This window comes from Cupressus sempervirens, chromosome 10 (assembly GCF_028749045.1).
Source record: "Cupressus sempervirens isolate cs-2001-9-10 chromosome 10, ASM2874904v1, whole genome shotgun sequence".
Taxonomy (NCBI): Eukaryota; Viridiplantae; Streptophyta; class Pinopsida; order Cupressales; family Cupressaceae; genus Cupressus; species Cupressus sempervirens.
Window position 1 is genome coordinate 192,958,002 of NC_143127.1, and position 72,089 is coordinate 193,030,090.

Sequence of the window (72,089 nt, forward strand, 5' to 3'; positions counted from 1 at the left end):
TACTAACTAAAACAAGAGTGGTTTCCCCTCCTTATATTGTGGTTGGAATCATTTATTTTAATTTTAGAGGTATTAATAGTCTCCTAGAAAAAATGTGCTAAAATGTGTTTAACTAGAATATAAAGTTGATATTGTACTCATTCAAGACACAAAGATGAGCAGAGAAAATTTGGAAAAGGAAATGACCCATATTTGGCCGAGTTCCTCATAGGTTAAATAGGAGTCCCATGGAACTTCTAGAGGGATGGTCATTTTGTGGAATGTAAATAATATAATAGGTACTCTTTTCAATTCTAATGAGAACTCTATCAGTTTAGCTTGTCATGATATTATTACTAGACATTACTAGAATGTGGTGAATATCTATGCTCTGAACTCTAGAGGGAAATGGAAACAACAATAATACTACTTAGAGAATAAAATGAGCAATGGAAAAGATGTTAGATGGATGTTAGGTGGAGATTTCAATACCCCTCCCCATCCTTTGGAGAAATTGAGTGGCACTTATGATTTCTTGGATTTTATGGTGGACCTGGGTGAATTCCTTGTATCTACCAAATTGATGGACTTGGACCTTAAAGAGGCATAGATTACTTGGCCCAATAGAGGAAAAGGGAAAAGCCTCAGCCATGTTATATTGGATAGGATTTCTCTCTCTTCTAATTTGTTTAATATTGATGACTTCCACTTGAAAGGTAAACCCCATTCTGAGTCTGACCATAGTTTTACCCTTCTTCAATGAAAAGTAGGAAAGAGATGTTTAGGCACTTTCAAATTCAAAATCATGTGGAAATCCAATGGCAAGTTAAGGGACTTGATCTATGATTAATTTAAACATTAAGTTGGGAGATATTAGATACAAGGTTAAATAATGGAACAAAGTGTTGTTTGGTAACATTTTTTATAGGAAGAAGCAATTGGAAGGTAAACCTGTTGCTTCCCAAATGATCATGGAAACTAATTTGAATGATAAGGATTCTAAAGCTATCAAGAGGACCTATAAAGACCAATGGATCTCTATCTATGCTCAAGAAGAAACTTTTTGTTAGAAAAAGTATGGGGTTAAATGGCTCGAAGAAGGTAACAAAAATAATAGATTTTTCCATCAAGCAATGTTTCAACATAAAAATAGAAATAGAATCAGATCACCTAAATGTGCCAATGAGGTGGTGATTACTGAGATAAATTACATTTAACACTAAAGTGATACACTACTGTCAACTTAGAGGAGCTATTAACTGTGAGTGCATGATCCATTTAATGTGTTAGGTTGTATTCCTATGCTTGTTCCTCCTAAGGAAAATTTTTCTTTCTCCAAAAATGTTCAAATGGAAGAATAAAAATGTGTTGTCTTCTCCTTGCAAGGATTGAAGTCTTTAGGTCCCAATGGGTTCGCACCAATGTTCTCTCATGTGTATCAGGATATTGTGAGTGAAGGCATGTTTAAAGCTATGCGATACTTCTTTAGAATTGGAATAATGGAAAATAATACTAATCAAGCCTACATTTTTCTTATTTCTTAAAAAAAAATTTAGCCTTTGTATGGAAGACTTCTATCCTAAAAGCCTCTATAATACTATTTGCAAAATTATAGCAAACTTTTTAGTGAACAAAATGAAATCGATCTTGGATAAATTCTTTTGAAAAATAAAAAAAGGTTTTGTTGGAGAGAGGAATATTATGGATGTGGTCATCGGTACTCATGAAATATTACATTCCTTGAATACCAATGATAAACTAGAAATGACCATTAAGCTTGACATTTACAAAGCCTATGACATGGTGAAGTTGTCTTTCCTAGATAAAGTGTTACCTAAATTGGGCTTCTTTGGAAAGTTCCACAAGACGATTATGAACTATTTCACTACCATGAGTTATATAGTTTTAGTTAATGGGGCCTATTCATGGGTTTTTACCATGGAAATTGGACTCATGCAAGGAGACCCTCTTTCTCCTTATCTGTTTATAATTATGGTTGAATTCCTATCTAAGAACCTAAAAAAGTTAATCTCTCTAATTCTATTCATCATTTCAAAGATGCCTTTGATATCCCTCTATCTACTCACCAAAAATTTGTTGATGATACTATGCTTTACAATGAAGCGATTTTATCTTAGGTGAAGGCCTAGAAATCCCTTTTAGCTAACTATGCCAAGTTATATGGACAATATATCAACTTCAAAAAAAGAAAAAAAAAAATTTTTCAACCTACATATGGCATTCAACATTGCATTTCCATTGAGCTAGACTGTCGGTTTCAATGTATTCTCGACATGTATCTTGGCATCCCTTTCTCTCCTCAAAAACCTAGTCACCTATAGTGGAACAATGTGATTGAAAAGTTCCAAAAGAAACTAGCAAAATGGAAAGGAAAATGTTTAAGTTTTGGGGATAATATTCTACTCCTTAAAGCTTGTCTCTAAAGTATCTCTATATACTTTATTTCCTTCTCCTTAATGATAGTGAAGGTGATAGATTTCTTGAAGAAAATAAAAAACATATTTCTTTTCTTTAGATTCTAGAGGAAAATAGAAATATGGCTCTTGTCAATTGGAATTGTGTGTGTAAACCCAAGGAGAATGGAGGCTTCAAATTCAAGAGTTTTAAAAGCATGAATAAAGTACTCATCTATAAATTTGGATGGTTAACATTAGAAGTAGTTAAGGAGTGGATAAAATGGTTAAGAGCTAAATACTAATCTTATGGTCCTTCATGTTTATATCTAAGTAGGAATAAATCTCATGACAACTCTTTTATTTGGAAGAACATCTTGAAAACTAAAGGAATGATTAGAAGAGGTAGTAGAATGAAATTTGGAAATGGTAGAAAAATCTTGTTGTGCAAAGAGATATGGAAGGATTAGGTTCCCATAAATGTGGAAGTCAATAAGCAAGGCTTGATTCAAATGTTAAAGATGACTATGAGAGAGAAAGTCAAAAAATATCTAGATTCAGAAAATGGTAATCCAAGATTGAAGGAATTAATTAAATTGTGGCAAGTACAAATATGTGCTAGAAGAATTAACCATATAAGAATGGATGGGGTCACTAATCAATGGTATATTCTTCCTAACCCTATTTTATTTAATCAGTCCCAAGAATACTTAAGGATTTGGAGATATCACAACAATGACATCTTGTTTGTTAGTTTGGCCTATAGATCACTATAAGAATACATGATGGGAGATAAATTTTTAAAGAAGATTTGGATTTCTAATCTACCCCTCAAAAGTAACTTCTTTTGGTGGGTAGTTTTCCATGGAAAAATCTTTACACTTGATAATCTCTTGAAATGTGTATTAAAGTTAGCTAATAGATATGTTCTTTGTGAGGAAAGTGCTAAAATTATCAACTATTTAATTGTACATTTCTTTTACTCTACATAGTTTTGGAATTTAGTGCTCAAGGAATGTTACCTCTATCTAGGCTTCCCCCAAAAAAATTACTGAACTAATGACACAATGGATTGTCTCTCCTTTCTCCCACCCAATTACAATCAACACTTGGGAAATACATTTTTTATTGTTGGCTAGTGTTCTTGGAAAGAAAGAAACAAGAGGATCTTCAAAGACAAGAATACATAGGCTCGCTCTAATTTCCACGTGTCTAAAGAGAAAGCATAAAGTGTGCTAGTTCCCCAAAGATCCTAAATTTTCCATGATTTCTAGATGTAAGGATAAAACAAAAATTGGAATATAGACCAGATTTTGATTGATATTAACTAGGAGAAGATCTCGAATAGAAAAATCTCTTATGAGAATTTGTTAGAGAAGGGATGGGTAATATGCAATGCGGATGGATGTTTTGAAGGTAATATGGGTTTCACTAAAGCAGGGGGTATTATTAGATATTGGAAAGGTAATTTTATCATCATCTTTGCTATGTTGTTAGGAATATAGTCTAATAGCCATGTTAAGGCTATACTACTGTGGTTTAGAATAAAAACATTGCAAAACTTAGAAGTTGATAATATTGAGTTGGAAGTAGACTCAAAACTTATAATTGATACCATTCTAAACAAATCCAACTTCCCTTGGAGCATTTTTCAGATTACCATAGATTGTAGAACACATCTCTTATTTTTAAATAAATTTATTACTAACCACACCATGAGAGAAGGAAGAAAAGTTGCTGACTATTTGGCCACTTCAAGATTAGACTATGAGGATTGTGAAATGGTGACTAAGATGGAGTGCATAGAGGAGTTTAGAAAAAATATTTCAAATTATAATAAAAAATATCAAGATATATGGTAAGAGAACCAAAGGGAGAACCAAAGGAAGAGAGAAGTAGAATGATAGGTGGATTGTAAAGAGGTTGAGTCAATAGGGAGCTATTACCACGTTTAATACAAGGAAAATTCTGAGCAGGCCTTTATTAAGTGCCAATCTTAATAATTTTCTAAATTATAATTTATACCCTATGAATTTGAAAAATACACTCCTTATTTATTTAATATTGAGGCTTTTTATGTGTATCACCCCCCAAATATGGACCTTTTAATTTCCAAGCTTGTTAATAATTCTAATGTTAGTTATTTATGGAAGCAAGATGGGAAGTACATCTCTAAACCAAGGTTATATGTCATGTAGGTCATCATTATTAATTAAATTTTCCATATTGATGATAGGAATAGATCCAAGTATATGAATATGTATGACAAAGAGATCGAGAGAAAGATTTATGGTATGGTTACCAATTTCATGACTACTAAACTTAAATTTTTTTGTTACCCTTATTTGGCAATGGAAATTTCCTTTTTGCCTATTAAGTTACCCTATAGTATCCATATTCTTCAGCTATTGGAAAAAATTTTCATGTTATGTGAAGTTGCAAAGAAAAGTATTATCAAGTTGGAAGAGGAACTTGAGGATACCAACAAGATTTTTAAGAAGGAGAACACCATGGGAGGCCCAGTAAAATGTGTTGAACCAAGAAATTGCAAAGTGTTGGAGAAAAGTAAATAAAATTGGGGGTATTTTATTAAGGAAGGGTTGCACTCTTATACCCATGCAATGAAAGGCCACAACATGATCCTCTCTACTAAGTTTTCTAATTCATGGAATAAAGGTCAGGCGGCTATCAGGAGCATCAAATTTTTGGTGACACCATTGATAGAAGAAACTAGATGTCTAGATTGTGTTGGTGTTCATGTGGAAAGGAATAGCATGATGGACTATAATAAATTAAGATATAAGTTCTTTGAAGGATCGAAGGAACCAGTTAAAGTGATCTCTAGTAATAGGTACAATAGAGTGTCTCTCCCTATTCATTTTGGTGCTATTTTTTACTAATTAATAAAATATTAGTCTTGAAGGTCATTAGACTACCTATCATGGCTATGATTTTTTATTACATAACATCTTAAGGTTGATATCCCTTTCTTCTTGTTCTCTTCTATGGTCAACAACATTTTCTTGGGGGCAAATCCTTCTATCCTCCAAGGTCTCATATTTTTCATGTACCACCATCTTTGTTCTCATCAACAAGGTTTTGGTAGATGTCTCCCGCATAGTGAAACCTTTAGGACCCCTAAAGTTCCCAAATCCTCCATGGTTATTGGAGAGATTTCTATTAAAAAAACCTAAATTCATTCTCCTCAAATCTCAAATATCCCTCACTCCTCTAAGTCTTTAAAGATAAACCACATCTCTATGGAACAATATTTGTTGATTGAGGTCCCCAAGAAATAGAAAAATGCCTTTGTCAAGTCTAGCCCTACAAGTACCCTGAGAAAGAGGAAAGTTGCACAAGATATTATCAAAATTGCAAAGAATGATACAAAGGTGAATTTGGAAAATGAGGAGGAGAGAGCTTTGGATTGTAAAAGGAAAAAAATGATTTTTAGCTTGGGTGAGAGTAGATTTGTGAGGCTAAAAATAGAAAAGAGAAGACTTACAAGGTCAAGGAGGAATCTCACAATTCCTAAATGAAGGACAAGGCTAAAGACATAGATGTGGAAGAAATACAGGAGAAATCTAGCTATTATTTCTCTAATGAAGCTAATTTTGGTGCAAAGGTGGAAGAAATAGATGATGAGACCTAGCTTCCTAAGGAAAAGAGAATGCTGGTGGACTTAAGTATTCCTAGAGGTGATGAGGGTATTTAAGTTGATGGAAAGATGGAAGATGGGGACATGAAAAATTTCCTATCCAATGTTCATAGGAGGATGGAAGAATTTGAGGATTACTTTAATAAGTCAAAATTAATAAGAAGATTGATGACCTAAACAAAAAGATCAAATATGTGGTCACTAGCCTCGAATTGATAGTGACTATGTCTTCCATTTGCAAAATTCAAAAAGTGATAATGAGAAAGGCTATTTTTGGGTTCATCGATGGGAGAAGGAAACTCAAAAGGGTGAGCTGAGCTAAGGAGGAAAACTACGAGGAGATAAAGAGTACCAGACAAATTAAGAACTAGATAGAAGAAATTAGGTGCCTAAATGAAGACCATGACAACATCAAATAGGCTTAATATTTCCCTTTGTTTTGGTATTGTTGTTCATAGCATGTTCTATGTTCTCTTATGTTTAAAGAGTTTGAACCTCTTGACTACACAAAAGTTTTTTTTGAAACTATTGATTTTGTTAATGTACACTATTGTTGGGGTAAGAAGACTTGGAATATGGTTAGTGAGTTTGGTAGATTAAAGTTAGGGCTAAATGTGGTTTATTCTAGCTACTCGATGAACATGATAATTTTGATTAATTTTGTGGTTTTTCTTGGGTGGGACTTTAACTATTGGGATTAGAGTGTGCTCCTTTGTTGCTTGGATGTAATAACCTAGAGAAGAGATGGTTTTAGTACTTTCTTGTTATCTGGGTTCATGACCCTCTTCTTACCTTTTTTAATCAAAAGAATAATTATTTAATATTTTGTGCAATTTAAATTTATTAACTATTGATAATTTTATTTTCAAAATGTAATATATATTTTTAAAACTTAATTTCTAATTCATTTTACTTTCTAAGTGTACTTTTGCAATGAACTAATCATATCAAATATTTTTCCAATTACTACTTCTGAAATCTATTGTATTCAACTAACTAATCATATCAAATACTTTTCCTATTATTACTTCTGAAATCTATTGTATTAGACTTTTTTTAACCTAATATTAAATATTACTAGCAAAAATAAAAAAAATTATAATCATTTTCACTTTGGCTTCTTATAATAGACAGCAATAATTTTTCTTAATCATACTAGATAATTAAGATTTATCCAAAAGAATGGCTAGTTTATTGCTACATGTGACAAATCATTAAATTTATTGTTCAACACAAAAACTATTTAGGATTGTGTTCCCATGTGAATTGTACCTAGAAATAATGGAAGCCACTTAGATATAATAAATGAGCCACATTTGAAGATTCACTTGTTTAATAATGGAATGCAGACTAAAATATTCTATGTTCCTCGGGGATGTGTACCTAGCAAAAAAATAGGAGTTTTGGAAATGGGGATGTCTCAAAGATGGGGGAAGGGTATGGGATGTTCCCCAAAAAGGAAAATTACAAAGGGACTTCCCTGAAACTTGTGGAAAGATGGGAAAAAATAGGGATGGCTAGCCATCCTTGCTATGAAAAGGGTCGCCTAGATGTCCCCCAACTGCGTCGGGTACAACTAGCCATCTCCAAATTTTTTTATTTTTTGAAAATGAATGCAAAAAATGAAAAATTGAATATTAAAAAATAATTTAAAGGCTCCTTACTACATTGCCGAGGTGGCCCCCACCCCTCCAAATATGGTAGAGGCAGAATAGGAGTAGCAATCTACTTCATTTTTCAATGTTATGTTTTTTTTGTGAACATGATTATGATACATTGGTACTTATTATTTTATGACAGCCCTCTAGCATTTGGGTGTACAACTAGGCATATACAGATTTAAATTTTTAGATTTATCATGTTTATCATTATGATATTGTTCACTGATATTGATATGCATTTTGACAATTGAGTACTGAAATCGGATATTATTTCCTAGATAGCATTCAAATGTTGTATGTTATGGTTCTATAATATTTAAATGACATGCTTTGTGCTTAATTTCATATGAATGACATGTATTTAGGAATTTCAATATATATTTTAAAATTTTCCTATAGATATAGCCATCCCTATTCCCCTCCCACCATCCCAGTACGGTACCAGAAACTTAGGGGAACATAGGAAATATTTTTTTAGGGTTTTCCTGCCCATATTTATCTCTCAATCCACGTTTGTGACCATTTCCTCTCAGGCTCACAATGCGTACATGACCAATGACTACTTAACCCACGTTTAAAATCACACAAGAAATTTGTTAGATTAATTTCAAGAAAGTGCGTGTTAGACTAATGCTTCATGGTCAATTTCTCGCATTAGCTGTTCTATTTTTCTTATATAAATAGAAGTTATAGAATGGCGTTACTGTGTTTCTTTGTATAGCAATGGTGTGCATGTGTTGGATCCTTCTTGTTTCGGCTCGAGATGAAATAAAAGTAATCCGTTGGAGAGGGTTTCCCACTAGATTTATATTCGGTACAGCCTCTACTTCATATCGCTATGAGGTAGTTGCCAATGAAGGACGAAGAGGCCCAAGCATGTTGGATACTTTCTCTCATATATCAGGTTAATCTTATACGTTTATTTATTTATATTTTCCATTTCTATGTACTGTATTTGTCTGAAATCTTATTGAAAATGAAATTGTGTGCAGGGAATATCGCTAATGATAGCAATGGCGATATTGATGTGGATCAATACCATCGATATAAGGTGTGCTTCTTTATATTGTCTATTGTCTATTGTCTCTCAACATTTGGGTCAAATCATATTTATTCTTGGATCAATGAAAGGTCATGAATGTTCGTGTGATTTACAGGAGGATGTGAAACCGATGAAGGAAATGGGCATGGATGCATATAGGTTCTCTATCTCTTTGTCAAAGATTATTAAAATGTGAGCCTCCGTTTCTTCTAGGCAAATATAGCTAGCATATACTTTATCTATTTCTTGGTCTCATAAATCGGTTTTTTATTTCTCGGGTTACAGGTGGAACGATCAAGGGAAGTATAAACAAAGTTGGAGTGGCATACTACAATAACCTTACAAACAAACTTCTAAAACATGGTAAATAATGTTTATAGTTTGGTATCATCGATGTTGAAATTACCTTGATACTCTTAAAGAGGTTATAACCTATCTTTTATTGCAGATATCAAGCGTTTTGTAATAGTGTTCCATTGGGACGTTCCGCAAGCTCTTGAGGATATATGGAGGTTTTCTCAGTCAAAATATTGTGTATGTAACTCTTTCATATCATTACATCCTTTGTGCATATGCCCAAATGGGATACACATTGATAACCCATTTTCTTATCACCATATGCAGGAAAGATTTTGAAGCTTACAGTGAATTGTGCTTTGAGGAGTTTGGTGACCTAGTGAAGCACTGGATTTAACGAAGCTTTCACCTTCTCTACCTTTGGATATGAGAGTGGAATATTTGCACCTGGCTGCGATTCCTCTTCTAACGGAAGTTCAAGCACAAGAAATTCTGCAACAGATCCATATGTTGTGGCCCATAATATTCCCCTTTCTCATGCAGCTTCCGTGTGTATATAGGAGAAAGTATCAGCTGATCCACCATTTTCAATAAGATTTTTTCTTATTTTACATATGTACAGCTTAAACATTAAGTTCTAATAAGGTTTTATTTCTAGACTAAAAGTGTTAAATTATGAAAATTATTTTATTATTTCAAAATTAATTTTTCATAAGAATGATTGTATTTATATGCCAATGTACCCTTTTTTTTTGTGTAGACAAAGTGAAAGGATTGATTGGAATTAAAATAGTGAGCCACTAGTTTGTTCCATATTCAAACTTGCAATCTGACTAGAAGGCAGCCCAAAAGACTTTAGATTTTATGTTTGGTTGGTAAGCAAGCATCTTCTATAGAACATTCTACTAAATACCCATTTTAGTTGGTCTTTCATATGATTTGAGTGGACTTGCAAAATTGTAGATATATGGACCCAATAAAAAAAGGGAGCTTATACCCTTCAACAATGAGAAATCTTGTCGGTAGTCTTTATCAAAATTCAATGGCTATGAATCTACTATGTTAAAAGGTTCATTTGATTTTTTGAGCCTAAATTATCACTCTTCACAATACGATGTTGATGTTTCAACACCTAATCCCCTTAACACAAGCTATACATTGGACTCTCATACAAATCACATAGGTACACTTCATTCATTTACTTTTCCAAAGGCAATATTTGTATGAAAATTGGAGTTGATCTCTCACATGGATTGCTATCTAAATGGCATCAAATGAGAGGAATGGAGTGCTCATTAGACTAGTGGCTGTTAGAAATTTAATGTATTTGGTCATTTGCCCCTCACACCAAACACTCACCTACTCGCCTGACAACATTAACTTAGTAGGTGAGTTCAAATTTGAAATGAAAGAGAAAATATTTTTTCCAAGAAGACAAAATGAATGAATTTGATTCATTCAATTAGTTGAAGAGAGCAGTGCAAAAGAGTTGGATCAGTTGCAAAGCATATCATAGAGTATAGAATGTAGTCAATTAGTAGATCAAGTTAGAGTTTAGAAGATAGAAGGAAGTTTTATTTTTCATGTTTGCAGTTGCACATGTTGGATACTTCTATTATTTTGTAAGTTTATTTTTTATTTGTCCTTTGAAGTAGTGATTTCTCTAGCCATTGTTGTATGCATCCATTAGTGCTGTAAATTTGAAGTTTTTAAGTTTTATTAGTTTGAAGTTTAGGGTTTTCTGGTAGAAGCCAAATGCTCCCATATTTTTTAATAGTTTTATCTTAATTGATAGAAAGTAGGCAAGCAAGCAAGCATACAATTTTTTTTGTTCCCTTCTTCTATTCATTATTGCATGATATTTTGCATTTGAGAAGTTCATAGTTGAAAACTTCATCCTTTGGATCTTTGCATTTTAATGGTGGAAAAGTTTAGACAAGAGTTCCATTAAAAGGTCACCCGGTTTATACAAGATGTGTAGTCTTTATCCCCCTCTCTGCCCTTATCGAGTTCATTCAGCATCCTCTATTGTTGTGCATCACCTTGCAATAGTGATCGGGCTCACTTAGCATCTTCACTACTGAGCTTACTCAACACCATCTTCTTGTCACTCAACATCTTCCTGCATTGAGTAAAATTATTAAAGTTTGTGATCAATATTTTTTCACATGGTATCAAAGCTTTGAAGTCCCACATCCATAGTGAGTTAGGGTATTTATTTTCTAGGATATTTAACATGGTAGTAGATGTAGGGAAGATGTAGTAGTAGCTACTATCTTTTAATAGACATAATGATGATACGTGGGCAAAGAAGATGAAAACCATAATGGTTGAAAATGATTTATAGGAGTTTGTGATAAATGAATATAATGATGTTATAGTCCTAGTAGTGTATGCTACCCTCACAAACCCACCAATGACTTAGTTGAAAGAGTCAAGGAGAAAGTATGTAAAGTCATTAAGTCTAATTGAGGTAGCAATGGAAGAGACAATCTTTCCCAAGATTGTAGTAGCAAATTATGCAAAGGAATCATGGAATATTCTTGAGACAAACTTCAAGGGGACTGACGAGGTCAAAGTAGTGAAGTTATAGATGATGAGAAGGGTGTTTGAGAACCTTCAAATGAGGGACAATAGATCTATTGCTAAGTTTAGCTCATGAATCTTCACTTTGTTAAACCAACTCAAATCAAATGTAGAAGATTATGAAGAGCAAAGGATTATGGAAAAGATATTGAGGACTTTACCTTAGAAATATGACAATCTTGTGATGACCATAGAGGAAGCAAATGACCTCACCACATTGACCAGGGATGAGTTGATGGGAACTCTTGAAACCCATGAGAACTAGATCAATAAGTCAACAACTTCCCAAGAGGAGTCTTTCAAGGCTCAAGATAATTCAAGAGGCAAGGGGAGAGGAAGAAATGACTCTAGTAGAGGATCAAGAAGTAGAGGTCATGGAAGGAATGGTTAGAGGAAAGCTAATACAAAAAGTTCAGGACGAACTAGCAAGTGAGAGAGCAAGCACCTCTGAAAATAGCTCTAAAGGAGGTAAGAAGAATTACAAATCTAACAAGAGAAATGTTGAATGCTACTACTACCACAAGTATGGGCATTATGCAAGTGAATACTAGAAGAACTAGGTTGATTAGTCAAAGTAGAATGCTAATGTGGCTGATGTGAACATGGAAGATGCAAACAATCCCATAGCCTTCATCATGTGTAAGATTGGTGAAAGAAGCCCTAAGGTATGACACCTAGATAGTAGTTGTAGCAACCACATGCATGGTAATGAAAGTTTACTTTCTTTCATTGATAAGACTTTTAGGTTTGAAATTAAGATGGGTAATAATAGAACCATTCCCATAGTGGGCCAAGGATCTATTATGGCTTGCACCAAGCAATCTAAGAAAGAGATATAGAATGTATGTTTTTCCCCTAGTATGAAGAAAAATTTGATGAATGTTGGAAAACTCATTTAAAATAGATACAAGCTACTGATGGAAAATGACAAGTGTGTCATTCATGAGAAAGATGGGATTAACAAATTACTTGCAATAGTCCAACTGACAAAGAACAGGATGTTCCCACTAGGGATAGAGACATGTTTCTCTTCTCAAGTAAGTGTTTTAGTTCCCAAGCATGCATGTACAACATTACATCAGCAATCAACTTTTATAAGCATGATTGAAGACCCCCCCAAGCTTTGACATCTCAGGTATCACTAGTATAAATTTTTTGTCCAAGAAAAGAATAGTAGATGGTTTGCCAAGCATAGTAGATTTTTATGACAAGTGTGAGGCTTGCATTTTGGGTAAGCAACATAGGCTTCCTTTTAATTCTAGAAATTTTAGAAGGGCTAGAGCACTATTAGAATTGATGCATTCTAATTTGGCAAGCCTTACGCAAACTACTTCTATTGGGGGGAGTACTTATTATATGATATTTATATATTATTTCAATCGTAGGACTTGGGTGTAGTTTTTGAAGAACAAATATAAAGCATTTGATAAATTTTCTGATTTTAAAGCCCTAGCTAAAAAATAATGTAGACACTATGTTAAGGTCATTAGATAAGATAGACGAGGGGAGTATAGCTCTTATATGTTTGTAAATTTTTGCAAGTAGAATGGTATCAAGAAAGAGCTAATAGCCAGCTATACTCCATAGTAAAATCAAATGGCTGAAAGGAAGAATAGGATTATTGTTGAAATGGCTAGAAGGATGATGGAAGAAAAGGGACTCTCAACTAAATATTAGGAAGAAGTTGTAGTAACAATAGGACATCTGATTAATAGGCATCCTACAAAATTAGTTTGTGACAAGATTCCTCTTGAGGCTTGGTCAAGGATCAGATGGATAGTTGAACACTTGAGAGTGTTTGGATGTATAGGATATGCATATGTTCCTAAGAAGTGAATCTTCATAGGGTATAGCTCAAAATCAAAGACTTATAGGCTATACGATACAATTGGCAAGAAGATCATCATTTCAAGATATGTGGAGTTTCTTGAAAATCAGTCATGGGATGGCTTGGTAGATGTATGATTAGTGGTCGAGGGGTACAAGTAGTAGTATGGTAGAGATTCTGATGAGAAATATGCTCTGTTTGCAAGAATGGAAACTATGTGTGCTATCATAGAAATTGCAACCTAGCACACATAGAAGGTATATAATAAGGATGTGAAGTCTTCCTTCTTGAATGGTGTATTGAAAGAAGAGGTTTATGTAGAGAAGCCACATAGTTATGAAGTTGTAGATGAAGAACACAAAGTGTATAGATTGAAGAAAGCTCTATACGGTTTAAGCAAGCTCCACGGGCATGGTACAATAGGATTGACTCATATTTGATAAGGAATGACTTTAGAAAATCAATGGTGAGCCCACACTACATATCAAGGCAATAAATGGTAATGTGTTGGTTGTTGTCTTGTATGTAGATGACTTAATATTCACTAGAAATGATAATTTTCTAATTGGTGAGTTAAAAGAGGCCATGAAAAATGAATTTGAAATGGTAGACCTTGGACTCTTGAAGTACTTCTTAGGCATAGAATTAAAACTAATGCATGATGGCATCTTCATCTTTCATGAAAAATATGCAAGGTAGATCTTGGAGAGATTCAAAATGCAGAATAGTAAGGTAACCCCAACACCAATAGTAGTAGGTCTAAAGTTGAGTAAGAGAGATTGTAGAAAAAGTTTGAATCCAACACTGTACAAGAATATGGTTGAAAGTTTGATGTATTTGACTACAACTTAGCTAGACATGATGCATACAATAAGTTTGAGTTCTAGATTTATGAAAACACTAAAGGATTCCCATTGGCAAGCAAGAAAGAGGATCCTAAGGCATGTGAATGGTACCAAGTGATTTGGGATTGTGTATACTATAGAAAATAATTTCAAGTTGGTTCATTGTATGGATAGTGATTAGTCTATAAGTTTAGATAATAAGAAGAGCACTTTAGAATACATGCTCCATATGGGATCGGGTGCAATTTCACGTGTATCCAAGAAGCAATCTATTATTTATCAATATGTGGTAGAGGATGAATACGTAGCAATGAATGTGGTAGTATGTCAAGCTATTCAGATAAGGAGGATCTTGATAGATTTGAATGAAATCCAAGAGGATGGAACCATAATTTATTGTGTCAACATATCCTCAATTGCATTGTCTAAGAATCCAATCTTCCATGGAAGTAGCAAGTATATAGAGATGAAATATCACTTCATCAAAGTGTTAGTGGAAAATGGAGATATCAAAATGAAATTTTACAAGTCTAAGAAATAGCTAGAAGACATATCTACTAAGCCTTTAGGCATTGGAACTTTTTTGCACCTAAGAGACAGTCTTGGTGTAGTTTATTTAGATCAGGAGTGATACTTGTTTGTTTGGCTTAGGAAAAAGGGGAGTGCCCAAAATTTAATGCATTTGGTCTTTTACCCCTAGAGCCAAATTCCCCACTACCTACCTCACAACATTTAACTCGATAGGTGAGTTCAAATTTGAAATGAGAGAAAGAAAATTTTTGGTAAGAAGACAAAAGGAATGAATCTAATTCATTCAATCAGTCGAAGAGAGTAGAGCAGAAGATTTTGATTACATGTAGAGTATATCACAGAGCACAGAAGGAAATCAATTAGTAGACCAAGTTAGAGTTCAAAAAAAAGAAGTAACTTTTAGTTTTCATTTTTGCAGTTTCACATGTTGGATACTTCTGTTATTTTGTAATTTTTTATTTTATTTTTGTTATAAAGTAATTATTGCTCCAGGCATTGTTGTATGCAGCCATTAGTGTTGTAAGTTTGAAGTTTTTAAGTTTTATTAGTTTGAAAATTTAGGGTTTTCTAGTAGAAGTTGAATGCTCCTAAATTTTGTAATAGTTTTATCTTAATTGAATAGAAAGTAGGCATACAAATATTTGTTGTTCCCTTATTTTATTCATCATTACATGATATTTCTCATTTGAGAAGTTCATAGTTGAAAGCTTCATCATTTGTCTCTTTATATTTTAATGGTGGCAAAGGTTAGATAGGAGGTCTCTTAAAAGGTCACTTGGTTCCTACAAGAAATGTTGTCTTTATCGAGTCCACCAAGTCTCTCTCTCTCTGCCCTCACTTAGGTCACTCAGTTTCCTTTTTTTTCCCAAGCTCACTTGAAATCCTTTATTGTCAATCATCACCTTGCAATGGTGACTAAGCTCACTCAGCATCTTTAGTAGCAAGCTTACTCAACATACACTATGTCGAGTTTTTGTTATTACCAATCTACTCGGCTTCTTCCTCTGTCGAGCTTACTTGGCACCATCTTCCTATCACTTAGTGTCTTCCCGCATTGAGAAAAATTATTAAATTTTATAACTAATTTATTTTTTCACAGTGGTAAGGTTTACAAAATATTTAAAATCAAATTCTTAAAATATTATGATATATTACGTGGGTAGTGTTTAAAATTTGATTTGAGGATAACACATGGCATCGATTTGGCTTCACATATATCTGCATGGAATAGAAGAGCTATTGAAATATATCAAACACAAATGTGAAAATATAGTTGTTTTCATAATAGAGAATGGTAAGACATTTTGTATTGAATTGAGCTCACAAAAGCTATTTTTCCTAATCCTGATTATTTTCATCTAAAAGACTCATTAAATTTTTTATTATTTCTAATAAACTTGAATGTTTTTTAATGTACTTTATGGTAGGAGATTTTGTAATGAATTGAGTTCACAAAAGCTATTTTAGTGGTGCTTAGTATTTTCACTTGCCGGCCTCATTAAAATTTTGGTTTTATTTGGATAATTTTGAATATATTTATATAGGTGTTGGTGAAAAAAATGATGATACATTGTCATTGGTACAATCTCTTAATGATACTTGGAAATTTGATTTCCATTCAAAACATTTATCATTTGTTCAAAGAGAAATAAGCTAAGTCTTTACAAATTTGTAATTTATTTTTATTTTTTTTAATATTATTTTCTAAGACATTAAATGTCGAATAATAGGTTTGGATCCAATGTACAAGATTATGTTGTATAGTCTTTGTTGGAAAACTTTGAGTGGGAAAGTGGCTATACATTTCAATTTGGTATTCATTACCTAGATTATAAGAATAACTTAACTCGATATTAGTTTATAGGTTCAAAAAACTCTTGAAATAGATATATTACAACCAAGCATTGCAAGGATAGTGTATGAAGGTGGCAAAGTATTTGATTTGCTATGGAATTGTATCTTTTCAATAACTTGTTTAATCAAAAATTTAATTGGAAAAATATATTTGGGAAAAAGAACAAACTTGTTTCACCCTTTTATAAAGGAAAAGGCTTAAAAAAGTGTAGCTATTCAACTTCAATGACATAAAACTAGAATTATTATTTATAATTTGAAAATGAACTAAACAAATGAAATGTGTAGAAATGGATGAAGTTTAGGATTGTTATTTTTAATGGTTATTTCGCATAAGAATTGATGCATTTTCTTAATTTCTGAGGATAATTTTTAGTTGGTGAAAAATGTTCAAAATTAGGGGTCTAGTTCCCACCACAAAACTCTATTGCAATAAAAATTTCTCCCTTTGATCTTAGATTATGTTATAGGTGACATATATAGCAAGATAATTCAAAATTTAGAATTATCTTTGGACCTATATATTCTCTTTTGTAACAATTCAAATTTCAACTCACCCAAAATAAATGTTTTTCATCTCCCACTACATTTTAAAATATATATATTCTCTAACCAAAAGAAACATTATACATTTTAGAAAAGGCCTCTCTCCTAGTGAACATCACATGATTTAGTATTTTTTCTTTCTAAAAATCAGTGTCTTCTCAAGTGTTAAAATACTTGTAGTGTTTTTTAATTACAATATACTATATCTAATTAAAACACTATAAACTCCATATGAGAATATTCATGACTTTGATCTCTATGAAATGGTGTTTATATACGTTATTAAAACAATATCATTAAAATGAGTAAGAGTTATTCAAATGTTAGTTTTCTGATATAGTTTTATTTTGTTAGTTATTAGACACAAATTAGTATAAAATAATCATTTAATAGACATTTCCAATTGAAAGAGTGGGAGAAAATATACAACTTAGGTAGAATCAATTTATCTACATCATATCTTTGAACAAAATGTAATTTTTACATAGAAATACTCAAATTCAATTGCTCAGATAAGTCAACCTGAAAGGTGGCACAAGCTTGTACTTTTACCCATTTGAAAAAATCTATTATCTATTTCAAAGTCTTTTCTTTTAAAGTAAGGTTATTAGTAGATTTGAGATTGGATAGAAATATATTTTAATATTTTTAATTAAATAAATATGTTATAATATAATCTTGTGTCTTTTATTCACTTCCCACAAATAGAGCATTGTAGGAATTTGTGATGAAAATTTTGTTTAACAATAGAAAAAGCCACCAAAATGATAATATATTTCATATTTCTTAAAGACTCATTTCTAGGTCTATGCTATGTGTGTTATACTTTTTGACTAGATTGCTTCAATTCTTTTTGGGTGAACGAGTGTAGTATCAAAAAAATCTATTCATGGATGGTTGTCCTTGTCACTTTGTATGCATGTTGACTAGCTTTGAGTAAATTGGATAATTACAAAACTCTATAGGTGTTAGAATGTTTAAAAAAAATGAGAGGAGGGGGGAGGATGAATCAATTATCCAAGATCAAGATGTATGAATTCAACAATTAAACATTTTAACTACTTTAGATCTGACCATCCACTATCCTAGATTATCAATAAGATAAACTAGTAGTCTACTTTCTTAATAATAAAAAAACTTGTAGAATGTAAAAAATTAATAGTAAATCATCACGAATAACATCAACACAAGTCACCAGTAGGATTTAACATGGAATCCCAATTTGGAAAAAAAACTACCAGTATCATGTTACCAATCTTTCACTCTTTTGAAGTGAGCTCGTTTAGGAGGTAGCCCTATTAAAGGTTATAAAATACATCATTAAATGTGACTTTGTTAAAGGGTTTAACCACCCTATTCAAAGTCTCCTTCTTAGAGGAATTTACAATATTTCATTAGAATACCACCTTAATTGAAGAACTTATGTATGACTACTAGGCCAACATTGATCATGGGATTTGAATAATAATATAATGGTTAGAAAGTAAATAGAAATCTAACAAATACAACTTAATTTACAAATACATATCACACTTCAGCTCACATGTTGATCCACTGAGTGACCTCCATTATCAAATCTATCTTTGATATGCTTGGTAACCCTTCAAGCAATCACTCTTTACCACTTCACAACTCTTTTGACCCTCTTTCTTAAGTTCACCAATCAATACCATTAACAACTACTCCAACCACATTAGGTCAGCCATTTTACCTCATTAAATAGGTAATTCTAATCTTTTTCCATTCAAACATCACTTTAGATCATAGAGTTATGTTAGATTCATTAAATCCCACCAATATTTTGTCTCCTTTTTTCTCTTCTATTTTTTTTCCCAAAATTCCTTAGAATCCTTGTATAGAAATGTGCAAATTTATAGTTTCCTTTGTTTTAAATGATCCAACTCATCATTCCTTATCTTTCACATGCTTTACACATTCCAAGAAATCAACAATGTTGGTTGGAAATCATAATTTTCACATAAATTGTTAAATGTTGTCTCTCGACCAACACTATGTTCTTATGCTTAGTCATCACTAGGTTACTCACTCACTAGTCAACACTACTTCTACTTGGCACCTACATCACTCAACATATAGTTCAAGTTTCTTAAGCATCTTCTCTTTTTCTCGATCAAGACTATGCATTTAGTGATTCTTTGATCACTTCTTGAAGGCTTCAATGTAACTATCTTCTTTACTTGTAGCATGAGTAAATAATCTATTTATCTTGTCAAGGTCCAACTAATTCAAATGCCCATTGAAACTCCTCATAACTCAACCCTTCCTCTAGGTGCTTTTGGTATGTCTTTTCTCTAGTTCTCTTCATTAGTCATCTAGATATGACACTCAAATCAAATAGAAACCTATCTTACCAACACTAATACATTAGGGGTGGATTTGTAATGACAGGTAGATGTAATGTGTATTTGGCATTTTTTTTTCAATTATAACTTGACAAAATCACAGTTGCGATATTAATTTTTTATAACGTCACAATTGCGATGTTGTCGAGTTATAAGAAAAAAAAAGAAAAAAACATGTTGGTCACAATGTTTAAGCTTATATTCATAATGTTTAAGAGTAGCCAAAGAAAAATTGTGAGCCAGATCTCCAAGGGCTAGGGTATTATCTGTATTTCCAAACAGACACACGCAATTGCACTCAACTAAATCTTGGAGGCTCCTGGGATTACATAAAGGGAATCCAAATAATCAAATTCACTCTGGAGTAAAGCTAAATTTGGAAAAGATGTCATTGTAGCTCATTTGGATACAAGTAAGAGACTTATCATAAGAGCATTGAAAGCAGGATATTTATCAAGTTACCAATTATTTTATCAAATAAATAATTAATTAGAGCTTAAATGATTTGGTCTCTATCAAGTGTCTAGCTAGAATCTGCAAGCTTCCACGATGAAGGTCTTGGCCCTATCCCATCCTGATGGAAGGGTTTTTGTCAAAGTGGCATGAACTTCACCGCAGCTGACTACAATAGGTATTTGCATCAACACCAACATTTCAAAAATTCACCATTAATGTGCTTGAAATTTCTACTTATCTACATTTAAAAAATGCCCTTGCACATAAATGTTTTGGCATTTTTGCTTCTCATTTTGTGGCACATGTGTTTTGATAAATATTATTGTGGACCAAGAAATTAATTGGTGCCAGATACTTCTATGTGCAACATGAGGCTAGAGATGGGCATTTCAAAAATGGAGATCTTGCTACACCACGAGATGTAGAACGGCATGGATCTCACACTCTGTCCACATCATCTCGAAATTTTGTGAAACATGCAATTTTGTATGGATATGTTGAAGGGCTTGCAAAGGGAGGAGCTCCTCATGTGACATTTGTAGCCTACAAAGTTTGTTGGAGCGAGGGTTGCGCTGTTCCAGATATTCTTGTAGCATTTGAGGCATGCATTGATGGAGTAGATGTATTCTCTGTTTCTCTTGGCTCAGATACCCCTCAATCCTTGGTCATTTGGGTAATTTGTATTTTCAAAATCCATCGACTCTATGGTCTATGGCAAAACTGTAAGAAAACTCAGGTGCGGAAACAACTTCCTACACTAATCTCATAAGGAAAGTATGATGTAAATCCTATTAAAATCTTCTACACTTACAGATTCAATATCATGTAAACAACAATATTGTAGGCAACCATGCACATAGAAAATAGACAGAGAAAGGAACACATAACACAAGGATTTGTCAGTGGGGAAAAACCTTTTGGTAAAACAACCCCACGCCTTCAGAACCTACACAATGTATTATCTTCAACACAAGGTTACAATACACTTGCAATGAAAGTTCAACATCAACAATAGAAGACTCTAGTAGCTACTCGCAGTACCAACAATACACCTTTTTCGCATCGCATCTCTTCGCAACCCTAAAAATTCTTATAACATGTGCTTCACTATAGGGCTACTCCCAAAAGGTAAACCATATTAGGGTTTTAGCATTCTTCAAGAAAATACGAACCCCACTATTGGGGTAGAGTGTACAGTACTCAAATATCTTAGTTGCCACATGTCTTCACTTGTCATTGAATCTTCCTAACATAGCTCTTATGTGTCATAGGAATCTGTCATAACCATTTTAGTCATGGTCTCCTTACACACAATTCAAGATGTCAACACATCAACATTATTTCCAAGAAATACATTTTACAAAACAAATAATAAGGATAGGAATTATACAAGGTTGAGACACCTTATTCCTAATAGAAACTAGGGCATTTGGTAATGGACTACGATTATGTTCCTATTTGAGTATATAAATGAGATGAATTGGAAGGCTTTTGTATTGGTAATTAATTTTTTTGTTTCTTGCATGACTCTTAGGATGACCAATCGTAGTTGACTTCTCTCTAGTTATAGACTTCCGTGAAGCTAGGGAGAATGGTTTTAGGTTGTTTCATTTTGAAAATGTTTTGTTTTACTATAGTTTCCTGATATTTTCCCTACGCACGCTACCCATTATTTCTCATCGGCATTGTTGATAGCACATCACAATATGTGTAGAATCTTGAGGTACCTCACTGGCCATGGTTTTGCTAAGTTTTTCTTTTTAGAGGAATCTGCACACATCTAGATCAACTTCTTGTGTTTTAACAAATTCTAGGATATTTATGTTATTATTTGTTAAGGTATTGGTTGTATGGTGATATCTATGGTTATTTTCATTTTTGATAATGTTGTAATGTTTAGTATTAGATTCCTTATTTGAATTTTGAAATGACTTTTTTCTTCTTTTCTCCGTAATGAGATTGTTTTATTTAAAGTGAGAAAAAATTATATTGCAGAAGATAAACCCTAAGTAATCATAGTTTAGGTTAGTGGCCATTCACCATTATGGAAAACCAAAAACCACCATTTGGGGACCATTACATCAAGTATAATAGTTATACACAAGAAATTTAACATTCTCGATGTCATCCCAGTAGCTCAAAATAGACATTCCCAACCTAGCTACAGAAAAAAAATGAAAAAAAATGCCAAATACACATTACATCTACCCGCTATCACAAATTCACCCCTAATGTATTAGTGAAAGTACATAGGTGGTGGTTAAACATTAGCTTGAAACTTATACACTTGAATTTTGAAGTTTCTACCTTTGTGGCATGAGAGAAATCATTAAAGTGTATATTATCTTCTCATCCCATATTGTAATTCTAGATTCATAATACTTTTAGAAAAATAGAGGTTGGGTGATTGAAAATGTGTTAATTATTAGTGCCCGGGTGAACCCACAATAATGGGTTCCACTTTACTGGGATGAACAAAAATGAAAAAAAAATGCAAAATGAGAAATTAGGTTTACCATATGTTCGCGTGAACACACTTATTGTGTTCGCGTGAACATATGTGATATATATGTTCGCGCAAACATGATTTGCATGTTCATGTGAACATACATTCTGGCGAACATGTTAAATGTGTTCGCGTGAATGCCATGTTCGCACGAACATGCAAAATCACAAAAAATTTAACTTTTTTTTCTTTTTTCTTTTTTTTGCTCTTTTGACTACCATAATTGCAGGAGAATGATCTCCTACTATAAAATAAAAAATTTCAAAATGTGCTGCTTGGAGCAAGCTTTCCAACGACTATAATTTTATTACATAATTTAATCATTAAGACTTTCAAATATGAGTTTAACTCATTGAACATCAACCGACTTTGACATCTCGGGAAAATTAGTAAATTAGGTCAAATTTTTATTGAAAAATATGGAGGCACTGGCTTATTGAGATACCTTTCTATTAAAAAAAAAAAGGGTTTATAATAAATTGACTTTAAATTATCTGTGTCAAACGGAACGTATGTCTGAATTACAGTTCATGTCACTTCAAAACTTCATAAACTATACAATATTCAACAAAAATAAATCAAACCAAATACATAGATTGGTTATTGATGTTACAAATTCAACGCCAAAGAATTACTTCATTATCATTTCTAGAAAAAAAGTTATGTGTGTCAAACGGACTGTCACTTTTTAAAATATTGAATTTTATGATGTACCACTTTTTGGAGGAGATAAAAAAAAATGACATAAATAATATTTTTTTTTTAGATTAAAAAATATGGTTACAAAGTAGGAACAAAGTACTCAAAATCACTAGTTTATGTCATCTTGAAATTATTTATAGTTTTGGAGATATAGTCACTTGAACGTGATGTTTTTTGCGAAAATATTGGTTTCAATGTCAAAATTGGTCTAAAAGTGGAACCCATTATTGATGGATCACCCGCCCATGTCATACTTAATTGATTGAAATGGGTCTTGCAATTATGTGGCCTTCTCAATCCTTCTAAAGGATTTAAATCCTATGTCTTGGAATCTCATTTCACATAGACCAAGTCTTCATCATAATACCAGAGCTCCTCTTCTTGCAAACTTTAAGCTTGGATAGGGATTTTCTTGAAAGTCAAGTGGCTCAACAACAAAAAAGGACACCAATGAAGTCTAATACTTTGGTGGATGTTGATGATCACCTCTTGATTCATTGTCAAATCTTATCTTGAGATAATAAGTAGAGAAAGGTGGTAATGGAAGCTATTGTGAGTGGTTATGTTGTGATGGTTAGTTTTTAGTAGGGAGCATGGTTTAATTCATTCTAGTAGGGCTTTTGATAGTGTGAGTGGGGGTCCACTAACTAACCTATTTTCTAGTGTGGACATGTACATCTCTTTCATTCCATCTTGGGAAATTCCTCATTGATGACCATGTCATCATCAACTTCACCAAGGAGGAGATAAAGCATTAGTTCATGTAATGATATTTGGGGCTCTTATCTCTTTCTTTATCGTTTCTATGCCATGGTTGTCCTATTTTGATCAATCGGTGATCTTTTTTCCTTATGAGAAGTAAAGGGTAGAATCTTCAATGATAGGTGGTTGTCACTATGGGGATCTTACTTATCAGATGATAAGACTATCTTGGTATCCCAATTTTGTACTTCTTTTCTAATGTATAATATAAATATATACCATTACCAACCAAAAAATAAAATAAAAAGGGAGCATGAGTTTGAATAATAAATTTACATTTCCCAAACCTTTACATTATTTTAATCAAGCTATTTATAAAAATGATATTAATTTTATTAATAGAGGATAGAAAATATTTAAAAATAATTATTTTCTACATAAATAATAATCATGAACTGAATCTACTCTTCACAAATAAAAGCCTAATCTACACTAAAGTAATTATTCATACTTACAAAAATAAGGATTTCCACACTTTGAAAGTTAGTCTATAGATGCAAATCAATACATGATGGATATGTAGTCATTAGAACCAAGTCTCCATGGTAATTAGTTGATTATGTTTGAATCTCAAATGTAGGATAACTCAAGTGGATGAGTTGGAACATTAAGGAATATTTTTTATTAGGGAAAAACTAGTCTTTGAAGGGGATCCAAAACCCTTTACAATAATTTTTTTAAGGGGACGTGGTACCCCACTAAAATAAATAGCTACAATAGAAAAATTATTACAAGAAAACAACCCAAAACAAGAAAAAAATTGGCAACTAAAATAAAGTTAAACAAAGATCCACTTGCCCAAAAGTTAGCACAAGGTTAAAGCCGAATATAAAATAATGATTCTATCTATCAAGGAGACCCATGGGGTTTAGAAAGGCACCCTAAATCTCATAATTGGGTTTTGACTTGGCTCCCATAGCCACTACTATGGGTTTTAACATGCCTCTCAAAAACATCATCACCCACAACCTTAGAATATCAATCATAAAAGATCCAACTAAAACTTTGGGGTTTTGGAATGCTCCCAAATTTTGAATTAGATTGCACAATTATTTTGATAGGATTCCCAAGTCTTTTAAAAATCACATATCTCATCGAAATGATCATTAGAAAGTGATCTAAAAATCTAGGGTTTAAGAAGACTCCCCAAACCTCCATGGGATTTATTTTGGATCCCACAACCATAATGGGATTTTTAGAGGATCTCCAAAAGAACACAATTTTTTTTAAAGGATCCCCAACCCTTCAAAATGGGATTAAACTTGGCTCCCATAACCAAAATGTCACCAAAAAAAAAGAGACCCCACCAATCATCCATAGTTGTAATGTGTATTTGGCATTTCTTTTAAATAAATTCCCTATGTGAGCAAAATCATGACTGATTTATCATATCTCTATTCTATGCAATCTGAGACAACTTTTCATGATTTTTCTTGATCAAATGCACATGGATTCTTGTCCATGGGTTCATGCAAAGAAGATGGAATATAATACACCTTTTTTCCCACCATCTATTTGAATTTGGGGTCTTGGTCCACATTTTATATTACAAATTACCCTAGTAAGGGTTTAGACAGCTTACACAAAAATTTGAATATCTTTTCATCCACATAATGAAATTGAGTGCTTCACAAACCAAAATAAAGTAGATTTGACCCTCTATCATCTACAGCAAATGGATCATTAGATGGGTACCAATATTGCCAGAAAAGGACACAGAAATCAGACTTTTTTTTTACTGATCAAAGTAAGGATTACGCAGGAAACCTTGTTTGCATTGATTGCCAAACTTCATGTATCAATTTGGGTCCCTTTGTTTACTCATTTCAATATTATTTAAACTTTGGCTTAAAGATATTGTTTTCCATTACATCATTGGTCTAAATTATCGATGTAATTTATTATACTTATTATGCCCTACTAGGAACTTAATTAATTTTGGCCTTTAATCTAAGCTTGAGGTGTTCGTGCATGATACTCTCGAAGAGAAGAAGTCTAAAGTCCTCTTAGAGAAAAATTGATCCAAATCAATACATTTCTTCCTAATTTCTTCCTCTAGCATCCATGTGGCTTCCAAGTTTTATAGTGTGATCCATTGTCAATTATTTTTTCCCATTACACTTTGTGCCTTGTCATTTTGGATTCTCTATTATACACAATAGCTTTAATCTATGTTTCCTTTGTCAACGGTAATTCAGACACCTAGTCTTCATCATTTAGAGTTGAATATGTTTTTTTAACACCTTCATACATAAAATCTTTGAACATGGTCAAATCTTAGATATTGAATATAGGAGAAAGACATATATAAGGTGGTTACAACAACTTGTCAAAAATTTCTCCATACTTTTTGAGGATCCTGTAGTGACTAGTATTTCCCATTATAATCTTACCCTAACTATCTTTGGAAATTCTCTCCCTATTCAAGTGTATCATTTTTGTATATCTTTTCTGCTAACATTTTGGTCGATTGTAAACACTTCCATAAATTAGCTCTCACCTTTTCATGAACCTCTCTCATTGCTTCTACTATATCTTCAGCATGACAACTCGCCTTAACCATACTCTTGATATCCCTCAATTTAAAATATCCTCTATATTTTTTGATATACTATCTTAAAAGGAATAATACCATTTCTCGTATTTGTCCATTCATTATAGGCATATTTTTCCTATGGTATTAATGCATCCTATTCTTTCCCATGATCCTTTTTTGGACACCTTGACATGTTTTTGTTAAATAACTAAGGAGGGAGGGGGGCTCAATTTTCCTTGGCTACCGAATAGGGCCTTAAAAAACTCTCAACATCTTAAAAACTTAAAATTTTCCTATATCAACTTGGTAACTATATTAAAACTTCATAATAATATCTAATTCATCCTTCACTAGTAAATTGTTACCTTTCACCAAGTATCATAGTAATAAACTTTTAACTATATACTTCATGTACTGAGTTACATCAACAAGAAGTATACAAATAATAAGAATAAAATAACATGTAACACAATAATCCACACATTTAAACACAATAATTTTTAACATGAAAACCCTATTAAGAGAAAAATAACCTATGAATGATCATATCAAATTTGTAGTATCAGATCCCCACTTCCTTTCCTTTACTGATTATTTTCTTCTTGTTATATATTCATTCATTTCTATTCCTTGTCAGAAATGCATATGTATATTTCAGAAATGCATATGTATATTTTAGCTCTTCCTTAGCTCGTGTTAAGATGTTCTCTTATACCACGATCTTCCTTCCTTCCATACCTACATATTTCATGTTTAGATCTTTTCTCCCTTTGAAAAAAATGCCAAAAAAAAATTAAAAACTTTAATATAATGGTAGTTGTACCTTGTACCTTACATGTGCTAATACATTTTTGTTTTAATAAATCTTTTCTTTCTTTCTTTCATCTTCTTCACATATTTATGACTACATAAAGAGTGAACCCCTTCTTCAACTCCAAATAGATATTCCCAGGGTATATTGGTTGTAGTGTTTCTTTATTAATTTTTGTCTCTAGTTTTAATAGTCCCAGTTATCTTTTTGTGTACTATTTTCTCTATTTGGTGTGTATGGTTAGCTCTGTGCCATGAATCTCCAACCATGAAACCCTAGTCTACCATAGAAAGCCTGCACTATATCCCTAGTTCTGCCAATAAAAAACACTGCAGCTTTGCAATAAACCTAATGAACATCTTCATAGTTTCTGAAGCCAGATGATAATGTAGATTCTTGTTCTTGTGTCTAATGTCATATGTTGCATAGTAATTAATATCTCTTGTAAAAATTACACTAATGTTGGTATATATTATGCTCTCTTCTATATTATAACATTGTAACCTTTTATTTATGGATATGGTGCTCGATTTGGTCACACTATAATCTGTATCTGGTGTCTCATTTGAAATAGCTAGTTTAGTAACTACACAGATAAGCTTAATGTGATTTTTATAAAAATATTTTTATGAAATGGTGTTTCATGTGTTGGCCAAGGCTAGTTTGAAGGCCACCCACTTCAATACCCTGCTAGCATTTATAGATACGGAGTTTTATAATATCATGAAAAATAATCAATATAAAAAAGGACATTCTCTTTGGAAAATTTTTGGCTTTCATTTTAATTTCATCTTTTTTTCTATTGTGATAGGAAAGCTGGAGAGAAGTGCTATATTGAAGGCCATATGTACAGGATTTAAAGAAACTACCGAACCTCTAATTTGTTTGACTAGAGGTAGATTCCTAATTCTTTGCCTTAGAACACCATCATCTTCAAAATCCTATATGAAATCTATATGACCATTTCATTTCTTCAATATAACCTATAGATGTCCCTATCTAACCATATATCTTTTAATTGCATATAATAACTAATTTATGTACTTTTTCATGACTATGTTTTTGACTCATATAATTGTGATCTCTCTAGCACTATGATGTCATTTAATATGTCTTGCTAAAGCTTGTAAATTTTTTTCCTTTTTCCATGTCGTGTAATATGTCTTTCCCTATAGCTTAAATGTTTTGAAATTTTTGTTAGGCCTTGTAGCTTGTATAATTTGATTGCTGGAGAGCTTCTACAGCTAAGCAAGAAGGCCGTTGCACGAGTTATATAGCTGCGTGCTCAGGTATGAAAATTGTATATTTTTTAATCTAATGTATATTTTAACTAGAATTTTAGCTTATATGTTTTGAAATTTCTTTTAGTGGCTTAATTTTGTAATGTCTCTTGAAATAAGACCTTCAGGCAGTCAGTCAAAGTTTTACAAATTATCTTATCCACAAATTTTCCTAGAGCAATTAACTGAATGTTATAAAAGGTGGTTGGATTAAATGTCTTAGGAATAAATTCAAAGAAAGTATTTTTAAAATATTAAAGTATTTAGCTAGGTCTAAGAAGATTTGTGTACTTTTGACAGTTTTTCTTAGTTTGTGAAAGTTGTAGACCAAAGTTTTCATAGCCTAATTTTTGCTTTTTGTGAAGAACGTTCATGTCAGATAATATAAGTGAAGAACAAAATAGGGAGACAATCGATAGATTGTGGTCTACCTTGAAAAGAAAAGGTGATGGAAAATGTTATTGTCCTTGCAAAATTTATAAGGGCTTAAACTGTAGAAGACTGCTAATCGAAATAGTTAAGAGACATTGTAGGGAGAATGGTCACATTGAAGGGGGACATGACTATCATCCATTGCTAAGTTGTTCATTATATCATTTTAACAATTTATATACATATGAAATCACTTGATGATTAGTTGATGATCATGGTTTATTTATGGTAATCAATTTTATATAGGTTGATCTCCCCAGGGAAGTACATGATATGAACCACAACAATCCGAAGAATATAGTTTTCAAAGTAGAGAAACATGGAGGTGTGAATATCCAAGGTGAAGATAATGATCCCATGGAAGATGATGATCATGTGCCAGAAAACAAAATTGAAGATGATGGTATAAATACATTAATCCATGACACATTTAGTCTAAGTGTATCTGATCATGATGATGATGATAGCCTCAATGTACCTCTACTTGAGAAGGCATACAAACCCCTATAAAAAGACTCCAAAAAAACTCTTCTCTCTGATGTATTGTTGTTGTTGAACTTGAAGGTTATGAATGGTTTATCCAACATAACAATGTCACGTATGTTAAGGTATGTCATATATGTCTTTATAGTTAACAAAGTGTGAATAATGTACCACTAATATTGTTTATATTAACAACTTTTATTTTTTGTTGTATATTGATAGGTGAGTTTCTATTACCATCATCAAATATTCTGCCTTGCTCATATCGAGAATTATCTGCTATTATGAAAGATATTGGAATGGAGTATCAAGCAATACATGCTTGTCCCCATGATCATATTATATATTATAAAGAACATGAATTTGCAACATAATTCCCTGTATGTCATACAAGTAGATATCGAATAGATTGACTAACAAAAAAGGTGCCTCAAAAGGTTCTTCATTACATCCCCATTATTCTAGAGATGCGACAATTATTTAGCTGTAGTAGCTTGGCTCAATTTATGGATTATCATGCACACAATAGAAGTCGAGATGATATTATCTGAATCCCTACAGATGGTTCAATATTTATGCACATAGAGGAAAAGTGGAAACACTTCAAAGAAGAACCTCGTAATCTTAGACTTTCATTAGCAGCGAACGGTGTCAATCCATTTGGAGAGATGAGATTTCTTTACTCGGTGTGGCCTATTTTTGTTACTAACAATAACATTCCTCTGTGGATGTCAATATAGAGGGAGCACATTATGTTGGCAATGATTGTTCTAGGTATCTTATCATTTGATAGTTATTAATTTACATGTACTTACAAATATTGTAGTAAAATGGTCACAATAATTATGTAATGTTACTGTTCATTCAAGTAGGTAAGTATCAAGTTAAAGATATGAATGTATATATTGAGCCTCTTATCGATGAGTTGGTGGAGTTATGGAATGATGTCACTATGTATGACATGCCTAGACCAATAGGACAAAGACAATTTCAATTCCATGCAATACTTGCATGGAAAATACATGATGCCCTAGGGCTAACACATTTTTGTTGTATGTTATAGTGAATTCAAGTTGCACACAATAATTCTAATTATAAAAATAAACATATTTAATAATCCAATTATATCATTGTCTTGTAGGTCTTCAAAAAAAGGGAAAATTTGCATGTCCAGTTTGTGGTCCAAAGATGAAATCTTGTCATTCAAAAAGTTTATGAAAGTAGGTGTTTGATGAGTGTAGACACTTCCTCCACAGGAATCATAAGTATCGAAGTATGGAAAAACAACTTTTCAATGGGAAAGAAGAGACTACATCAAAGCCACAAAGAATGACACCTCACCTATGGAAGTTGGAATATAATAGAATTAATCGTCCAAGTAATGTTATTCCACCTAATGGTTTATGTTTTTAATTTATATATTTCTATTGTGATTTTTGTTTACTAATTGTGTAATTGATGATTGTGAAGGTCATCAAGGTAGTACTGATAACCATCCAAAGGGACTAAAAAGCTATCCCCGACAATTTAGCAAGTTGCCCTACTACGAGCACTTACAAATTGTGCATTTGTTTGAAACTATGCATATTGGAAACAATATCACAAAGAAATTGTGGAAAATATTGGATGGAAGGCCTGACAAAGAAAAAATTGTTAAAATTTGTAATGACATTGATGAATCCAATCATGCATTGAAGAATTTCATTCACTCAAATAGCAACAGAGATCAAATTAATATAAGTGCCCTTCGTTGGTTATTAATGGAGCAACAAAGTGATGCCATAAAAGAACTCATACAAAAAATTTGATTTCCCATAGGATTAGCTGCGAACATAAACAATCTCATATTAAAAAAAAAAAAGTGAATTTGAGCCAAGGCTCAAAACGCATGATTGGCATACTTTAATCAAGGTAAGTTATGTTCTTTTGTATTTACAATATATTCATAAACTATGTGTATTGTTCATTATGTTATGTTAGAAAATAATGAAATGATTGGTTTATAAGTACTGTAGTACATGCTTCCTCTTTCTCTCCAAGAGGCCTTCAACAATAACAACAAACAAGTGATATATGATCTTGGAAAATACATGAGGTAAGGAGTAATATCTCTTCAATTTGTTTTATATATTTATTATATTCATGATTTTTTTTCTTGCTATGTAATCTATTGTATATTATGTTGTAAAGTCTCATATCTATATATTTTTTGTGACTTGAATCTCTTAATTTAGGTAGTTGTCATCTAAAGAAATCCATAAAGAAGATATAAACTATTGGAAGAGAAGAATTCCTCATTTACTCTGTGAAATGCAAAAGTGTCTACCTCCAACTTTTTTTAATGCACAGGAACACTACCTCATACAGCCAGTTGAGGAGATTGAATTGTGTGGACTTGTACACAATAGGTCAATGTGGATGGTTGAGAGGCACTTGAAATCTTTGAAGGCTTTGGTTCGACAAAGAGCACATCCTGAGGGTTCTATGGTAGAAGGATATATGGTATACCAAACTATGGTGTACATTACTTAATATCTTCCTAAGTTTGCATCAAATATCAATGTAGATTGCATTTGGGATCTCGAGCCTTTTTAAAAATTAGAAGGGGAGTGCTTGATGGGGAAAGGTAAATTGAGGAAAGTGAGAGGTAATAAATTATAAGATGTTATTGTAATAAATTATTTCTTAATTTTCAGAATAAATCAATTGTAAGTTGTCTATATTTTTTTTGTACAGGTACTCGAGAGTGGGATGCACTACATTTGTATATTGCAAACAATCTTGATTGGATAACGGTATGGATTGAACAATGTAAACATTCTGGTTGGACATTAACATGGGAAGGTGTATCCTCATTGGTTATAGAAGCTCATCGTAATGGAGATTCCAATGTTATGCAAAGGGAAATAGATTTAGCACATGGTTTAAGAGATTTCCAGGTACATACAAATTTATGAATCACTCATATGTTTATCAACTCATGATACAATAATTTTGACATGTTTCACATATTATTGTAGGTTAAACACCACAAGGCCATGTTCTATAATGGTCAAAAATTTCTCGTCAAAGTGTTGGATGACACGAAGAAAACTTGTGATTCAGGAATAACTACAGTCTTTCAAGTGTCTAATATTTCATTTAGAAATGACTTACATCCTCTAGAGTTTGAAAATTGATACTATGGCATTTTGGATGATATACTTGAGTGTGACTTTAGTTCCTTCAAATTAGTACTCTTCATTGTCAAATGGTACAGGCTACGACTTAATCTAAATGATCCTAATAGAACTATTATTGAACATAGTAATGGATTTACAATGGTTAATACAAGGTCATTTGAGCCAGCTGGGGATGAGCTCTATGTTCTTCCAAGCCAATGTGAGCAGGTATTTTACTCAGAGGTTCCACATAAAATGGGTTGGTCATTTTTTGTTAGACATGAACCGAGAGGAAGGCCAATAAAGTATAATGCGATGGAAGAAGAAGATGCCAAAGAAGTAGAAGATGATGTAGATGCTACTACTGATGATAATGATGAAGATGATGTTGATGTTGATGATGATGATGATGATGTTGATGATGATGATGATGACGATGACGATGATGGTGAGGATGATGATGATGATGATGATGATGATGATGAGGATGATGATGATGATGATGAGGATGATGATGATGATGATGATGATGATGATGATGATGAGGATGATGATGATGAAATTTAGAGGTATGCCATCAATCTTTAATATATTTAATATATATTTCTTGATAGAAATATATTTGTCTTATATGGTTACATAGTTTATTCATTATCTATTTAAAAGCTACAAGTTTCAACTAGAAATAAAATACTGCTAATCTAAACTAACTATTAATCTAAATTAATTAAATAAAACTATTTAAAACACATATTGATGCATGAATGTATTGAGACTTATTTTCTTTCAGGTCAAAAGAATTTGTAAGTGTTTAGTTTAGAAAAGGGAATTCATTAAATATCTATAAAAGGGAGTTTTACCTAGAATAAAATTTATAGGGAAAACATAATATAAGTGCTTAGCCCTTCACTATGCCTACTTCCCTAGTAAGCTTATAATGTGAGCCTGATTTAAGTGTTATATTGTGTACTTTTCAATATTTTTAATTTTTATGTGATGCTTAGGATGGATGTGATTATGATTATGATGTGATTATGCTCATGATAATTGAATTACATTTGCAAGAAATTGAACCCCTTTCAAGAGCATCTCGCATAGTCTCATGGATCGATAGGTATAAGTCAACACTCCTTATAGATAGTCTATTTAATACACTTATCAATAGTAAGATTGATGTCTTCTAAGATCCCTCCCATTTGAAGGTACCAGCTAATAGGTATTTGTCAGAAGTGTCTTCCTTGAGTGAGGGAAATATAGGAATAGAAGAGGAAAGTGAGACATGTAGTTTATCTAGAATAGGGAGATTAACTAGAGGTCAAAGGACTAGAAGGAAATTCAATAAACACATGAAATTTTTTCTTGCTCAAGGGGGGTCATGTTCTTATGATGATGAGATGGAAGGTGACATCGAGGTGCCCTTGAGTTACCAACATCTACAGAAACATTGGGTACCCAAGGAACTTCCTCCAATAAACACTGATTTTTGTGTTAACAAAAGGATATATCACATAGCACCATGATCGTTACATAGTTTGGGACTATTTTCTATGGACGACATAAAAGTGTCTTACAAAAAAGTTTCTGAATTGATGGAGTATGTTGTACCATGTTATGATTACAAAATTTGGATGCATATTGGTCAATATAAAAAAAGTATGCGTAGGTATGCCCTCTCAGAAAATTATATACAACAGCAAGACAATAATCAAAATAAAATTGTGGCTATATACATTAATGGAAGGCCAAAAGTAATAGGGAATATTGTGAGTTTTATAAATAGTACATGACCTGGGTCAAGTATAAAGCAACCCAATTGCATATTTGAGGCGCGCGAGGGAAATAGTGTATTCATCTCAATACGTGCAAGGGAAGAGCTTCTTATTGATTACAATTTGAATCACATAGATACAAATGAGGCTACTATCATGCAGGTGGTACATACTATTAAACCAACTTCTAATCAATGACTCCAACATACCATTTAGTCAATAAATTTTTGGATAACATTTTTATACTTGATCTTTGACAAAGGGGCACAATATGGAGCAACCACTTGGAGGGGTTGCTGGTGATGTTCCTGACTCATCTACACATGAGTAGGTAAAATGCATTGTAATTGTGCAAACTAGATAGAAGAAAAATGTTATTTTTAAAATTTTTTTTCTTCATTGTTTTGGAGTAATTTTGATAATACTAATACTATTGTTTTCAAAGAGGGCCAGTGGTTAGAGGGAGGGAAAGGAACCTGCAGTCCCTCATCAGCCCGCTCCTAAGGAGGACCCTTTTTATATTGATTTAGCAAAGACCGATGACCCAATCAGTTTGATTAAAATGTTGCTAAAGAAAATTGGCAAAGAAATTATATGTTTGGCAACCATTAAGCCTACTACTCAAGAAATAAAAAATAGGGCATTTGAATTGTTGCACACCTCTGAAACCTTAAAAGTAAGTATTAATGAAATTTTTAATTATAACAAGAGTTCAATAATGGTTTTTATGTTATTCTCTTTTATGGAATTAATTAAAATATGGATGCGTTGTCTTTACAGAGTTTTTTGCATGATTTCGAGCCCCATTCCCATGATGAGGGTGCTGCAGGTGGTTTAGGTAGATCGCATGTTCCATTCCCCACTTGTGTTTTCCATTGAATATATATAGGAATTATCATAATCATTGAAAATAAATGAAATTAAGATTGAATTAATGCACGTGTTCTATATTTATTCATGCTCTAAATATTTTATTCTTCAGCTTTAGATCCTATTACGATTGTGCCTCCATCCAGGACAACCACAAATCTCTTTCCGACTGCTGAGTCGACAACATACAGCTTATAGGCATCAACTGTTGCACCATCTACTAGTACACAAATCCCTCTTTTTCTCTCTTTTTTTATGTGTTTAGGTGTTATCTGTTTATGATGTAGATTGTAATGACCCCCCTTTGGTAGTCACCCAATGTTTAAACTTTTTCACAATTTTTTTACAACTATTTATTTGATACGCCTTTGGTTTTTATAATTCATGTGAATGATTAACCAATCTCACATGTCTACTATCTTTGAACTCAAAAATTACTTTTTTGTGTATTTTTCACATCTTCTTGCATGAATCATCACCTTCTTTTGACTATTACAATTGCTGACTCTTGTTTAGTTGCTATTTCAATGAGTACACCAAGCTTGCACAAATTATACTTATTCACTATAGCCTGAATAGATTTACACTAACCACTAATGCTATCATGGCTTTTAAAAACTTCGTTATGGCTTAATACATATCTTGTGGGAATGCATGACCTTTCCTATAGATAGTAGTGAATGTGAATGTGCTTTTTATATGCCAATTCTTCCACCCATGAGTTCCAACAAATGTCTGCTTCTACTTAACCTATGCTAGTTCCACCATATCAATGAGGAATGGAGCTATCAGCTTGCATAAAAGGTTATGGGTACACATTCTTGCGTAGTATTCTCAACACTGACACATAGATGTATAGCCTCATATCCTTGTGATGCCTCAGGAAGCTCATGTGTTTCATTAGATTGTAGTAACTATAAATTTTCCTATCTGTTCCTTCCTTTAGCTATCTTAACATTGATCACTATCTCCATTGGAAGCCACATGATGAATTGTTATACTTTACTTCCTCATGTCTATTCATTTGACTATCTTTTGCTAATCTCTTGTATTTTGTTATGTTTTGAGGACCAATTCCTTTCTACTTAAGCCTATATCCCTCATGTCATGACTTGGCATACCTTTTGTGACTATAGAGTGGTCAATTCTTTCATTATTAAAATGGCGTGCATACTTAGCTGCAACATCTTTGATACAATTAATCGATAAATACATGAATTATGGCTCCTATTTGATAGAGTATTGTCTGGTCCTGTCATGTTGAAAGTGGAGTATATTCTCGAGTTGCAACATTGTATAGATGCAACAGATCGACCAGCTTGGAGGCTAAAGCCATTATTTGAGTTGTATAGCTATAAATATCTCTGTCCATGTTCTTACCATGTTTATGTTTACAAAATTTTCAAAAATTTTGTCCTCAAATTCCCCATGATCTTAATATGATTAGTTATCCTTTACACTCTCTAGTTGAACTCTGTTTAGCACGTGGATGACCAAGCCATGTTTTTGTTTGTGATATTTCATAAGAACATCTGCCGTATATATCTACATGGAAAAAATGTATCATGATTAGCCTTTAAACCATCTTCACATTAAAAACATTTTTTCCATATGGCTCAGTTGAAGGCTGAAATGATACTTCAGCATGATAATTAGATTCCACAAGATGGCTCTCAATTTTTTGTATATGAGGCTCTTGTTGTTCTTGTTCAAGAAAAGAATGTGATTGTTGGACTTTGAAACTGAAGGCTTTCTCTTCCTAGATAAACCTCACTCAGACAACATGCACTTGATGTTTTTTTTTTAAATCTCTTTTAACATTTTAGCAAATATTTTGTATGCATTCTCCCCAACTTCAACTTCTTTTGGCATTATGCCAAACAACTCATGCCTGAGTTGATGCTACAATTCAACTTCTGATATTCAAATCCACTAAAAATCAATGTTCTCTATGAAAAATTTATGAGAATACTCATCAAAAATAATGGATGATTTTTCGCAAGGCCACTTTATGACATTCTTGGAGTAGACCACAACTGGAACAACATAACAGCTAAAGGTTAAAGATAATTCCTGTAGTTGTATGTGTTATCAAAGTTCAATAGTTTTTTTTTTACAACTTTTTAACATCAATTATTATTTGTTATTTTATACTTCGTGAAAAAGACTAATGAAACTTATGAAACTTTTTGCAATAGGAGCTGCAACATCATTTCTTGGATGTTCCTATGTTCCTAGTACGACAACGGTGAAAGATGTCATATTGATCGTCAGCGACGATGAAGGCATTCCATTAAAATTAGCCAAAGTTCAAGGTACTTTAAATTTATTATTCTATAGTGATATAATAGTATTTTAGTTTTTGATCACTCTTCATTGACTAATGATCCCATGATTTTTTTGTAGGGAATGATGTTTTTTGGAAAAAAATTGGTGATGAGTGTTTGTGAATATTCGGGCCCACTGTGCATACCTGGTGCAACATCATATCCTAACTAAAATCCCAAACCACTATTTTGATTTCATATCATTGCTAGAATAGTTTTCCTTTTCATCCATTTCTTGAACTATGTTAAAGGTAGCTTCACTTCATTTATGAGTCTAACATGTTTTTTTAAACTTAAAAGGTGGAATAACCAAGAAAAAAAGTTGAAAGATGATCTTATAGAGAGCATGACCCAACTCTTTGGACCTCGTGCATTCAAGAGAAACAAGCTCCTTGAAAAAGCTGGTTAATGTTTGAAGCATATTAGGGACCAATACAAAAAACATTTATAGGATAACCCCAGGTAGGAGTGTCTGCCCTATGTTCTCGAGGCTGAGTGGTAGGATTTGATTTTGGATGGAAAGTATAAAGCTGACAAGAAAAATGCAATTACACTAGTAGAGAGTACACCAAGGTACGTGATACTATTGAGAATGTAATTATGTACTAATTAACCTCTATATTTATACTATCTAACATATTTCAAACTTTTCATAGATTGCTTGACACATCAAAGGTAACAAATGGTTTTTCAAAATTTTAAGCATGAGGTGTAAGTATTATTAAATGAAAAATTGTATCAAATTCTTTATATATTGTGATGGGAAATGCTAGGATAGACTAGCTTGTCTATGCTCTTGATCCTCAACTTTTGCAACTTTTGTAGTTCCTTTTGATATTTTAACTACCCTCCATTGGTTGATGAAACAATGCAAGTAAAATTCACCATACCACATAAAAATGTAGGGCTCAGAGTTCAAGAGATGCCTCATAGAAGAGGATAAGAGAATTGGCTTCCAACAAGGCTATAGAGCCGTGGCTGAATGGCTATGAGTTGAAATCAGTGTGGAAGGTTCTAATAATGATGCATCTAAGCTACATGTAAATAAGCTAAATGAAATTTATTTCAAATAGAATAGTTTACCAATTAGTCTATTTGATGTTAAGTTCCAACATAAAGAGAGTATATCTATTTTAAACAAGCAATGATAACAATGTGTAGGATGTTGGAATGTAGCTTGACAATCCTTCTACATAATCTGTGAATGTTGAAGGTTCACATGATGTGCATCCTAGTGGTGGAGGTGTTCATTTTCTATTAAAATTTTTATATGTAATTGCAATTGGTGTTTGGATTAACGTAACTTTTTGTATAGCAGCTGTAGAGGATCGAGGGATCGATGTTCATAAACGTGTTGATGTTGAGCCTAGACTAAATGATGTGGTCAGATCAGGTAAAGAGTGCCACAGTTATGTTATTTAAAATAATTAAATACTTGTAACAATTATAATAAATTATTTTTAATTTAACTCTTTTATTTTTTATTGCAGAGGACCCCCCTTTGCAATAGCATAGGAATTTGAGATCATCAAGAACAGAGAAAAGAACAACTGATGAGGGGGGAATTGATGATGACACTAATGCTCCTCTTAGAGCTTACATAGAAAGAAAAAAAAGAAATTATTGTCATCTACATACCTTAATTGATAATGATTGAATTTTATGTCTCAATGAATTTAATTATGTTGTAATAAATGTTCATGAATTATGTGTTAGTGCAAAATATTGATGAATGTTGCATGTTTACGAATCTAATGTGTTAATGAATGTTATCATGTGGTATTGATTGAATGTTACATTTTATTAATGGTTGAAAGAATGAATGACTGTTAGATTTTAATAGGGAATGTAGAGTGATGTTAGGGGGAGGGGGGTGGGGCCAAATGAGCTTCCACCTTCACATGGTTGGCCCTATTTAGTAGAGAATATTAAACTATTCTCGAAACAAAGTGAAGCTCAATAAGATACTAAATATTTCTCTATTTTGTCCTATGTTTAGACTGTTGTCCTATGCATCTAAGGTTTCATAGGACCACTAGAAGAGAGAACTAGAATAGGACCACCATAAGAGACAACCATATAACCAATAGGCTAAAATGGTAGGGAAATCCTGCACAAGAATCTAAGAGATGCTCTTCTTAGAAATAATGTAATGTTTAGAAGAGGCTCCCTTCCATAAAGAAGAAGACTTTTGAGTCTTGACCATTTGTAAACTACCTATATTAAATCATTTTATACATCTAAAGGGAATACCTTCATAGTCCACATTTTGAATCCAAAATCCTTTAAGATGCTCCAACTAGATTTTTCAAGCAATCTCTTAAAGATGTCCACCTCTAATAGGATCCTAACATAAGTAGAATGCATAATATCTAATGAATTATCATCGACCATCAAGAAATAACCAATAGCATCTTCCATAGCTTCTAAGAGGGAAAATACCCAAAGATGAAATGGAAGGTAGGGAAGCCTCACATAATTGGGAAACTTGGTAAAGGATTAGCTAGTGATGCTTTGTGAACTAAGTAAAAGAAGCAACACAAAAGGTCCTTTTTGTATCAAACTTAGCACTAAAAAATCCCTCGGCCATAGGAAAAATGTGAATGTTACCAGATAAAATGGATTTTCACATTTAGGAAATCTACTTGTGCAAGACAAAAAGACTTGGCCATAAACAATGTAAATGATAAACATAATCTGAAAAAATAGTGGAAACTCATCTATGTCTTTCACCACATCCTCCTCAAAAGATATCCAAATAGGCTTAGAAATAGGAAAAGAACTCTCTTATGAAAAATCCGTTCATGTGAACCCTGAAATATAGATGAACTAATTGAACCAAAACTTTCACAATGAATCTTAAAAAACAATTATCTTCTTTCAAAAACTTGATAATGAATCCTATGAAACAAGCATCTACTTAGGAAAATGTACTCAACTTATCTATATGATAGTCCCTATGATATATATTAAAGGAAGATGAGTTTTTGTTTAATATTGCTTCTTTCAAATTATCCAAACAATCTTACAAGGAAATAGATAATAATTTATCTTCTTAATATTACCTAATATTTTGTAAATAGAATTTTAAACTAAATTTAATCTTGAAGGAAACTGTATAATTAAGACTAATTTTAATCAGAACTATATTTAAATGAGTGATCGAAATCTCAATATTTCATCTTTATGAATAATATTGTCTAAACTTAATAGATATTAAGATTTTACATGAACTATGGCTAATTTGATCTAAAAACTATAGAATGAATCCTACTATACAACCTCAGGAATATTAGAACATTGCATAATTTTTTATGCAGACAAATTGTCCAGCAACTTGTTTATGTAGTTAAAATTGTTAGGCTTCTCCATACTATATAGGAAAGGGAGATGGATTTGGCCTTTGTTTCCTTAATGAACTCATTGACCTCTATTTAGCGAATCAGCATAGAACTATTCTACTTCATTTAGTTTTGCTTCAATCAAAATTGAAATACATGTCAAGACTATTTAAGCTATTTCCCCACCATCCACACATTTAGTTTAGGGGTTTAGAATAGATTGGCCAACTTTTCTGGTTGTGATTAACATATCTCTTAACTTGGGTATGTATGGTTTTTCTAGTTTCTAGTTCAATTGTCTTATAGCAGCGAACTTGCTGAGTGGTCTCAAGACATGTACAGATATAAAAAATTACATGCAATACAATGATGCTATGGATACCATGGTTTTTACTCCTCACATTAGCTTTCTAGCCCTTTCTACTCATTATCAGTGAACTGTTACACAAGCAAAATAATAAAATGATCTAAATATGTTGTCGAAAATTAAGGTTGAGACAAGAAACAAGCATGGCTGTAGAAGAAAAAAAATTAAGCTTGGAAATTCTCTAACAAGAAAAGCAAGCATGAGAGGTAGAGATTGGAATGAGCTGATGCCACAATACACTCTTTGCAACTATCAATCTGGTTGTGGCAACGTGTGTTCTTATTTAAAAGATGGAACACGCTGTGAAAAATATTGTGGGTAAGATGAGTATAACTATGTATTTTAGATTAATTTTGTTGCAGAATCAGTGTTTAGATTATGTTTCAAGTTAAATGGTGAACATTCCTTTGTCTTAATTTGCAGGTGCTCAAAAAATTGCAAAAATTGATTTAGAGGTGTCATTGTGTGAATGACCAATGTTTGAGCAGATGTCGTCCATGCTTTGCAGTTGGTCGTGAATGTGATCCAGATGTGTGCCAAAATTGTTGGCTCAGGTAATTTTCTGTCTCATTAATATGCTTTTCTTTCCATTAAATTTCTTTGATTAATTCTTATTGGAAAATATTCATTTCTCCTTCATGTCATCTAGTTACATCTTCACTTGAATATCTTTCTCACTGAGAGTTGATACATCCATTTATTTGTCACCTTGATGATAGTGGAATTTATGTGTTTTGTCAAAGTCTCAAAATCTTTTATCGCTCATTGTCCATCCAATGTAAACTGAGGAGCCCTTGGGCTTCTTGTAGCCTATGTGTTAAATGGATTGTGTATGTTATCTTTATAAGCCAAATATGTATATCATGGGATCATCAATCACATTTTTTATTCTTATTTATTTAGGTAGTTCAATTTCATGCATTCTTTACTATACAATATTTCTTGATATAATTGACAAGATTTTGATTTATCAAATTTTTAATTATTATTTATTTTCTTACACTTTTTATATTTGAAATTTCAGTTGTGGAGATGGATCATTAGGTTACCATCCAGATGAAGGTGACTAGATTACAATTCTCAAAATATGAGGATTCAACTGTTTAAAAAGTGTCAAGTAAGAATTGTTTTCATTATATTAAATCTGTTTAATTTATTATTATGTCAGTATTCAAAATTAAATAGTAATTATCATGTTGATATACTAAATAATATTTTAGTATTGTTTTCTATTTGATTTGTATTGAATGTATAGATTTTGTAGAAGATTAATTATTTTATGTTTTGTCTTGTCAATATAAACTTTACTAAAATGTGTCCATAAACAAAAAAATGAAAGCATCCATTGTTGTAATTCATGCTATGAACAAAGACATAAAACTAGATTCTATTAATGTATAAAGGTGATATTGTGAATAAACTACTGACAATATTTTATATGGTGTGAAGATGCTACTTGGGAAGTCTGATGTCTCCAGATGGCAGGTTTTCTGCACCAAGGTGATTTTAGTTTCAATTTACCCAATGTATAATGTGTGCCAATTTTATTTGTAAGTTATTAACTTCTAATGGGTTACTAGAAAAATGTGAGAAAAGATGATTACATTGGAGACTATATAGGGGAATTGATCTCACATGAAGAAGCTGAAAAGCGAGGGGAAAATAATAACAAAGAGAGTTCTTCATTTCTCTTTGACTTGAATTTAGAAGTAGCCAACAACCATTTAAATTCCTAATGAACTAATTACTCTAAAAATGAAAGCAATTTTTTTTTTCATTTTACGGTGTAGCCATCATAATTGCGACGTCCAACACTAGCTTAGCGATGAAATTGCTATGGCGACGATGCCAACTAGCATCACAATGCTAGTGCTGGACGTCGCAATTGTGACATCCGCCACAAGCATTGCTATGGGCTTGCTGTGGTGGTGACACCAGATTTTGTCGCAAATTTTATTTGTTTTATGGCATAGCCATCAATTGTGACATATGTCACTAGCTCAGCGCCAAAATTTCTCTGGCGGCGATGCCAACTACCACCGCAATGATAGTGGCAAATGTCAGAATTGCAACGTCCACCACAAGCATTGCGACGAGGTTGCTATGGTGGCAATGCCAACTTCTGTCATAATTTCCAAGTAGTTCGTTGCAATTGCAATGTTGGACACAAGCATTGCGATGATTTGATGTCACAATGAAGGGGTTGTATAGTGACAGATAGGCATCGTAATTGCGATGACATGGGATAGACGTCATAATTTGTGACTAAAAAACTATGACGTCTATTACTATCATAGTGGCAACACATTGTTGTCGTAATTAGGACACATAGCCATCAAAAAATGATGCCAATTGTATTAGTGCAATAAGGTTTGACATCAGTGACAACATAACAATTGTTCCAATTATACTTTCCAATAAAAGGAACTTTTCAGTAATATATAGTTATCTCTTATAAGCATCTAGTTATCTAATAGTATTGTAGATGTTATTTTTTATTTATTTCCACCCTATATAAAAGGTTGGGTAGAATTTATTTTTTAGCTTCTTCACACTCCTAAAACATCAATAACATTGTCAAAATGTCCCTCAAGGGTACCGAACTTATTTTGTTTGTTTCATATTTGATGTTCAAAATAATTAGTTATAAACGCAAAATAGTTTTATATTTTGGTATGGATTTTTACAATTTGACATTCTCATTGTAAATATAGGAAACAAATGAGAAAGAAACTGATGTGCCTATTATTGGAAATGTGATGAGTATTTGAGAGGGGAGGGGTGAATCAGTTACTACAAAAATAATTCCAAGTCTCTTAGATCACTAGTACACAAACAACAATATATGATTAAATAAACTACTAAATATTGTAGATATATGACTAATTTTGATCACATGACCAGTGGTACTTTATCACCGAACATTTATCTCCCAACCAAATTTATGACTAAACTGTTTTAATCATTGATTTGATCGTTGATTTGGTCATTTATTGTTGGTAAATAGTAGTTTATTTGGTTGTTTATTGCTCTTATCTAGTGGTTTATCTAGTCATTGATTGTTGATAACTAGTATTTTATTTAATCATTTATTTATTAGTTGATCATTATTAATTGGTTATATATTCGGTAGTTGATTTTGTAATTTATTTAGTAGTTTGGTTGGTAGTTTTGTTGGTAGTGTATTTGATAGTATATTTGGCATTTGATTGTTTAGTATATTTGGTAGTTTATTTACTAATTGATTTAACCATATTAGGGCATAATGGAATCGAACCACCATCCTCCTACTTGTAAAGTAGGTGCTCTTTTGTTAAGCTAGTACCATTTAAAGAATAATGAAGATGATTTTTTCATTGTCAAGTTCATTATAACTGACTTTTTCCCCTTATTAGAATAAAGTTGTGGAACAAAAATAGAAATAACTTTATTTGAGTAAATAATGGAGAAAACTGAGTCTAGAATATTTGGATGATAATTTACTATTGTTTCAAGTTTTTTTATTTTATTTTGCTTAGAGGAATTGGTTTATATGCAACTTCATCCAATATGTAACATGAATGTACTTACCACTAGGAGAGAAAAATATTTATAACTATTTATGTCATTTCTCACTATTAATTTATTTACAATGTATTTTTATACTAGTCCACCTAGGAGATATATAAATCACCAAAAATACTAATTCCAACAAATCAAACTTGTCACAAACAACCTAGTAAATCTTATGGTTTAGTTTATTATTTAATTAGCCTACACTTCTTTTTCAAAAATTTGAAAAAAAATATAATCTCGATATACTTCATACCTAACAATTATGCCCAACCAATTCCCTTGCCCATTGAATAAAAACATTGTACATTAGAAGTTCATTGGGACCTTGATATGACAATTCAAGAAGGTATTAGCTTGTGTATACAAAGAGAAGATAACTAATCAATTCATTTCAAGGAAATAATTCTAAATTGCTATATAAAGAAAAATTTCCAAGAAACTCTACTTGTGATGAAGATCAACATTCAATTCATGTAGGTGGATTTAAAAAAATTAAAAATTGTGTACACGCATCTATGATCATGTCACAAGAAAAATGTCTTTGTGAATTTGCATATAGACTAAGTGCAACACTGACAAGTTAGAATGGTGTCCTAGTGACTATGAGGGAGCTTGAAGCCCCCTTGAAGCTACACTTTGCATGGCATTAGTCACTAAAAAATGATATTAACCTAATTAGTCATCCATATCTCATTGCCATTGAAAAAGATGGCATATTTTATCTAATATGACATAATGTAGTGAAGCAAGTTTCAAAGTAGTTACTTGTGTTGATGATCATGTGTAGCTTAAATGAAAATGTATGGTACCAAAGCAACAAAAGGTAAATATTGCATGGTGGGGAGAAGGAATATGATCAATGGGCCTATTATAGTGGTCCAAAAGATCTGAAGTACATGACAATGCTAGTTACTATGTACTACAAAATCAAATAGTCGAATCCAAATCACTATTGTAGTCCTTGGGAAAAACTGTCTATAGAGCCACTGGTTATGTATTTTACTCAAGAACCTGGAAAATAGTTGAGTATAATATGGTAATTGTACTTGAATTGAGCATATTTGAAATGAAACTGCTTGATTTTTCAAATGAACACTTTTTGTCCACTGCCACACACAAAAGCATAATGGTATTGGTTCATCATGCCTAGAATAGTGAAAATTGGCATATTGATAGTTGAACATTAATAAGTAGATCCAATTGTACTGAACATTATAGCTGGTAACACTTACTCTATAATAGGTTTTATATTTTATGTTTGCTTCAAACTTTAAACCACTAAACATGCATAGCTACAAGCAAGAAAAACACCAATAAAGGCAATGTGGTATGACTTTAAACTAGCCACTTTCATAGTTTTCAAAGAGTTGGATCAATTTTACACCATGTCCATGATATCAATATCCTACACTCATTGTATTCCATGAAACTACATCATGATAGGGCCTTTCCTAATAAAATATTAGTGCACCTTTTATACTCCTACATTTGGCATAGATGTCAACAAGTGCATTTTCCATAGAAACATTCAATGAAAATATAGTTTTAAAGATATAAGAATGAAATTGCAAGCCATGTTGTAAAACGGGTACACTAGCATAGGGTCGAAGAATGCTTATGAGAATAACTTGGATTGGCTTCATTATGTTCTCCTAAATTTTACCAAACAACATCAATGCCAATTCACTATACCCAAATTGCAAAAACCTGATAATCAGTGTATTGCAAGAGACTTCATTTCAGCTTGACATTTCATGAAAAAAATTCAAAGAATGTTCTATACTTGTGTTCTTGACATACAAGTCAATAAGGGCACTTCTAGAAAAAGAATCCAACTACCATCCAATTTTTATCATGTGGTAATTCCTTGCCTTGTTTCAAATAATGGAGGTTAACACATATGCATGGAAAACACTAGCCAAAGCCAACTGACCATGTTCTGCTACAACTAGTTGTATTTCACTAAATATAATTTTCCTCAAGTGATTCAAAAATGTTTCCAAAATATATTCTTCATATGCTTTCAACATTACTAGATGATCCTAAGAAGCGTGTTCATATTTCTAATGCTAATAACATATACAATATTATTGCAATAGACATTTTAGATAGATCAAATGTTTCACATAAGGTAGGAATAGGTCATTTGGCTTCAGCTCAGACTTTAGGTTCACAAGTTGTAGGTCATCAAATAAATAGTAAATGCAATGCAAAACTTATAGAGTTATGATAGACAATACCTAATGTTATACAAGAATTGGTAATGGGACCAAAGCAAAGTCCAATCATTAGGAGGGCACTGCTAGAGCACATAAAGGAATTGTGTGATTTCTTCAGAAAGAAGAAAAGTAATGATTTCTTGTTGCCTATTCTTCTAGCTTTTCTAAATGATCATGATGAACATTTATGAGCTGTATTCTTTGAACAGATTATTCGTGTATGTTATTTTTTTGGTCAAATTAGTGTAGAGCAGTATCTTTTTCCTTACATTTAGCAAGCTTTAAATGATGTTGTAGAAGAAGTTATTATGAATGCCTTGAAATGTTTGGCAAAATTGTCAAAAAGTAAATTACTATGAAATGTTTGGTAGAATTGTTAAAAAGTAAATTACTAGGAAAATGGATGGTGATTGGATCAGTTACACATTCCACTCCACTATTGTGTCATCCTAGCCAATGGGTTAGAAGGGTAGCTATTAATTTTACTACTGCAGGTAGTGAGAGTTTACAGTCAGTTAACTCTTATGTTTACCTTTCACCAGTTCTTTTTCTTTGTAGAGAACCAACATCATTGACTTCAGAGTTTGAGTTATTGTCATGTCTAAAGTCTCCAATTTCAAGAAAGATTTTTCATGAAGTCCTAGAGAAAGCCAAGAATTCAAAGTGCTTAGAGGTTTCAGAGGAAGGTAACCACCAGAGAAAAGTTAAGCAACTTTCAGCTTCTCAAAAACTTGTTGAACCTAGTTTAAACTCAAATAATGCTTCTTTTTTTAATGAAAAAACCCTGAAAAGATTTCATCTATTTTGTCTGAGAATTATTGATTAACAAAATGATATGATACATGTAGAGAAAAAATATGTACAACAATAATAGCAAATATTACTATCAATGAATTCTTTGGAGTCAACAGTGAATAATCATGTGAGTCTGCCAATAATAGAACAATGAACCTCAGTGATTTGGTATACAATATAGTCATGTTGACTTATAATTATAAACCCTTTACAAATTTAGCAATTAGAATAATAATAGCAAAAAATTACAATTGAGGAGGGATGTCTATTCTGATCATGGAATGCAAATGTCAGTTGCCAAATATTAATGAATTAGCATTTTATTCAGAGGGGATACATTGGAACGATTGAAGTGCAAGAAAGAAGAGTGAGAGTCAACTTGTATATAAATAAATTACAATTTTTTGTAGTCTGAAAATAGTGAGCAATAACAAAGACCGCTAGAAGATATCAGTGTATGAAATAGAAGTGGGGGTAACAATAGTTGTAGGCGGTAATCACTACAAGGAATGAGACCACAATTTAGGCTCATGTCATCAAATTGAAACCTGTCAATCCACCATCATGCAGTTTGAATCTAGGCTGGAGATAGGACAAGAAATGATCATCGAATCAGAAATATACGAAGAATATACACAGTCAGCGATAAGGAGTTTGAAGGGAGAAAACAAAAATTGTCCCAGTCAGGAACCAGATTGAACTAATCGATATTGTCAAACCAAAACAACATATCAAAACTTATCTCTTTCTCCCATTTCTAGATCTACTCTATGAGTGACTACCCTATTTGATTTTTCTGTTAAACAGTTACATAAGTTTTAAACATAAGATCAGAGACATCAGATGGAAAAAAACATTATAGTTGAAGAAGCATCGACCCACATTTCACAAGAGGATTATCATAGTACATAAGGTTATCAGATCATTATAGATATTATCTGGATACATGTATTGGAACATATCATAATGATCTTTAATCTTATCTAGCCCAAGTCTGGTAACATCACCCCATTGAACATAGAAGCTTTCAACATTATACAAATCTATTCCCAATAATATTCGGTGTAGACGATCAGGGTAAATAGTATATATTGTTAATATTTGTTGGAAATAAGTCTTTGTTTTAAGTTTGGAGAACATTTCCCCAATATCTAAACCCATTAGGCCAGGGGATATTGTATCAAGGTAGTCAAACTTAATATGATTTGTAATCTACCTGGTGATATCAGGGAAAGGGAAGTTGATGGTTTCTTTTACATGTATGGCATTGCATCTGAAAATGTCTTTCATGTGGAAGATGCAATTCATGGTTGCAATGGATATAACATTGATAAAAATTGTTTGAAGATTGAGCTCGACATAAATGTTGATGGTAATATTCATCTACTAATTGTTTCCAACTTTACAGTAGTGTTGGCAAGCATAGCTGGGCAGTCTCTTGGTGATCTGAATAGCATATTCTTGTTATAGATCTACCATCATCATCATGGAAGTATTTAGAGGATCAATACAAGATTATTTTAGTACCTTACATCCTTTATTTATTGTTGCACCTCACATTTACAACACACCCTTTCCATTTACTATTGAATGAAAAATACATGACAACACCTATGAAATCCATAGGACTGAGATAATGACAAAGACTAATCTTCTTGCTTAACACATCGCTTAACTCTGCCCCTCCCCTATAGTTCCATCAATGGAATCTTAATTATATTATAATGACACCCATTTGGGATATTCAAATGTTGTTTATGTTCTTGCACACACACTAGATATGTGTGGAATCAATAGAGTAGATACGTAGGCTCCTAGGATTGAAAAAACATGAATTGACTATTGGTTTATTTTATTTACTAAGAGAAGAAGATTCTTCAGAGTACTGTTCTGATGGGTCTTATGATCTTGAAACGTCTACAAATTCAATTCAATTCCTTGAAATAAAAAGCTAGTCTTATTCTTCAAGTAAGTCTTCAAAAGGGGACTTGATCCATATTGTAATAAATAGCAGCTCAGTATTGCATTTAAGATTTTGGCAATAGGACTTCAGGGAAATCTTACATATTTCATCTAGATATTTCACGAGAAACTACTAGTACAAAAAAATAGTATTGATATTGATAATTTAATAGTATAATTATCTTATTTTTAAATAGCACTAAATAAATCTGCACAAGGACAGTTGACACTAAGTTCTCCAATTAGGGAGAAAAGTAGATGCTGAATTATATAAGTAGCCTAGTATGATTTTCAGGTTTCATAGTTTTATAATAGTTTAAGGAGTTTCAAAACATTTAGTGATTTTGTCAATTAATCTCAAATCTTTGACTCTTTCTATTAAAAGTATTAACACTAGCCACAAGCTCAAACGTGGACCAACTAGAGATAACCTTTATTTCTTATTTTAAAAAATGTATGACTTTGTTCTCTGATCTGTGGATGAAACTTCATGTTTTAAAAGACTAAACTGACTGGATATCTTCCCTCACAGTAAGCATTTCCACTTGGATTAAAATTTCATTATTCATCTTGGGACAAATTTCATAATTTAACTTGGAGAAAAAATCATAATTGAAAAAAAAATGCACTAGCAAGTTGATTGGTAATATCAGAAGCTTGTGGTTTTGAGTTGAATATAAGTATGCATAATTAATTTAAATTTAACTTGTATAAAGGAAAGGTATAAAGTGGCATGAGTTCTTAACAAGGCATGCATGTAATTGAAGACAATAATCCATGATAGTTTTATTAAAATTAAAAATTATTTGAAAAAGATACAAGAAATGAAAGAAGTGACCACACTACCTGATTTATTTTCCCTCCAAAGGTTGTAAGTCTTGTGGCCTTGCTACAACAACACCAGATGAACTTTGAATAGCATGGACCTCATTTGACTTTGATGAAGAACCATGAGTATAAAAGACACTATTTACATCTTCATCTATTAAAATCAAGTCACTTGTCATCCATATTTGAATGGAGTCTAGTAAATATAGATTTGAGAAGGTAAAGAAAATATGGAATATCACGCTTTTGCTGCAATACCTAACATTGCATTTCGATTGGTAAGGTCTAGTCACTCTATTTCTTCAGTTGACATTATCTTTTCATCATGTATAGACCCTTCTCTTCTCTGAAATCTCTCTTTCTCAGCTTGAATTTCTTATTGTTGTACCCTTATTTTTGCCTCAATCACCTCCTGCTCTTCCTAAAGATAAAATCATAAGACAGATTCAGCTGTTACTCTACAAAGGATTACAAACAAAAATAGTTTCACATTCTGCTATTTCTCTATAAAGGATTGCAAACAAAAATGTGCTCATGTAAGAATTGAAATCAAAGAATGCTTCCAGGGTATCTTAGACCTTATTCAATGCCTTTTTCTTTGTGCATCTTACAACCTCGATACTCCATTGCATATTTTTAAGATTTTCAAAAGGGACATCTTAAGAAGTTTTTTTTTGAAAATGCATTTAAACTTTTATGCAAGATGTTCATACATCTTAATATCTCTAAGTGAATAGATGAGAAATGGAAAAGGTAAACTCAAAATTTTCCATAAGGATACTGTGTAGGATGAACATAATATGATCATTTCATCTGCTAGAAACATTCTGCAACACAAGTGAAAAATTAGTGCATTGGGATTGAGGTTCTAAGATCATTCAATATTTTCATTTTTTTCATCCCTTGTGATTTTGTTCATCCATTCATTGGATAGCCTGCAATCATCACAATCTATGAGGCTAAATCTCATTGAGAGATCCTATCAAAAATTTCATATGCCTTCTTTATTCTTCCGCATATTGCATACATATCAGGAAGTGGACTCACAACTACAACATCTAATAAAATTTTGGTTTCAATTATGCTTTGATTGATTTCTAAACTATTTTCTAAAGCACTTGCTTTGGCACAGGTTGGGAGGATACTCACAAAGGTTGCTAAGTTTGGAGTTACTCCTATTAATTGTATTTACTTTAGATTCTCAAATGCCTATTCAACAAGCCCATTTTGTGCATATGCTGCAACTAATGGAGTATATTTTTCTGAGACATTTTATCAAATAATTATTATGTCTTGTGTATGCTTCCACATTTTGTGTACATGCCTAATAGAGCACTCATAACTGTCCTTGAACAAAAAACCACTTTTATTATGCTTTGATGGATTTCCATACCCTCTACCAAAGCTCCCATTTTTCATAGGAATTTAGCTTTACACCTGCCACTTCTATTTGCTTAGAAGTGTTCAACACTTTTCAAAAGGCCCATTTTGTGCATATCCTACAATTATCACACTTTGAGACCTTATTTTAACTAGGATTTCCTTAAAGCCTCCTCAAGAGCACTACTTTGCACATACCCTACAATCATAGCATTCCACGAGATCAAATTTCTTTACGGCATTTTGTCAAACAGTTCTCATGCCCTATTAATCCTTCCACACTTTAAATATACATCTATAAAAAAATTTGCGACCATGATATCTAACAAAATTCCTCTTTAAATTATGCTTTGATGGATGTCCATCCATGTTCCAAAGCTCCTATTCTGGTGCAGGTTGGTAGGAGACTGGCAAATGTGAATTGGTCATGTTGGAAACCTATTCTTTGCATTTGGTGAAATAGTTTCAATGCTTTGTGAGGATACTCATATCTTCTACAATATGAAATCATCATATTCCACAATAAGCTATCTCATTATGTCATTTTGTCAAACACTATAAGAGCATTGATCAAACTACTCCACTTAACATGTTGATAAAATTTTTTTGAAATAGTGGATGAACCAAAAACGGTAAATCATGTGCCAATAACAAAACATTTAATATCATTACCATCTGCAAGTGCATTCTTGACAATGCTAGTGTGCAACTAGATCCATCATGCCACCTAAGTACGGATAAAACCATTTGGTACAGGAAATCAGTATCACTTTGCAGCATGCATCCATCATAAAAGAAAATGATCCAGATATGCCCTACTTTGGTTGTGACAGTGGTCAAACTATTGATATCAATTTCTTTCCATTTTGGAGGTATGAAACGCATTTCTAATTTGAGTTTCCTCAAATCCCAAATTGAATCATGTTTAGCACTTAGTTTTGTGGGTTCTCAAATTATATTTTCCCCCTTTTTTTTCTGCTTCTAAGGCAATAATGGTATTTCGATTATTAGGAGGGTTAATTAAAGGACTCTATTATTCTTAAAAACTTGTTGACTTTAGATATATGCTTAGATGTACTATTGACATGGATGTCATTTTGTATACAACTCCTCTTAGTGGATGGAAAAAATAGTTTTCTATCATTTAGCCATTAAGAAAATAAGAGATATTTGAGTCATGACATAATCAATGCATTCTTTGTAACATCTATGCTTTTGAAGACTAATTTTTATATATGATGAATTTGACTTCAACTTTATTTAGTAGAGTTTTATTAATTTTATAAATACCCATGACCAATGACATGAAAATTAAAGTCAATCCCTCATTCATAACCTAAAGACAAACTTGATTTGTGTTAAACTTATTAGTAGAAGCCATGCAGCTTGGCCATTATATTTGGGATGAAAGTAGTCAAGATTCAACTCAATATAGATCTTCACAGTATGTGCCTCTAAGAAGATGGATCGTAACAGATGTGAGCATGCTCCTTCTTATCATGGTGTTAGTGATGCCTTTCCCCTGTCGTAATTGAAAACCAAAAGTTTGGCAGTTTGGGGGCATGAGAGAGGTATCAAGCATGAGATAGCTTTTCATGTGTCCTTTACGTGAGAAATATTACGAGAAAATCCTATTAAATTAACCATGCATTCGATGGTTTCAGGATCATGAGACTGGTTTGGAGTGGGAGAGACAGATGCAAGCGATCTGGTAAGGAAAATGAAAAATCGACAATGTGAGACAGGTTTGGAATGGGACCTAATTATATTATATTATTTTCAAATATAATATTATGTTTTATATATCATTTTCTTGTGAAAATCTAATACATACATAAAAGTTAAAGTTCTAATGTTTGTGGAGAAATGTTACAATTAAAATATTTTAATGAAGGATATAATTGGGCTTCATATTAATAGGCTCATATTAAGAGATCTTTAAAATCTAATAAAATATGACTTTTTCATATTATGATATATTTTATATTCTAATATAAATCTCTTTATTGCACGATCAAGGAGAAAGTGGGTAATATTTTTCAAATTAATTGTGCATATTAATTTTAGTTAGCAAGCAAAACATTATGAGGAAGTTAATGGGGCTCCATTACTAAAGGATCATGGGGAGAGAGATCTTTCAAATCTAATAAAATATCTTCCATTATGTTATGATAGATTCTATATTCTAATGTGAAACCCTATATAGAAGTTTATTTAATAAAATATAAATTCATACAATGAAAAATTCACCAATCATTCATTTGCGTGACTAATTATTAGTGGTTGATTATTTATTCATTTATTTGATTATTTATTTAGTCACTTATCTTTTTCTATACTTGTGATTTTACCTGATGACCAAATTAGTCATTAATTTAGTTACTTATGCTTATAAAAAATTAAAACATTGCTAGAATTTAATCACTTTTAGTCATGTGACTAAATTTTTTGGTCTTGTGACTAAATTTTTTAGTCACATAGTCATTTATTTTCTGAAATTATACTAGTGGATGTCAATATTACGTCCTTTCTCTGCTTAGTTAGAACTAGATATTCACTATAGCTCAGTTAATAAAGTAGACTTAAGACACTAACGTGTATTAACCTTTAGTAATTCAGTTGTAGAAACATAAAGCATTAAGAAAATAACATGAACACACGAGACACAATGATTTAACATGGAAACCCAATTTGGAAAAACCACCAATGCAACTATTTACAACATTTTATTCTTCTAAAGTGAGCATTGGTAGGATCCAGCCCTATTAAACATTACAAAACACATGGAAGAGTGTGGACCTATGAAAGGATTTGAATTGCCCTATTAGGAGTGGTCTTGTTAGAGGTCTTTAGACACGTCAACTAGAAATGCAACCTTGTTAGAGGATTTACAAAGTGACTATTAAGCCAACTTTGTTAAGAGATTTCTTCACTACTATACTTGTAAGAGAGTAACAATGATTGACTTGATTCATGAAGCAACTAACATTGTAGATTTAGATCATTATTCTAGATTATCATTTTGATCCTTCCTGGTCATAATGTCCTTTGTAGATCCTTAGATATTTTTTCCTTAATCAAATATCCTTCTCATTTCTCTTCTTTCGCATTGTTTTAATTGCTTCATTCAATCCACACCTTGACCTTTCATAAATATGAAACTCAATGTCAAGTCAGCTTAAATATCCTTTCATACAAATATTTAACATCCACTTAGTCATCTTGTATTAACCAATTAGTTAACAATAGTAATCTATTGCCAACTAATAGAACACTAGACTCTTTACTTAATTAATACAAAAGTTCCTTTGATAACAAACCAAACTTGGTTAATAGTATCTTCTCTTCTTTAATCAACCTAACTCAATTTATACTAACTTCCTTCATTAACTAACCAAGCTCATTTGACACTAACTTCTTCTTGATTGATACTAAAAACATCTTAAGTTCCCAAATGAACTCAGCTTATACTATGCTCTATTAAATCTTGACATCTATGTAACATCAATGACAATATACAATTGAATAAAAAATTTCAACAATCTCCCTCTTTTGCATTGATTGTAACACAACATGTCACTATGAAAAGAAAACTTAGAACATCAAAATTATTTATAAAATTTTATAATATCCTTAGCTAAATTCTAATTCTTCATCCAAGAGAACTCCCTCTTAAATTCTCCCTCTATCATTTATCTTTGAACTCTATCTTATCAATCTCTCTCTCTCTCTCTCTCTCTCTCTCTCTCTCTCTCTCTCTCTCTCTCTCTCTCTCTCGTTCTTATACAAATTTCTCCCTCGTAATCTTTTTTTTTTGAGATGGCATCAATCTACCCGTCTTTTACATCAAATGTCAAAAACTTTATCCATTGAATTTTAATGTACTTGATGTACAAACTCATAGGCAATGTGCTATGAAATTATTGCATTAACTTGATAGTTTGGAAATTAAGTTGTGTTGATGCATCACTAATATGTTCTTTAGTGATCATCAGATAGGGGAATGACCCCTAGCTTACCTCTTAGATACAAAATTTCATTCTTAGGTAATGGCTTGGTGAATATATCTACAACCTACTCCTTGGTGTTCACATATTCTAATCTCACCTATTTATCTTGAAATAATTCCCTTAGAAAATGATACTTGATTGCAATGTATTTTTGTCTTAGTGTGCACCAATGCATTCTTGGATATGTTGATTTCACTAGTGTTATTAATAGATAACTACTAGTTCCTTGATTTCTTCCTTCATTCTTGATAGCAGATGCTTGATCCAAATTACATTGGAACAATTCACTATTTCTTGTCTATATGCAATTGGTGTTCTAATTCCTTCAAATCTAGCCATAGGAGAAAACGTTTCTCCATAATCTATACCTTCTTCTTGAGCATATACTTTATACACTAACCTTTCCCTTTTCCTTTATACTTCACCTTTTTCATTCAATTTTTTTCTAAGAATCCATTTTGTACCAAATAAATTTTTTTCCTTGGATCCAAGAACAAGAGTCTAAGTATTGTTCCCTTCTATTTGCTCAGTTTCTTCATTCATTGCCTCTATCCAACTTTCATTATTCAAAGCATCTTTTATAGTTCTAGGATAAAATTTACTTAGCAACCATGTGGCTTTTAGATTTTTCCTTGTTAGTTTACCTCATGTCTAATATTCAATATTTAATTAGATGCATGATTCCTCCTAACATATTTAGCAAATACAAGTTCCTTCCTTCTAGTTTTCGGACTTGTTTCACCATGTCTAATGACTCTGTGAACTTTTGATCTTTTCTCAAATTCTACTAACTAAGACTAATTTCCCACTATTTTTGACTCAAGTTCCTCTATTTGTGACTCACTTTAAACTATATATCACTCAAGTTGCACTAGCTAAAAATATTTTTGCACTATGGATATAGGTGACTCAGGTGGTATACTCTTATGTTTCCCAACCACATTTTCTTATAACATGGGTAAAGTCTCAAGCTCATAGTAAAATAAAGTTTTGTAGTCTTTAGGTTCCTTCTATTTTCTTCACCCTTCTTTTCAAACTCATCAATTTTCATAGGTACACTTTATATAACCTTATGAGTAGCAAGATTCAAACATTTACATATTTTTCTCTTGTTGGAGTAGTCTAGGAATATGCCTTCATCATTTTTTGCATCAAAGTTTCATTTCCCTACCTCTTTCAAGATATAAAATTTCTTCCAAATAGTTTTAAATAATAAACATTAGGTTTATAGCCATACCATAACTCATAAGGTGCTTGATTTGTACCTTTCTTCAATAGAACTCAATTTAGGATATGAAGTGTTGTCCCGATTGCTTCTTTCCAATATTTGGTCACAACATTTTCGTCTATCCATGATCTTGCACAATCCATGATGGATCTATTCATTCTTTTTGCTATGTCATTTTGCTAAGCTATACTAGGTTCGTATATTTTTCTTTTGATTTCTCTTTCATTGAAAAACTAATTGAATTCATTAGGGATGAACTCCCCTCTATATGACCTCAAGCATTTTAGAAATTCCTCTCTATTTATTTTTCAACTCTACCTAGATACCACATGAATTTTTTAAAATCTTCACATTTTTCTTTGAGGAATATCACTATCATCATCCTAGAATAATCATCAACAAAATAAATTAAATATTTGTCAGCACTATAGCTATCTATACCTGTTAGTCACAAAATGATGTAAGAGATCCCTAGTTGGCCTGAAATCCTACAAGTTGGTGTGGCTTGGATTTGGATTTTGGGAACTTAGTCAATAATAAGTTGGTATGGTTTTGGTTTTAATTGAGTGACTTAGTTAATTAAGACATTTGACAAAGCTTGGGGTGCTTGATAGATATTGGAAGCTCAGTTTACTCTAGGAGCTTAGTCATTGAATGAAGCTTAGAAGATACTAGGAGCTTGACATACATAGTGGTGCTTGCAATGCACTATGTTAGGATTAACCTTAGACAAAAATAATAGTTACATGTAAATATAACCAATATTAGAAAATAATAGATTGCATATAAGAGAACATAAGACACCACTCGATCCCTAGGCTACATCAACCAAGAGTAAGTCTAATAATATTATTATCTAGTGATTACAACCTGATTAGAATCTATAATCCCTTACAACTCAATACCACAAAAAGAAGAGATTTTTGTATCATACATTATGAAAATCCCTAACCCTAAGCCTTTTTATACAAGCTTTTTGCTACTTAAAAAATTAGGGCTATAATAATAGAAAAATAGTAGCCAACACCTGTTATAATATAATGTCTTTTTTGACTTCAGAGGTACTTCCCTCAAAACCCTCCATGGGGGCATTGTCTCTTAACCCCACCCTATACAATGATAGGGAATGTACCTAGGGCACTACCCCAAGACCCCACAGGGGCACTGCCCCTTGACCCTGTCCTAGGGCACTACACCCAAAACCCTGTAGAAATAATCTAGAGGGAAATAATGCTAAATAAACCTCCAAGTCTGATTAGGCTCCACGTCACAAAAATCACCCACTTGGAGATTGATTAAATTTCATAACAATACCCTCCCACCTGGAGATTGATCATAGCACTGTTAAACTTGTAGCTCTTGCTGGAATACAAAACCACCTTGGACTCTATTGTACTTTTATTTTGTTTAATATAGAAGAACAACTAAAGCTAAAGAGGAATTCAACTTCTCACTTGTCACAACCTTTGTAAGCGTATCTATTGGATTATCATTTGTATGTATCTTCTACAACTTTAACTGTCCATCATCTAAAACTAATCAAATAAAATGGTACCACAGTTGTATGTGTTTTGTCATTGAATGTAGAGCTAAATTCTTTGCAAGATGAATAGAACTTTCTCTATTTGTGAATAAATAATTATCCGTCTATGGGTGTTCCAATTATTCCATGAGGAATTGAAGCCATATCATCTCCTTGGCTCCACTGGTGCCCCACCAATAGTAAATACTTAACCTATAGTACTCTACCTGGTATCAATATCCCCTACCAAATATGAGTCAATATAGCTTTGTAAATTAGTAGTAGATCCCCCAAAATATAAATTTTTACTAGACATTCCTCTCAAATATCTGAGAATCCTTTTAACTACATTACAAAGCTCAAGCCCCAGATGACTCATATAACTACTAACAACTCCCACTGCACATGTAATATATGCCCTTGCACATACCATAACATACATCTAGCTTTCTATAGATGAAGCATAAGGTTCCTTAGAAATCTTATCCTCCTCTTCTTGTGTCCTGGGACACATATCCTTAGTCAACTTCAAATGACTAGGTAAAGGTGTTCTGACAACTTTAGCATTTTCCATAAAGAAATGTTGCAACATCCTCTTAACATAATTAACCTAAGATAAATTCAATTTCATGTTCTTCCTCTCTCTAAAAATTTTTATAACAAGGATTTTTTTTACTACCCCCAAATCCTTCATTAAAAATGCATGTGCTAACTAGCATTTTAGCCCCATAATGTGGTCCATGTTAAACCCAGCTACAACCATATCATCAAGATATAAACATAAAATAATGTAGCAATTATCATCCAACCTCTTAAAATAAACACAATGATTTGAATGACACTTACTGTATCCATGCTCGTGTATAAACCTATCAAAATTTGTATACCATTGTTGAGTGCTTACTTCAATACATATAATTTTTTCTTCAATCTACATACTAAGTTCTCCTTACCTTTGACCTCAAATCCCTATGGCTATACCATATATATCTCTTCATCCAAATCACCATGAAGGAAGGTTGTTTTAACATCAAGCTACTCCAAGTGCAAATCTTTAGTAGCCACAATACCTAAAATAGTGAGAATAAAAGTCATTTTAACAATAGAAGAAAATATCTTATCAAAATGAATGCCCTTTTCTGTGAAAATCCTTTTATAACTAACCTAGCTTTAAATATTTTCTTACCTCATCCTCTTCTTTTAACCTATAAACCCATTTATTCTATAAAGCCCTTTTACCTGTAGGCAACTTGCATAAATCCCATGTCTTATTTTTTAGGAAAGAGCCCATTTCTTCTTTCATTGTAGACTCTCATTGAATCATTGTGTCCACTTGCACAACTTCATCATCATATTCAATTTCACTAGAATCAGTAAGTAAAATAGAATAAAAGAAAGGAGAAAATATTTTAGGAGGTCTACTTAGCCTTGTTGACCATCTAACATTCACTGGGGCATGTGGCATTAGTTGTTGTAGTTGTTGAAGATCATGTAGAATTGTTAGATCATCAATTTTTTGATATCATATAGCACTACATAACATCTTCTTTCTTCTCATGTTGCTACAATAGATCTTTGTACAACACTTTCTCATTGAATATGATGTCCCTACATCTCATAATTTTATGAAATTCAAAATCCCAAATCCTATAACCAAATTCATTAATGTGATACCCAACAAATACACATTTCCTTGACTTAACTTCTAGCTTGGTTCTATTTTTAGAATCTATATGATCAAATGCTTTACAATCAAAGATTTTGAGAAAAGAATAACTCACCTTCTTACTAGTGCATGCTTCCTCTAGAATACCACAACCTAAAGGAGTAGAGGGACCTCTATTAATCAAATATATAGCAATATTGATAGCCTAAACCTAGATATTTAATGAAAACTTTTCATGCAACCTCATGCTTCTTACACACTCCATTATAGTCTTATTCATGTGTTCAGTCACTCCATTTCCCTATGGAGTCCTTGAAGTAGTTTTTTATATACAAATACCATTAGCATAGAAATAATTTTCAAATTCATGACTGAAATACTCACCACCACCATCAAATCTAAGATATTTTAATTTATTTCTAGTCTCATTTTCAACCAAGCATTTCCCTTTGTTAAAAGTTTGAAATACATCAAATTTTTATCTAAAGAGATAAACCCATAATTTTCTATTTGCATCATCTATAAATGTAACCTAATAATGAGAGCCACCAAGGGAAGATACCTAAGCTGGTCCCCATACATTTGTATGCACAAGCTCTAATGTCTCACTTTTCTTTCCCTTCCTAGTCTTCACAAAACTCACTTTCTTTTGTTTTGCATAAACACAACTTTCATATAAATTCATATTAACACATTTTAGACTGAGTAAAACTTTCTTTGAGTGAAGTAATTTCATACCTTTCTCACTCATGTGCCCAAGTCTATTGTACCACAATGTTTTATTAGAATTTACAACTATTTCTTCTTCCTACTCAACTGCAACTATTGTTCCTAAACATTCATTTTTCTCTGAAACAATCAAAGTAGAAGGAACAATATGACTTGTACAAAGATATAAGGTGCCTACTTTCAAATATTTTGCTACTGCAAGGGAATCTTTTGAAAATTTCCAATTTTTATCATTAAAAGTAACTACACAACCCTTATCACTGAGTTGGCTTGCCAAAATTAAATTCCCACTGAGCCTTGGAACATCTCTTACCTCATGTAGTAGCCAATGATTCTCATTCTACAACTTAATTTTAACTTTTCACTTTACAACAATCTAATCAGGTTCATTATCCCCCAAATAAACAAGGCCAATATCCCCTTGAAAATAATCAATGAAATAACATCTATGAGGTGTGGCATGAAATGGAGCACCAAAATCTAAAACCCATGAATTATCAATACTTTCTAGAGACAAAAGAAAAGCATCCTCTTTGAATTTTTTACTTACCACATTTGTCTCCTAGTTCCCTTGTAGTTTATCTCCTTCATTGTTCTTTGAAGTGTGACAATCTTTCTTCTTATGCCCTATTTTACCATAGTACCAGCAATATCTTGGTCCTCTAGATTGAGACCTCTTCCCCTTTGGCTTTCCTTTTGATTTTTTTACAATTTCTAGAATTACTTCCTCTCTCGGTCATTTTACTTTTGCTTTGTGCATTCAAAGAACTTCTCAATTTAGATCCACCCAAGGTTTTCCTATGAGTTTTCTCACTCAAAATAACACCAATCAAATCATTGTATTTTAGGGTATTATATCTAGAAACATAATTACTCACATCCAATATGAGGCTATTCTAGCTTTGAGACAAAGAACACAAAATCATGAGAGCCCTAATTTCTTTATCAAAATTAATACCCATAACTGATTAGTAACAATATTAAACTCATTTAAATAATATGCAAAAAATCCACATTCTATAATCTTCATATTAAATAAATGCCTCATGAAAAATACCATATTTGAAGTAGAGGGATTTTCATACAATTTCTCTAGGGTTTCCATCAACTCTTCTATCATCTTTGCTTTTGTAATGTTAAATGTCACCAATGGTGATAGGCATAATTGAATGCTTTCAAGTGTCTTTTTGTCTAAAATTTTTCCATTCCTCATTTTTCATACTTCCCTAGTTCTTCCTTCCAATAGCTCACATTAATCCTTCTAATATAGATAGCCCTCTATTTTCATCTTCCATAACTAAAAGTTCTACCCATTAATCTTGTTAGCACTTAGCTTACCAAATGATAATTTAAAAAATGATAATGGTCTAGCCAAGAAATAAATAATGATGATAGTTTGGCTAAAAAAAATGATGACCATTTAGCTATAATACTACTTATAAGGATTAACCTTACATGAAAATATAGTAAATATTAGAAAATAATTGATCACACATAAGAGAACACAAGACACCAATATTTAATGGGGTTCACCCAATCCTTGGGCTATGTCTACCAACAACAAGTCTAATAATATTATCATCTAGCAATTACAATCAGATTACAATCCATAATCCCTTGTAGCTCAATACTATTACAAGAAACAAATTTTACTTCACAAATTATGAAAATCCCTAACCCTAAGCCTTTTTATACAAGCTTTTTACTACTTACAAAATTAGGGCTATAATAATGGAAAAATAGTAGCCAACATGTTTTACAATATAAGGTCATTTTTGACTTCAGGGGCACTACCCTTAAAAACTCATGCAGGGGCATTGTCGCTTAACTCCACCCTATAATATGATAGGGAGTAGACTTGGGGTGTTTCCCCAGGACCCCACAAGGATGCTTCCCGAAAACCCTCATAGAAATAAACTAGAGAGAAACCACACTGAATAAACCTCTATGTGTAATTAGGCTCCACATCACAATACGCTATGCTCTTGGAATAAACCATGGTTCTTAGCATGCATTGGGAAATCAACAATGCTTGGGATTTTTTGATGCTTGGGTTGCTCTTGGTTCCTATTGGTGAAAACTTGTATGTGAGACCACTTTGAGTATTTAACTTTTGTTGTAGCTAACTTATGGCTTAACATAGATTCAATGTAAGGGATTTAATTTAATTTGTATTTAACTAGGCTGACTTTAGGTTTAGTTGGGTATAAGTAGTGGGTTTTATGGAGTCTTTAGGTATTAGCATCCATCTAGGAGAAGAGGATGAAGGGTAGATGCAAAATTTGAAGAGAGAGTAGCTATGGGTTGAGAAGGAAAGGATTCCTTGGTGGACTTGAGAGTACAAGTGTCAATTCTTCTTGGTTTTCCTATCCAGTTGTGGTTCTAGACTAATAGGGATTTAGGTTGTAAGTTGAATCTTATAGAACTGATATTATAATTTTTTTTTTATTTGGTCCTAACTCAAAAGGTCTTATAGCTAGGCATGTTGCATGTGATCAACTTTTTATGAATAAAGAGTTGTGATTTGGCATCAGATCTTGCATTATTGTTGCTTGTTATTGTATTTTTGCTATGTGATTATTTTTTTGGGGCTTAGAAATCTCCTTTGGAGATTCTCCCTCCTTGCACTACATTAGGTAGTGTTAGAGTGAATGATTCCCTAAGTGTGTGGACAAGACAATGAATTTGAGGTAGTTTGCACCAAGATCTTGGGTTAGAGAAGGTTGATCTTGTGGAGTTGATTGATCTTTTGGATTAATGAATATATTGCTTTTGATTAACAATTTTTTTGGAAGATGCCTCCAATAAGATTGGACCCTAGGGCAATTGGTAATCTTAGTGATCTTGTGAAAGATAGTATCTCAGAGATTATTAGAGTAGAGTTTAGATCTAGGATTGCATTGATGAAGAGTGACATGATTACTAAAATTGTGAGTGCTTTAGGTAGTGTACCTAGCCATTTGTGTACTAATAAGGGCTATGAGGAAGAGTTTAACAATTTGAAGTTGTTGAATCTAAAGGTGAGGACAAAATTTATCATGTGGAGAGACCTATTAGAACTAGAGATGGTCAGGTTTCTAGACTTGGATCTTAGTTGAATTTGAAGCATAAAATGGAGGTTTTTAAGTTATTAGGTACTTTGAATATTAAAGAATTGATTGATTGCATTATTAAATTGGAAGACTACTTTGAGCTTGAGGATATTAAGGATCTACTTAGAGTGAGGTTGGCACAAAATAAATTGAAAGGACATGTTGCTCTTTGGTGGAAAGAACTACTAAGAAAAAATGGAAGAAGGTGTAATGAAGATCAATAGATGGAGGTTGGTGGTAACTAAATTGAAGGCTAATTTCATTCTTGTTAATTCTAAACTTGAGTTGTTTAAGAGGTTTCAAAATCTAAAGAAGAAAGATATGACTATGAAGGATTATATCGAGGAGTTCTAGAACTTGACTATTTGCTCTAGGTATAGAGAATTGTCAAGAAATTAATGGTTTGAGATTTAATATTCAGGACGAGGTTGGCGTGTTGAATATTTATTCAATTGAGGATGCTTATCAATATGATCTAAAGGAAAAAAGATAATTTGAAGAGAAAAAGTCAAGGTAATGCTAGAGGGTAGGAAAAGAAGCATAGCTTGGAAAAGGCTAAACTGAGTGGAGAAGGTGAACCAAAACCTGCTAATCAGAAGAGAAGGATAGGTGGAGGTGGGTTTAGTGGTAATTATTTCATATTTTTGATGAAGGGCATAGATATTTTGAATTTCCTAATGGTAAGAAAATCACTATTGTGAATGAGGTTGTAGTCCAAGATAGTCAACATAAGAAAGGAGAGAGTTTGTTGGCTTAGTGGGTACTAGTTAGTTAGAGGATATTGGATTCTTGTCAGAGGATTAGTTTTTTAAGGACTTGTTGTAGGTGTAGTGGTAAATTATACAAGGTAGTTATGGATGGTGGTAGAACTAATAACCATGTTGTTGAAGAGATGGTTTAGAAACTTAGTTTGAAGAAAGCGAGACATCCTTATCCTTAAAGGATCGGCTAGTTGCAAGGTAAGCAAACTTTGGAAGTGAGGGAGAAATTCCTTATTGATTTCAACATTGGGCAATATAACGTTCAAGTTTTTTGTGATATAGTGGACATGAATTTTTTTTGTGTTTCTTGGTAGACCTTTGTAGTATGATTGAAGGGTTGTGCACGACTGTGTCAAGAATGTGTTTATTGTTGAGAAAAGTGTTAGGAATTAGTCCCTAATTCCTTTGAAGAATGAAGAGCTTGGTAGGAGCAACCTAATTATTGGTATCCAAGTTGAGTTGGAAAATTCTAAAATGATTAGAGATCAACATGGAAAGTAGACCTATAGCACACTAAGGATGCATATGAATAAGTAGAAAAAGAAGAAGGGAAAGAGTGTACATGTGATTGACTTGGAGGATAAGTATGTGAAGAATAGGTTTGGGATTTATTTATTGAATAAGAGAATATGTTATTCAACTATTAAGAACATCTTTTTGAACCTAGGGTGTCTAATGTAGGAGTATCCCTAGTTCACCTACAATCTTATAGGTTGGTGTGGTTTGGCTTTTGATTTGGGAACTTGGTTGATACTAAGTTGGTTTGGTTGTGGTGTTAACTAAGTAACTGAGTTAATGAAGACATTTAGAAAAGTTTCGAGTGCTCAACAGATACTAGGAGCTTGGCATTTTCTAGGAGCTCATTAGTAGTGTTGCCCAAGTCAACTATGTAATTGAAGAGAGCTTGGAAGATACAAAGAGCTTGACATACGCTATGATGCTTGGCAATGCTTGTGATTTTCTGATGCTCACCTTGGTCCTTATGATGCTCATCTTGGTATTGGTTCCTATTGGTGGTGAGTTGTCTATGAGTTGACTTCGGGTATTTAATTTGTGTTGTAGCCAACTTGTGGCTCAACATATATTTAATGTGAGGGATTTAATTTAAATTGTATTGAACAAGGTTGACTTGTGGCTTAGTTGGGTATGAGTAGGGAATTTTGTGGAGCCTTTAGGAATTATCTTCTAGCTTGGAAAATAGGATGAAGGGTAGATGGAAAATTTGAAGAGCTAGTAGTTGTAGCTTGAGAACTAGAGGATTAATTGGTGAACCTGAGGGTACAAGTGTGGATTCTTAAGATGATAATCTTATTTGGTAATGGCTTTGGACTAGTTGGGATAGGGATTGTAAGTTTAATATTGTGGGATCTTGTAGAACTAATATAGTAATTGTTGTTTGCATTTAGCCCTAGTCTAGAAGGCCTTATAGTTGGGAATGTTGCATCAAATCAATTATTTTATGAATAAAGAGTTGTGATTTGGTATTAGATCTTGCATTATTGTTTCTTGTTGTTTTTTTTCTATTATGTGGTTATTTTTTGGGGGTTCAGACATCTCCTTTTTGGATTCTCCTATCTTGCATTGCATCACAAAGATATGTATGAACTATTTCCAAGAATTCTTCTATGCAGTAATTTTTACTTTTGAAACTACTTTTTCCCATTTTTCCAATTTGGAATTGTTTGCATGTGGCCATATCAAGTCTCTTTAGATTTGGAATGCCTCTTATTATTTTTCTCTTCCTTATTGTAACTAGGTTATCAAAGTTTAAATGACACATTGTTTTATGCCATAGCCATATTTCCTCTACTTGTGCCAAAAAAATGAACTTTTAGTAAGATCTAGATAGAATATATTACCCTTAGTATGATTGCTAGTCCTAACTAGGTTTCCTTTTCCATCCAAAAACTTTTATTTCCCATTCATGAATTCTACCTTGTATCCAATATTTTTCACTTGAACTACACTCAAAATATTGTGCCTTAGTTCTTCAACCTAGAAGGCATTGCCACATTTGATTCCATTAGTTAATGCAATACATCCTTTTTCTTTCACATAACATGGTTCATTATTTTCAAACCTAACACTTTGATGATCATAATATTTCAAGTGTTCAATCTTAATATTATCACCAATCATGTGATGAGAACAACCACTATCTATTATCCATCTATCAGTTTTGCTAACATGAGAAACAAGTGCCAATTTTTTATTTTCCTCGCTATCTGATTCATCCTTAGTAGCAATATATACCATTTCATCTTCATCGTCACTATCAAAATCTTTAGCAATGTAACAAGATTTCTTACCTTTTTCTTTGTAGTCTTTGTAGCTCTTGATATCTTTATGTCCTTTATACTTATTGAATTTTATGTTATCTTTTTTTTTTTTTTTTGACACCTTGTAGCATTGTGACCAACCTCTTTGGAAGAGAAACAAATCAATTGTATTTTACCTTTATATTTTCCTTTTCCTTTTTGTAATCTTTTGCAAGCAGGACTTTAAGGTCATCTTTGGAATAATCATTTTCTTCACTATCAATATCTTTTCCTTTTGAGTTTCCTTCCTTTCTACCAAGAGTTAGTTTGTCTTTGAATGTAGATTCTATGTTGTTAGTATTAGGAAGATAGTTGTCAAAGTTATCCAGCTCAAATGTTGTCAATCTTCCGACTAGTTCATTCAAAGTTATATCATTTGTAGGATTACATCTCATTTCTTGAATAGCTAAAACTCTAACTATATAAATAGGAAGAAGAGCTCTTAATACCTTGCTGACTAGTGTTGTATCGTCTATTTTCCCTCCTGCAATGTTGATTGCACTTACACTTTCTTTGACTCTTTCACTATATTTTGCAATTTTTTCATCTTCGTTTGATCAAATTGGCCTCTTAGACTTTCAACTTTGGCTCTTCTCACATTTTCATCTCCTCAATATATTTTTTCCTAGTTTTTTCATGTGTCATAGGTAGTAGGGAAATCTTTGACTTCATCAAATTCTAAATAGTTGAGAGAGGAAGATATATCAATCATCATTGTATTGTGACTATTCATATCAACCATTTGATCCATATTCAAATGCATAGTGGGTGCCACATGCTAGTTCAATATAAAGTGCAAGCATATATCTACAATGCCTCCTAGATGTAACTTCATCAATTCTCACCATGCTAAAAAGTACTCTTGATTAAGCATAGAAATCTCTTTTTTGTAAGACATCTTGATCTTTAGCTTAGGTCTTTGAAACCTTTCTTCCAAGCACCAAAAAATTTGATACCAATAGTTGGAAATGAAATGAGTAAGTGAGAGGGTAGGGGTGAATCAGTTATAGCAAAAATAATTCCAAGTCCCTTAGATTCTAGTACCAAATCTTTGCTCTGCTTGGTTAAAACTAGATATTCACTGTAACTTGATTAACAAAGTATACTTAAGATAGTAATGTATATTAATTTTTAGTGACTTAGCTTCAAAAACATTAAGAACTAAAAAAAATCTTTTAACACATGAGATATCAAGATTTAATGTGGAAGCCCAATTTGGGAAAACCACCAATGCAACTAGTTACAACTTTTCATTCTTCTAAAGTGAGCCCTATTAGGTTCCAACCCTAATAGAGGTTACAAAACAAATAGCTAAGTGTGACCCTATTAAAGTATTGAATCACCATGTTAGGAGTGGTATTATTAGAGGTGTTTAGACATGAAAATTAGAAATGTGACCTTGTTAAAGGATTTACAAAATGATTGCTAAGCCAACTCTGTTAAGAGAATTCTTTACTACTATAATTGTTAGAGAGTAAAAATGATTGACCTAATTGATGAGGAAGATGACTTTTAGATTCAAATCATTTCTCTAGTTTATCCTCTTGACCCTTTTTAATCAAAATATTCTTTGCATCTCCTCATATATTTTATCCTTAATCACATGTCCTTCTCATTTTTCTTGTTTCACATTGTTCCAATTGCTTCTTTCAATCCAACACTTGACCTTTCATAAATATCAGAGTTAATGTCAAGTTAGCTTGAATATCCTTTCATACAAATATTTAACATCCACACAATCAGCTTGTATTTTAAAAATAGTAATCTACTAAATGTCAGCTAACATTGGATTATTCATTTGATTACACATAACTTCCTTTAGTTAACCAACCAAACAAGTTTAACACTAACTACTCTTTATTGATAGACCTAGTTCAATTTACACTAACTTCCTTCATTGACTAACTAGGCTTGGTTGAAACTGACTTCTCCTTGGTTGATACTAAAATCTTCTTAAGTTCTTGAATGAGCTCATCTTATACTCTACTAAATTAAAGCTTGACATTTGTGTAAAATAAATTACAATATATAATTGAATAATTATTTTGAACACCTATACACGTATTATCTCAACTCCCAAGACTTCAAAATTTTCCTTAATCACTACAAGTGGGACACAAGAAATTACACTCTTGCTATGTTGAGAAGGTGAAGTTTTCAATGATGAAGTGGGTATGAAATTCGTTTGCATTATTTATCATCATTTAGAGATACTTTTTAGGAATACTATTCAACTAGATTGGAGGAGAAAAACTAAAGTTAATAAATATTAAATTTATAAAGATGTGATAATGGGGACCCTAGTTGTAATGACCAATGCATTGTGGAGATTTCCTAGAAATATATCCACTCAAAAAGAGAAAATTTAAGGTCTAAGATGACAAAAGACCTTAGTTATCCATATCTAGCTTGGGTTATAGACCTAGAAACATGGGATAAACTCATTAAATATTTGATATTCAAGAGGAAGAACCTTAATAATATGAAGTGTGCACCATTTTTAGTAGGAAGATCTAAAAGACCCCTTTGAGAGACAACAACTACAATCCAAGCCAGAGTGTCAAGTTTTGGATCCCATAAATTAAGATATGTTACATACAATAGAATTTTTTGTGGCTTGGAAAGTAAATATTTTCATCTTTAATATTTTATATTCTATAATAAAAGTTATATTAAACTTGTAAATCGGTGGTATCTAATGAGTGGATATAAAACTAATTATATATGTTTATGCAGGTTCACCAATCTCAAAAGGAAGCTTCATAGCAGGACTTAAAATTTTCTTTACTTAATGGTTCCCAATGCCTTAGGAAACACATGCTAGATTGAGGCGATATGTTATTTATTCATCATGAAAATGAGGCAAGTTTGTTATAATATTTTTAAACCTACATAATAGATCAATCAAAGGAATCATGCTCAATCAATAAGTTAAATTGTGTTGTGTGTAGGGATCCCAAAAATCAAACTCACAAGGTACTGAGAATGGATATGAGAGAGGAGAACATGATGAATTAGTTTTTATACACAATAATTCAAATATCATTCTAGAACCTTAGTAGGAAACTATTATTAAATCTCAACATTTTGGAAATTGTAATTATGATGATGGTTCTCAATTTGATGAAAAGACTACACACAATTAGAATGGTACCTCATCAAAAGATGATACAATGAAAGAATATGGATGCCATGTAATCTAGGTTTGTAAACTAGGTATGTAGTAAATACTTTTTTAAAAATTATTGTTTCTTATTTCACTACTACTGATCTATTTACCAATCTATTACTTCTTAATTTCATTGTTTCAAACTATGGAAGATTTGGGTTGCATTACTTTCTTAGATGATGGGGAGGATTTAGTTGATCTTCTAAGATAGGAGCTAGGAATAACTCTTAGCATTTCCATAGGATAGGTGGGTTAAGTTTATTCAAAATTTAGCCATTCTAAGTTTTGAATAGAGCGTTGGTAATTTGTTAATGAAGTAATAGACAAGATAAGATAGGGAGGTAGAATTTTTTAAATGGTAAATTTCTACAAGTGACATTGTACAAGAACAACCAAGTATCATAGGAATATGACCTTTTTTTATGCTACTTTTAATATATAATCTATTTTCTCATATCTTTATATGTTCGATGGATCAAATTAAGGAGACTAACTTGATATGATGAAATTGAATCTTTCTTTTCTAATATATTATGTACTCATAGTTTGTATTTTTCCTATCTATCATATTTGATTGGATGATCATTAAATTTACTAAAATTTTATGTGCAAAAATTATATTTATGGATAGATTAATGATTTCATCATTATGTCAAACTCTATGAAAATAATTAGACAACCTTGACAAACTAGTAAAAATAAGCTATGGTGGGAATTATGGTGATGCTTTGGTATAAAACATATTATATAGTCTTATTTTTTATTTTATTACTTTTTAGAAGAATATTCAGTAATGCATTTCACTTTAAATGAGAATAAAAATAATTTATGTATGAAGTGTTCCAATTTGTGTCAGGGTACAATGATATGGTGTGAAAGTTATTCTCTGTGTTGGTAAATCGCATCTATCTACTATTTATGCTCAAGTTTTCTAACATTGATTAATTAATGGCTACACAATATCTCTTGGGAAGAACCTCATGGCTATTTGATTAATGTCTATCATTTCATGTACACAATGGATCCTTCATACATTTCCTTCCTCTTATTAGTTTCTAGAGCATTTCAAAGTTAGTCAGTTGTGTGGTTTAATTTTTTAGATCATTACAGATGATTTGTTGTGGATCTTAGAATTATTTGTTCTCTAAATAGAAAATTAAATTTATATAAGTTTGGCTTTAGTTTTATAAAATATAAATAGAAGGAAATATATCTTCAAGTTCAGTTATGGGTTATTTAAAAGATACAACAACTAGATTAATATTCAACTTGCTTCACAAAAATTCAAGTTTTTGATTTCTTTGAGGTTATTCTTGTGAAATTTGTAATTGACTAATTAGTCAATTACAAATTTCACAGGAATAACCTCAAAGAAATCAAAAACTTGAATTTTTGTGAAGCAAAGTGGTGGTGGTTAACAATCCTTCACATAGATCTTTGAATAGAAT

General features: G+C 32.2%; 1 pseudogene; it reads left to right on the forward strand.

The window, feature by feature from the left end:
- Window positions 1–8,435: 8,435 nt before the first annotated feature.
- On the forward strand, window positions 8,436–43,339 carry LOC149533298 (beta-glucosidase 12-like; annotated as a pseudogene).
- The last annotated feature ends 28,750 nt before the right edge of the window (window positions 43,340–72,089 follow it).